Genomic DNA, 50666 nt, shown 5'->3' on the forward strand with positions numbered 1-50666 from the left:
AAGTCACAAACTTAATAATAAAATTGTGATTGTCAGTTAGCTTTGTGTATATTTCTTTTTGTTTTTGTTAGTGAGTTTCTATAGCAAAAACACACCAAGCTCGTACTAAACTCCTTAAATTTTATGTGATTAACAAGATAAAATTCCAAAAGAATGTTATGGTAGTTGTTACATACTCATAACTTTAGAATTTAGTAATTTTTGGATTTAGAATTTATAAGGGTTTAAAACTTGTACATTTTAAATTGTAAATTGATCTATTTATATTGAATTAAAAAAAACATATTTATATAAATCAATCGGAGTTAATAAGAGAAAATAAGCCTATATAAAAATTTGATTGATGATTTCCAAATTCGAAAGATTTTAGAGTGTTGCTAAATGAACCTTAAAATTAACTGAGTACATCCTATGATCTAAGTACACCCTAATATTTTAATCAAAATGTAAAATTAACTAAGTACACCCAATTTAACTACCAAAAATATCCCTGGTACACCCTAACACATTTTATCACACAACACCCTAATACCAATCCTAAATCAGTTTCTCTTTTTACATTAATTTGTGCCCTTTTTCAGATTTGGTGATTTGGGTTTGCATCAAAATCTTTAATTTCGTAAGCTATTGTGGAGTAGATTTGCTAACTCCTTCCATTCAAAGCTTGATTCTTGTAAATTCTTGTGATTTTCTTTATTTATTTTTATTTTTGGATTGAAGTTGTTGCCCTACAAATACAAGATGCAAAATGTTAATTAGTTAAAACACGAGCTGAAATTGCCCTCATGAACTCTAATGATGGACAAGAATCTCCTCAAGCTCAAGTTAATCAGCAGATTGAAAGTGAATTCCCAACTTAAATTTCCTGTAGCAACAAAGCAATGTTGGGCTGACCCCATTTGGTTCTTCCTCCAAAATTCCTTACTTCTTTTTTAAAATTAATATTGTTTTGTATTACAGAAAACAAGCACCAAGCAATATAAAAACTTCTCTACATTTGATTAGGGTTGAATATGGTGAGTAGGTACTTATTAAAATATATCCTTTTTTGTCATTTTATATTAAGGTAAATTAGTAATTCAATAAATAGTTTGATAGTAGGGTGTACTCAGTTAATTTTAAGGTTCGTTTTGCAGTACTCAAGATTTTATTTAACTTGGACAAAAGGGGTTTGTGCTAAAATAATCATTTTTACAACTTTTAGGGAAACATTTGGCACGACGGACTGTCATGGACTGGACTAAATCCTAGAACTATCTTGGATGAGCTCGGATTGTTCTAAGTTGGATTAAGTACTGACCTACGTTTGGTGCTGCGTTGGACTAAGAAGCTGGATTTTAAAAATAGTGAAGACCTATGTTTGGTGTTGTGTCGGACTAAAAAATAATTTTTATAATATTAAATTTAATTGGGGGTTTTGACCTAAAAGATAAATAAATGCTACAAAGAAACCCAATTCAAAGATTTATAACAATATCTGGCACCAAAAAAAAAAAGATTTAAAACAATAATAAAAAGAAAACAAATAAAATTTCTGTTTTTTTTTAATGAAGAATAAAATTATGATATATATATATATACAGTCCCCTTCTATTGAGGGATCCCTCAAATAATTTTATTTGAGGGACGCCAATTAGGGTACCCTACAATTTTTTTCCCAATTATCTAAACCATTTATTTTTTAGGTCTTCATTCATAGATCATCCTTATAAAAAATTAGACAAATCGGAAACCGTTTCGACATCCAATTGTGTCTTACAAAATCAATGAACACGGTGCTTTAAGAAAGTACTAAAATTTCAATAACTCAATTGAGTTGTCAAATGATATCAGATTCAAGTGATTTTTTGAAGAGATGATCTTTGAATGATTATTTCCAAAATAGATGGTTTAGATTAGTGAAATACAATCTAGAGTGAGGCCTACTAGGGATGTCCCTCAAATAAGCTTATTTGATGGATCCCTCAATGGAAGCTCTCTGTATACAATATATATATATATGTATAATTTTTGTATATTTGACTTCAAACTGAAAAATATAAGTTGACAAGGTAAAAATTACTTGCAATAAAGAGAGCATCACGTCATGAATTATTAAACTTGTTTCAATATCAAACATTTGTAAATTACTATAAATTATTATTGTAGTTGTAGGGGACTTTTTCTTCCAGCAGCTATAAATGGGTGGGTTCTGTAAATGGCGATTGATGAAATTGTCCTATTTGTGCGAGTTTGAAAATTAAGCTCCAAAAATGCTTCGAAAAGGCAGTAGAGCCTTAAGAAGCATCTTGGATACCTTCACTGACTAAAACAACATTAACTTACAGGTAATTTTTGCATGCTTATAGATAAACTTTTGAGCTTGGCATGAGAGGCATGTGACATTGAAGCAAAATAAACACGAGTTTAGCACTGATGGAAAATTTAGGCTTTCTTAGGAGAAAAAGGGAAATGTTAAGGTGAGAAAGGAGAGATTTGTAGGTGATTTGGCTATGAAGAGAGAAATGAAGAATAATGCTCTTCCGGTAGCTTGACAGATCCTCTGTCTGCCAGAAGAGAAGAATGGAGAAGAGGGTGAATAGTGCACGAGATTGCTGGGTTCTTGCAAGTTAGAGAGAAAGCTTGCTCTCTGAATCTGGGTTGATTTCGTTGGGTAGAAGAGACCCCATTTTATAGCCGCTGGAAACCATCACTTCCCAAGAAATCCTAATGGTTTCTTCCCAACTTGGCCAAGCCTTTCCTTCATTTCTTCTCTCCTCTCTTGACTTTCCTATCTTGGTGAGATCTATTTGCACAAAATTAGGAGTTTTGGGAGCTCAAGGCCCCCTTTCCCACAACTGTTCAGTGGGAAGCTCCATTCTTAGCTACTTTTCTTCTTCTTTCCTTCCTCATTCCCTAGCCAGAGCTAATGAAGGAAAGCAAATGGGTGTGCATGATGGTTTGAAGGGTGCTCCCTCTCCTGGCAGCTTACATGCTAATATCCTTTGGCTCCTTGAATGTTTTGGCTTTGAAACTTGCTCCCCCATTGCTGGCATCTCCCAGTAGTCTTTGTTCAATGAATTTGTTGACTCTCTCTTCGTGGCTTTTATTTTCCTAGCAAGGGGCTGAGGTTTTTGTGGTTTATTGTAGAGTTTTGTATGGGACAAGGTGGTTTCTTAAGTAAGTGGGCTATTTTTATTAAACATTGGGCTTTTTGGTTGAGTCAGTAGTTTATTTTGCTTGGGCTATTGGGCTATTTTTCTCTCTTGTGCTCACCCACATGTTTGGGCCTAAGAAATGGGCTTGAGTCTCGAGACTTTCCATTTCTTGGCCTATCAATGGGCCTCATGTTGATTTATTACCATCCATACCACAACCCACTCAAGCAAGCCTCGGACATTTGAGTGACTTGGGCCCACTTAGGCTTGTAGCATGGTTGGGTGTGAGATAACGATTTTGTGCTTGACATGACATGTCGCTTGACATGTTTTAATTTTATCGTCCTTATGAAGGACTGCGATGTTTAATTTTGGCATGGGCTTGTAGAGCCGGTATATTTTATCTCAACCCCTAGCATGACGAATTTATTTAGCATGACATGTGAACTACAACTCACATGTGGCGGGTTTTCGTGTACTCCGCTTTACGCTTTTTCTTAATGGAGTGTTGTTTTGGGCTGATAATTTATTTGGGCCAAACCATGAATTTTTTGAGCCTCAACATTAGCCCCCTTAAATGTAATTAAGGATTTTTATCTAAAAAAATAAATGCTGCAAAAAAAAAAAAAAAAAAAAAACCCCATTCAAATATCTAAAACAATAATTAAAAGAAAACAAATAAATTTTGATATTTTTTAAAGGGAGGCGTCAGACTCATGTGTTCTATTTAGTAAGCGTGTTATTTAGCGAACCACTTTTCAGAGCTCACTGTATTAGACGAGCGAGTGATGCATTTTTTTCACTATTGGATGCAGTCTCATTTAAGTTAGTCCCGTCTCTTACCAGACAAGGATTTTGAATGCTATTTACCCCAGTCCAATCCAGTGAGGTGTACCAAACATGACCTTATTTTATAGGGAGTTTAACTAAAACACCCAAAATGTGGGTTGAAATTATAAAAAAACTCAAGCACTATTTAAACATATAAACACACCCAAAACCCATCATTACACACACTCAAAACTCATTTATAAACACACCCAAAAAGTTGACTTTGGGGTTGATTTTGGATGTGTTTCTATGGTTAAATAGTGTTTGAATTTTTTTATAAATACATGTCTAGTATTGGGTTTATTTATAAATTTGTATATTTTATAATGGGCCCAGCCTCATACAGTACCTCTTTGTACTCTTTAATGCAAATGGGCCATTTTAGAATAGAAATTGTGAAAATGAGTTATTTTAGCCAATTTCACAAAATAATAATAATAATAATAAAGGACCAAAACATAAAACAAGGTTCAGTTTTCAAGCACCGAGTGCTGAACTGCTGACTGCTCCTACAGTCATTCTTTACTCTCAGACGCAGAGTAAGACTGAAATTATCAGTTTCTCTCCCTCAGAGAAATGGCGGCATCGTTAAGAGAAATGTCCAAAAGCTTTCTGAGGCACACTTCTCATCCCCAGCCCTATATCCCTCCAGCCCACTTTCTCTTCTCCAGGGGATTTTCTTCCAAGCTTTTGGTCAAAGGTACTCTCTCCCTCACTGTTTTGTTTCTGTGATCTTTTCCATTGATATGTTTCTATCATTTCAGACAACTATGTCTAAGGAAGAAAAAGATTTGATTTTTGATTGCCGTATGTGACCTATTTTGCAGCTTAGCTGTTTGTTGAATTGCGTATGTGACCTATTTTGCAGCTTAGCTGTTTGTTGAATTGCCTCTTCGGAGCTCTTTTTGGGTTCAATAAAATGTCTTTGTGTGTGTAACTTCTTTCTTACTGCTATTAGTGTTGTTGAAGAATGCTTGACGAGAATTTATATGGTTGTATTTATTTTGCGGAGTCGAATTTAGGGATTGTAACTCATTCCTTGGAATAAGATTTTAAGAAGCCAATGGATTGGGAATTGCCGTTCGTGTCTGGAAATGCTTGGAATGGAGCTGTTCTTATTTTTATGAAAAATTAATGGAATTTCGCTTTGATGGTGGAAGCATAAATATAAGAGCACGGTTCATTTTGAGTTAGTATAAAAGTTCAAGATTCGAATATGAGAATGCAAAACCTATACAAAACATGAGAATGCATAATTAGGAAATGTTAAACTCATTTTTACCCTCAATTTGAACATGATAATGCAAATCCCTAAATCTGGTAGAATGCATTATTTCTCTTTGGGAATGTTAAACTCATTCTTCAGCCTTAATTTTTCAAAACAAACACAGCATTCAGGAACGGGAGATCCACTTGAGCATCTACGGTGCTATGTGAAGGGTAGGGGTTGGGGTTTATGATCGAAGATTGCTGTTTTGTGCATCTTGCAAGTTACATTGTTTGACACAGCCGAACTTTTGAAAACTCTTGGTGTTCTGTCTCATTAGGTATCTCGTTCACCTCCACAGAAGAGTCATTGACTCAAGCATTTTCACCATTCGGCAAAGTTCTTGATGGTATGCCTTAATCTTGTTGATACAAACTTTAGCATATTTTTCCATGTTAATAAACTGCAAAGTTCAAACATCCAGCTGTCTTTCTTCTTGTTCAGCTAACATAGTGAGAAATAAAGTTACGAACAAGTCAAAAGGTTTTGGATATGTGACCTTTGAGACGGAGGAAGATGCCGAAAACGCTTTGGTGAACATGAATGGGAAGGTAAGAATGCATTAATTCTTCTTTCACTTCATTCTGCGAATGTTTCTTGACACTAGAATCACTTGCAGATGGTGGATCAACGCGTTGTTTTAGTGGACAAAGCATGGCCAGACAACAGGAAGGCCAAAAATGCAGGTTGAGAGAAGCTACATTGTGCCTGTGATAGTTTTAGAACATACTCTCTGAATGAGTTGGAATGGGTGGAAATGTTCTAAGAGACCTTGAGATGCAATTTCTGGTTTAGTTCTCTTGAGATATCACAAACTTATGGCAGTATTTGTACTATTCAGAGACGGAAACCCACTTCAAAACTTCTTTTTTCCCCTTTTGTATTTTTCAAAAGAAAATTCTCTCTTCATAATTTCCACGACCAAATCCTAAAGGGTTTTTTTTTTTTTTTTTTTTTGGGGTCTGAAAATACTTCATTGGAAAGCCCGAAAAGGCAAAGGCAACAACAAACAGAAAACAGGGGAGGTGGCCATCGATACCTCCCAGGAGAATGAAATGGAAATACAAGAAGTAAACTACTTTATAACAGAAAGTTAACTACTAGGGGGGCATGGCAAACCATCCTTAGCCAAAACCAGAACCAATGAGGGAGGAGGCTGTGAGGCCCAACGCATAGATCGCACCCTCATGTTTGACAGAGCTGCTGCAGCATGGGCAGCTTGATTTGCTTGGCGAGAAATCCTTTCCCGCTTAATTGAGATGAACCTCGAAGAAAGCCTTCTGATTTCCAAAATGAGGGGGATAATTCTCCAGTTGCCACGCAGATTTTCGTTTCTCATACAAGAGATAACATCCATTGAATCGCTTTCAAGTATGATCTTCTGACAGTTTTCCTCTTTTGCTAACAGTAACCCCTCCAAAACATCTTCAACTTCCACCTCGATTGCAGAGTTTCCGATACAAGCCTTACTCAAACCTGCCAACAATCTACCCTCAGAATCACGCAGACAGCAACCCACACTGCCCTGCAGAGAGTTCTTGTGCCATGCTCCATCCACGTTTACCTTAACATAAGGTTGAGAAGGAGCCTTCCAGAGAGCATGGGGAGGAGAAGCTGAGGGAGTAGGACACGTAATAGCTTCCAAAGTAGGACAAAGTTCCCCCCATAAGGAAAGAACTCTTCTAATAACAGAATAAGGACGGGGAGCGACCTTCAAAAAGAGCAGAGCACCTCTCTTTCCAGATTTCCCAACAAGTAATACCCACCAAGACAAGAACTTCCTTATTCCTCCCTTCTAAAAGAGCCAAGGAAGCAGTAACTCCCAAGAGCCATCTGTCAAAAGAAGTTACGCTTTGTGCATTCATGCTGTAGTTTAAAGGGATACCAAACCAAACACAAGCAGTCGAAGGACACAGGAGAATAGCATGTTCAGCAGACTTGTCACTTGAGTTACATAAAGAGCAAACTGGATTAGCCCTTATTCTGCGATGAAACAGGTTTTTAAGGGTGGGCAGAGAATTGGTCAGAGCCCTCCAAAAGAAGAGTTTAATCTTTGGAATGACTTTCATGTTCCAGATTGACTCCCATAATTTTTTTTCCACTTGGTGGGAGTGATGTTCCGGCACACTACACACAACCTCCAAATTTTCCATTGCCCAATGCTAACCACTCTGAACAGAAAACAGGCCATCTTTATTCCAAGGCCAAATCAAAGTATCTTCGCGAGTAAGATTACTGAGAGGAATGGCACGAATTAGGTTTGCAACAGCAGGATCAATGACATTTGAAATGCCCGCCAAATTCCATTCTCTCAAATCACGATCAATAAGATCATTAACCAATGTTGGCATAGGACCGGAAACAATGATGGTTGGCTTGGGACGCAGGATGGATTTGTGATGCAGCCAGTTGTCGCTCCAGATCTTCACTTTCAAACCATTGCCAATTTGCCAAATGGCACCATCAGACATAATCTTTCGACCTTCCAGAAGGCTAGCCCATGCCCAAGAAGGACAAGGCCCCCTTCTAGCTTTAAGGAAATCACCATCGGGGAAATACTTGGCTTTCAGGACATGCACCTAAAAAGCATCAGGATTATTCCATGTACACCAACACTATTTTGCCAGGAGGGACAAATTGAAATTCTCCAGTTCTCTGAAACCCAAGCCACCCTCAGCCTTTGAAAGGCATAAAACCTCCCACCTCTTCCAGTGACTGTGAGCATTGGAATCACCATTACTCCACCAAAACTTACTGAGAACACCATTGATTTGTTTGCAAGTGGACATCGGGTACGTTGGCAAAGCCAAGGCCACTGCCTTAATCAAAACCTCCTTTCCAGCAAGATTTAAGAATTTTGACTTCCATCCTTGGACTTTTTCTAGATACGATCAACAATGTAGTTCAGAGCTGCAGTTTTGGATCTCCCCCATATAGATGGCAGACCCAGATATGTGCCAGGATCAAGTGTCGGAGATATTCTGAGCGTAATACTGATTTCCCTAGCAAGCGTATCGGAGACATTTGGGCTTAAAAAGAAGGATGATTTATCCACATTGAGCATTTCGCCTGATGCCAAACAATAGTCATCGACAATCTTTTTCAAGACACTGCAGTTCTGAGTTGTAGCACTAGCATGGATGAAAAATAGTGAATCATCAGCAAATAAAAGGTGGGATATTGTTAAAAAGTTAAAGCATACCTGGAAAAGACAATTGCATATTGTTAAAAAGTTAAGAAACATGAACGGGATTGATAAAGAAAGGTTTGTAACAGGTTCGTTTTATTTTTTGCAATAGGTCCTAAAAATAACTTATTAAAGCCATAATTTGGATTTTTTTCCCTTTGGTCTCCCTAAAAAATAATTAAGGAAAATACTTCCCTCCTTACCAGGTAAGTAGGAGCTCTTACATTCTTGCTAATAGCAATGTGACAGGTGTGCAGAAGTTTTTCTTTAAAATTCACATGTTCTAAAACGTTACAATATTCTAGTAAATTAAATCCCTTTTAGGATTTAGGATTAAAGTTAAAATCCAAAATGATAAATCCTTAAAACCTAATAAACCCATAATAATAATAAAAAATAGTAGCAAACCCTAAACTAGGTCTTGAATAAGGACAATCAATTGTTTTCAAGTTCAACATTAAGGTTAAAACTTAACATTATATTAAAAGTATAACATAAATGCATTTTCAACTAAATTGACTCATTGTCAAACAAAAACCTTATTTATATGACTTATTTATTATGGGTTTTTGACCAAACTTGTCCATGAACAGTTACATTTTGGTCCTCTAACTAAATTATTCGCTCAAATGGTACTCAAACTCTCTATGTTGGGGCAAAGGAGTCCCACTATAAAATTCTATCAATTTTGTCGTCAATGTCAAAGCTAAAATCGTCAATTTGGACTAAAATATTAATAAACTATGATTTTTGATAAAAATATTCCTTGAATTTATGCCCGAGTTCCATTTTGGTCCTCCAACTACGGCGCTCAAATCTAGCATCTAGGGATGGTAATTTTTCCCGCATGTTAGGGTCTTCGCTAGGATTCGACACTAATAGATCTGGTATGAAGGATAAAAATTGGGTATGGGATGGATTTGAGGAAATTTTAGAGTATGGTGTTCGGGTAGAGATGGGGATGGTATTTCAATCCCCTCCTCGTTTAGAATATATAGTATAATTTATGAGAATGTTTTACCATCCCCATCTCTAAATTATATTTCAACGAGGAGGGGATTGAATGTAGTATTTCAATCCCCTCCTCGTTCAATCCCCTCCTCGTTTTGAACGAGATGGGGATATAACAAAATTTTATATTTCAAATATTATAGTACTACTAGCCTCTTCGCACGCGCTTCACGCATGCGAGAGAGTTGTTTTTTTTTTAATTATAAAATTTATAAAATTTAAATTTATTTTAGAATTAAAAAAAATAATGGATAGTTGTGTTCCATAAAAATATAATCCATTATCTGAATTGTCTTTTAATTTTATCTTTTTTAATATGAAAAAGTGTGAATTTATCATATTATCCTCATTTAATTAATAATTTCAATTCTTAATGTTTGCATTAATCAATGACATTTTCTGGTATTTTGAATGTTTTACCATTATTTGCCTTTTGCTTTATATATACTAGCCCCTTGGCGCATGCTCACATGCGCCAATTAGTTTTCTTTTTTTATTTTTAAAATTAAGAAAAGATAACATGGGTAGTTATGTTCTATAAAAATAGGACTTATTATCTGATTTTGTTTTTATTTTTATTTTTTAAAATATGAAAAAGTGTGAATTTACCATATTATCTTCATTTAATTAATAATTTCAATTCTTAATGTTTGTATTAACCAATGACATTTTCTGGTATTTTGAATGTTTTACCATTATCTGCCTTTTGCTTTATTTATATATATATATATATATAGATATAGGCCCAACTATATATGTAATTAAAAATTAGAGGAATTTCTTTAGCCTTACTACATATTTGGTTTAAAAAGTAAATATGTTTTGTTCACAGTATTTCTTTCTCATTAAAAAAGTATTTTATTTTTGTAATGGGATAGGCCTGTGAAACCTTTCCCCAATGAAGGCGAGAATAGGAAATTCCCGAATTGAATATTATGAGTATGAAGACGAGAATAGGGAAAAATGCTTAACGAGAATGGGGATGGGAATGACATATTCACCACCAATTCGCCCCATTACCATTCTTATCCCTCTCCGAACATAGACCAAAGGATTACACCTCCTGACCCTTTTCCTTTTGTTTCTCTTGCTTTCTTTCTTTGATTTTCTCGGGAAAGTTTAAAGTGGCACTACGAGGTGCTTGGACAGTTGGGCTCAGAGGGTTAAAAATAGAAAATAAGAAAAGTTGATGTCTGATAAATTTTGTTTATTTTTTCCAAAAACTCAAATATGTAAATAGTAAGCATTGGCGGAACTCCGTCATGGGCTACAGTGGGTTGTAGCCCAGTAAGGTTTTTTATTATAATTGAAAAATTTATACATGGGGCCCTCAGTTTGGTCCATTTTTACATGTTTCTTGTGGATACGGTCCATCCCATCAACACGCCACTTTTGCTTTCTTTTTATTTTATTTTATTTTGTTCCAATGTCTCGTGCAGTCCAGTTTCCTATTTATTTTGTTTCAATGTCTTGTGCTGTTTCTTTTAGTCATAGCGTTTCATGACCCGAAAAAAACAAAGCCATTAACAAGGCTTCACCATCAACTGAGCCACTTCATCACAGATCTCCATTAGTTGAACTCAATGAGTTTGATGTTGCTTCTTTGGAACGAGACCTTGGGAAACGTATTCAAATATATGAATACCCTATTAATCAATGTGATGAGGTTCAACATGCTTATATCAAAGTTGGACCTTACCAACCAAAACTTTTAGAATATCCGAGGTCTCGGTTTAGATCGCAATATCGTCGATTTCAATATTCTTGGTTCTCCTAATTTCCATGGTTAGACTATTCCCCTTCAGAAGATAAGTCTATTGTTTTCTATGCTTTATTTTTGGTAACGGTCATCTTGCACTAACTACTGAGGAGTTCAACAATTGGAAAAGAGTTAATGATGGAAAGAATTGTATATTTTTTACTCACGTCGGCGATCCATCTTCATCGCATAATACTTGTGAAAGATTTATAGAGAATTTGATGAACTCATCTCAACATGTCGACAAAGTTATTAATAGACAATCAAAGGAAGAGATTTTGAAGAATCGGTTACAACTCAAGAGACAACGATAGAGTGTGTTCGTTGGCTTACATATCAGGCATGTGCTTTTAGGGGTCATGATCAATCTTTGGATTCTAAAAATCGTGGAAATTTTATTGAAATAATAAAGCATACAACAAGTTTAATGATGAGGTGGCTGGGAGCTACTCGGTTGGGTTCTCATTATGATTTCGTTTGTGATTTGATAGATATGTATGGTGCAGTTTGTTCGGTTCATGAGAATATAAAGAAAGGATCCACAATATCCTTACGTGGGGAGGCTATTGGTGCATAGAATGTGATTACGCAATTCGAATTTGTATTCATCTTGCATCTATTGCAAGAAATTATGGGACTCACATGTATCCTTTGTTGAGAATTACAACATAAGTCTCAAGACATCGTGAATGTTGTGAACCTAGTTGGTACAACAAAAGGTATCCTTCAAAATTTAAGATTAACTGGTTGGGAAACTTTTATTAAGAAAGTAAATTTATTTTGCAAGAAACATAACATTGATATGCCTGATATGAATGCTCAATATAAAGTGGGAACTGGTCGTTCTTGTCAGCAAAAGGACAATATTACAGTTGAGAATCATTACCGCGTTAACATATTCAATGATGCAATAGATTTTCAACTAGGAGAGTTGAACAGTAGGTTTACTGAAGGGTGAATGGAACTTCTTATTCTTAGTCCAGCTTTGGACCCTAGTGATTCTTTTAAATAATTCAACATTGACAAAATGTGCAACCTTGTTGAGAGATTTTATCCTAAAGATTTCACTCCAAAAGAGTTACATATTTTCATATGCAAGCTGAAAGTTTACGAGGAAGATGTACCTCATCATTCTGTACTTCCAAAAGTGTCTACTATCTCTGAATTATGCCGAGAATTAGTTGAAATGAAAAGGTCACAAAGATATCATTTGATTGATAGGTTGATCCGTCTTGTGCTAACTCTCCCTGTTTCCACGAAAACTACTAAACAAGCTTTTTCAACTATGAAACTTGTTAAAACAGCTCTTCACAACAAGATGAAGAATGAGTTTTTGGCATATTCTATGATTGTCTACATTGAAAAAGAACTTGCTTACAATATCGATTTAGATGCAATAACAAAAGATTTCAATTCTCTCAAGGATCGCAAGACACAACTTCAATAGATACACTTTTAATATTCATTTTGATCATATCAATTTTTTGTTGTTGCATTTAATCTGTATTTGTTTTATGCTAAAGCTTAGTGAAAATTAGTCATAGCTATGAATTAGCGTGGTTTATATGATTTAATATGTACTTTTATTTTAGCTAGAACTATGTTTCTCTATCTCCTTCTCGAGCAAGCTAACAACTCTCTCTCCCATCAAATCAGCAGAAAAAGCAGTCAAGCACCCATCAAATCCTTCCCAATCTCAGTATCCTTGGCGCCCATTCTCCTCTCTTCAGCATTAGATGTAGAAGGTGTATATTTGTTATCATTACCCTTATAGTACATATGTACATTATATCTAAATAATGTACATGAGTATAGGAATAATCCCTAAGAAACTCTTGGTACGCTAAGTAAGCAACTATAGAATGGAATGATTCTTGGTGCGAGAGAGAGGGAGAGATGGAGAGAGAGGAAACACATAGATGAAGGAAAAGGGGGTGGGGCGGTAGCAAGGGAAAAAAATTTACTTGTAACGATGATTGCACTGTTTTGTTATCATTGGCCAATAACATCATGATATGCGAAAAAGTTATCTAATATGTTATTGTGTTATTGGTCGGGATAGCAAAAAGTATTCTCTGTTGCGTTTTTCTCGGTAGTATGGGGCAAGGCACTGCCGACATTGGCTGCAATCTTCTTCTTTCTGTTTTTTAGTTTTCTTTTTCTTTTCCTAAGGGTAAAATTGGAACCTAATGTCCAGTTGGAAAAACAGTTTTTTGGACCTTGTAGTTTCGCGATTTGTGTGTTGTTGCAAATTGCAATTCATGGACGATACTTAATTTCGTCAAATTTCGTTGACAAACCTAAACCATTGCTTTCGAATTGCAACGATTGATATGTAATTTGCGGAAGTTAAAAACTACAAGTAGAATAGGAACTTTGGACATTTAGGACATGTAAATAGATATCACCTTTTGAGATGCCCTTTTATTTTTGGTACAATATACTGGGGAAAGGGAGTTTACACAAATATTCATTGGGAACTTAGGGGTTTCGAGCCTCGGCCAACACGAGAGGAGGTAGAAGGCACGTTTTGAGATGCTCTTAGGAAAGAAATAACCTACTCCGTACCCAAATCGCACTTTGGTTCTTTCCTGCTCGAGTCTCATTGTATGACTAACAAACGTGAGGAAAAAAGAAAAGAAACGAGAGGTCATATGATTGGGCATGCCGTTGTCGATCAAATTGATGGAACTTAGAACTATGAATAACAGACCGCAAGCAAATGCAGAACAAAGAATGGACCAATCGTAATTTAACCCATAAAAACATCAGTCAACATTCTATTGCACTCAATAGGGTAGGACCCATAACATGGCAGATTAAGATTGGCAAAACAAAAAGGTGCGACAAAATTGAACACTCTGAAAATTGGCTACTAGAGTAGACAGCGAACTAAAATAAAAGATAAAAAAATCTAAAAGTGCATCCCTTTGCTACAATTGTCATAGACCATAGACAATAGTTCTATCTTGACCACTGCCCTTGTTTGTTTGAGCCGTATTCGAATTCAATTGCCATGCAGAAACGTAAACATCAACCTATGCCCAGAAAATTGCCAGAATACTACTTGGATAAACCATTAATCTCAACAAAAAAATTCTCAGCACCTTGATGCGTGTCATTCTGGCACAAAAGTTATAAGCATTTTCCTATAACCAACAACTGAACGATCCCCATGACATGAACTAATGTGTCAATTCATCAATTTTAATCTAAGCCACGGATAATCTTCTGTACCAAAGAAAAAGGTAATTTTCTGGCATAATACTATCTTCAGTAATCAGGCTGTTTTCACCTTACGTGATGGAGGTCTTCGAAATAAACTGATCAGATCATCAAGACCCTGCCGAAGAGCAGCACAGAAATTGAAAAAAATTCAGATTTCTGCTCGTATTCCATTAAAAAACTACTACATATAATATGAGAGAATGGCAAAAAAGAACTTCGATGCTTTGATATTGTAAGGATTAGGAACAATACCCTAGTTGTGATGACAAGGAAACTGAAAAGTACTATCAAATACGATCCCAACACCAGAAGCAAAAGCAAGTCGAATGTCACACTAGCAACCTGAAATAACATGGGTGAACTGATTAGTTGAATGTCCCATTTCTACCTGCATATTGTTTCTATGGCAGTCCAAACATAAAAATAAATAAAACTTTGAAAAGACTTATTTAAGCTCAAGCATAGATAGACTGCCTTGAAAGTATATTAAACCAAGAAACTTGTAATTACTAATGGGCATTGATATAGGGGCAGGAGATGGAATTGTCATACTATAAAACTAGCAAGTATAAGAAATCAACATAAACTAGCACAAAATTAGAACATTTTCTTTTTTCCAGTACACATTTAGTACCTGATATATATTAAGGCTAGCTCTAGTTGAATCATAGAAAGTAAACATCCCATCAAGCACCTCATGCTGCACATTCACCTCATCGGTATGATCTTCCAATTCCTGTCAATAATATAAAATCTGACAGGTCACAAACATATACCAATGAAACGAGGAAAAACCAGATTTATTCTTTAACAGGCAGGTTGGTTTAAATTTTCCTATTTGACCATAAGGTCCCTCCCTTTCCCCGGTCTTTTATTTGTTTCTCTTTCCTCAATTATCCCATGGTCTACAACAGTATATCCAACCCCACCTACAATGGTAGCCAGCACACCAGTTGCTATCCTTCCCCAGTTTCTATCCTGTGCTCTATTTATGACAAGTTTTCCATGCTTGCATCATATTCCCCATATGAAGTCTAAATTTAGGTAACTTGTTTGTTCATAGCCTACATTTAGGTAAATTTGAATTCAGAAAGTAATTTAATTTAAGAAAACACAAAAATTTGTACAAAATATATTGCATAATCCCATAGTTACATATTGAGCGCAAAAATGCAACTTATTAGACCAACAAAGTATCATCGACAAACTTCTGAAGGTTGAACTCAAGAGATTGTCAACAATAGAGAAACACTAGACGCTTCCAACATATTCTCAAATTTATAACTTGGTTCTTTTTCATACAGTAAGAAAACTAGAGAACATATATGGACATATTTAATAAATATTAAACAACTATCAGCACAATATTGAGTGAAAACAATTGCATATTTGAGCTATAACCATGAAATGTATGGAAAATATGAAGATAGTAATACCTTCTTCAATGCCAAGATACATGGGTCATTCTTTGATAAAAACGGCGCCACACGGGGTGTTTGTGACAAGAGATCCAACCATGACTTTATGTAAGAAGGATTGACTGCTAGACTACTGTCGTCTGCAAAGATTTGGACGTTCTTTCCTTCGTGACCATAGATATGCCTCTGAGTACAATAGAGGTTAAACATGCAGAAAGATTATAAACAAATAACAAAAAAGTCAGAAATCAATTGCTTCCAATCTATTTAGTAAATTTTCCGGTTAACAATATTCACTTCTATGGAACATATTTTAGCAATTCATATTCCAGAATTCACATCGTCTAACACTTGTTGTTCAAGAAACTATTGACATATCAATGTTCATTTGATAATGTGAATTGATAATGGACCTGACCTGAATTAACCATGTACATGAATTGAAAGACACACAATTAGGTCAAAATCCTTCTAAAAAATATATCCAAGGACACGACAATGACCAAGATTAACTACTTTTACAGTGTACAGTAAAGAACAGGTTTCTTAATCAGATTATGCTAAAGTTTCTAAATAACATGATGTTTATCCTTAACGCCACAGCACATGCTGTTTATCCAGATGAACCTCATCATGCCTCTCAGACCTACCAGTTTAATTGTCAAACACCCTGAATGTTAACAGAAAATATTCCACATAAACCTCTTATCCTCAGAGGCTTCAGGTATCTCTGAAGCATTTGTAAACATTCTATCTCCTTCAATAGGACCAAAAAAGAGTAGCACACACACTTACAATCAATAGCAAGTAAGAACAGAACTGTATGCTCCTAGAGATCCTGTTAAAACCAAGAAGCGAAAGCAACAAAAAGAAAGAAGTTAATTTACAGATAAATTAGCCTTACCGCAAGGCTCTCAGCAACTAATTTGACACTTTTAATGATTGCAGCTTCATTCACAAATGGTCTGCACAAAACCAAGATCTCAGCAAAAGACCACTTATAATATATGTACCAGTAATAAGAAGTGGGTCTAAATAAATATAACCTGCCATCAACCAGACTGCCAGTACTTTCTAACAGTTCAGGAGCAACAGAGAGTTCAGAAAGAGTGGCAGCAGTAACTCTCAGCCGTGAAAACTGTTCATGCTCCCAAGCTACCTAGAACACGTAAAATGGTTTATCACCTGGTATAAACAGTAGGGTACAGTGCAACAAAAACACATCATGTTTCTAGCAGTGGACTAGTACTTTGAAGAAAGATGCACCCAGATTGATTTACAAGCTCATGGAAACACAAAATAAGTAGTGTCCATTTTGGTTGCAGCAGCAAGAATATATAATTTTAAGAAATCAATAACTTATCTGCATAAGGTATGACCACAAAATAGACCGAACCAGCAAAGTATGGTAGAGGAATTGATTTTGTGGATGACAGTAAAGATGAACACAGATTAAAACTTGCAATGAACCCCAAGCATAACCTAGTGATAAGTTTGATTATCCTGGAGCTGATTTTAGATTAAGAGGTATGCAGTTATTTTCTCAAGTTGTAAATGTTTACCATGATATTTCATTACAAGAAGATATTACGCCCTATAAATTTCCCTGTCAAGGCCAGTAGTTGAAATGATTAGGGGTATCCTAGTTTTCCTGGTCGAAGAATTTCAGAGATAACCTGGGAAAATCAATGCAAACTACTTGCTGAGTTATAATAAATAATAGCTATATTTTTGCATCGAATGTGAAGACATGACATAACAAAATAGTCTTGTTTGTTCACCACAAGATGGCATTTCAAGTATATCAACTTACTCGGGGATTTGAAATATTTATCTTCTTGTGCTTCAGACCAACTTTAACGCCCAATTCTTCTGCTACATTAGAGAAACCCTACAAGAAATCCCATCACTTAAACAATGTAGTGCAGCAGCAGAACTCAAGGTACTTTAACTGTACATCTGTAGTATGTTTTGTAAAATCTTATTTGCTTACTTCAAAAATTTGCTTAATGTAGGCATTCTCTGGAGGCTTAGACACATGAATCCACAAGTCATTATCCCATGATCCAATACTATTCAAGCAAATAGCATAGTCAATACTCTCGCGCTGGCGTTGATCAAAGCTCCGAAGCCACTGTAAAATGCAAATAACTAAGGTAAGCAAACAAAAAAGATAAACAGAGGGGCACTATATTTAAGAAAAGGGAATAAAAGACTTGATGAAAGAAAATGAAAGTTGAAATAAATCGGGAGGAGATGAGCACCTTATGAGTTCCATTGTAATTATAAGGGCCTCCTGATGTTAACCCGAAAAGTAAATTGTACCTTCCTCTTGTCTTAGGATTGGAGTAAAGAACAGAAAATAACCTAGCAATTTCAAGAAGTGCCACAACACCACTTCCATTGCTATCACTTCCAACTGATAAAGCCTACAAAATAAAAGAAATTTTAAACCTTTATAAAGTTATAAGTAGCTGAAATAATTCATGATATGCTGTAAAGTTACATACAGGAGCTGCCCCAAAAGTGTCATATGATGCTACTATAGCAATAGTTGGAAGTTGATTTGCATCTCCATCAGTTTTCAATCCTGAAAGCCATCCCTGTACTCATTCAAAAAGAAACATTCAATTTCCAAACTAGGGGAAGCAAACTAAGCACTATCAACTGGATCTTCAGTCATCCAAGAAAGATTCCATTTAAAATTATGCTACTAATGAAGACAGTTGCTAAAACGGACTGCAGAATAAGGTAAAAACTACAGCTGAAATCTGATTGATGCTCAGACATGCAAAGGTATTCAGTACCATTGACATCTGATGTCAAGTCATTACTATCTCCTAGGTATTAATATAAATACAGAACTGAGAAATCAAATACGCTTGGCCGGCCATCTAGTTTTAAGAAGTGGAGGAGTAAATATACAACGAACTCGCTTCACTTTAATGCATTACAATGAATCAAAATGCTAACTAGCTCATATGCGCATGAGAATGGTATTTCTGGTTGCAACATAAGTTATCCACCTATAACTAAAAGGATTTGAAACACCTTTTGAGCTTAGCAAGGCTACAACAATTCCAATGCAGGAAAAGGCTGTGACACTCAAATCCTATGAGATATAACTAAAATCAATACATAGAGAACTAATAATTCCTAGGTGATTATCCTTATTATAAGATCATTTGCCAAAATTCTTACCAATTTTACATTCTTCAGTCAAAGCAGCTAAACTGTCAGTCAAACTAACAGCAAAGCTTTAGTCTTCTACAGGGGAATGTACCCAATATAACATAAGAGCATCCGAGGGTAAAGTATAATTACAAGTCATATTTTAAGATAAAGCAAGTCATCTGTGGAAATATAACAAACCTAATACGAGACTTCAAGGGTACAGCAGAATTGATAATCACATTTTTAAACTGTGCCCTCAAAGTCATAGTTTCAGATATACTTCCAATATCAAATTAACTGTTTTAAACTTTGGATGGGCATAAATATGTGCTGAAATATCTGAGACATATGATATCTGATATGGATAGACTCTTTATAGATGTGTTAATGGAAGAATAACATTTATTGCCTCCTAAACAATATAACTTAAGAACAGCGAACAAATGTGAAACCAGCATAGCAACGAAATATAGCAAACCATACAACACTTCCTTGACACTCTTACATTGTTTAACACATGTATCATCAATTTTAGGATATGAGATTTTTACAAACAGAATAAAAATGTTATATGGGTAGAAAAACACAAAGAAGGATTAATAAGATATGTTCCAACTGTTACAAGGTAAATAAAGGAGCTAACAGATATTTCCATACTCTACTGGTTTAAGAAACTGCTAAGATTGAACTTAGATGAACTGACAGGGATATTAATAAAAATAAAAAGAATGTGAGAAACAAACAAATAAAAAAGTTGAGCTTGAACCTGAATGTTTGTGATGGTGGGTGATGCACGTTTCTTAGGTTCTGGAACTGAAACAACAAGCTTATATCTGCAAAACCAGAAAAGACAGAGAGATTCAGAGTTGTGCAATGACAATTAAACAAAACACCTCCTAAAGCTCATGGCAAATAAGGATGTATAAGTATAATTGAAGTTAAATGGTATTGGCATAACTAAAAGGATAAATAATACACTCATGTCAACAATGAAAATCAGACAGTACCAAAAACAGGATTCTATGCATTTACTTAAAGCGCAATAAAGATCTTTAGAAAGGACAGGAAGAAGAACAATAAATAAGATCACAAAATATAATGAATCGTGATCTAACAAACAAAGAGAATTAGAACAGAAGTTTATTGCTGTATAAGTTGTACTTGCTTCCAGTCGTATTCGATAAGGACTCCTGAATCAGCAACCACAGATATATTTTGGGAGTTTCACTAAAACACCCAAAATGGAGGTTGAAATTATAAAAAAACCCAAGCACTATTTAAACATATAAACACACCCAAAACCCATCATTACACACACTCAAAACCCATTTATAAACACACCCAAAAAGTTGACTTTGGGATTGATTTTGGGTGTGTTTCTATGTTTAAATAGTGCTTGGATTTTTTTATAAATACATGTCTAGGATTGGGTTTATTTATAAATTTGTAATATATTTTCAAGTTCCAAAATTTCCAGCCCCTAATAACTTTTTGGTGCAATGCACAATCTTACTTTAATGACCTCGGCCTCCAAAAGATTTCCTCTACACACCTCTTTTCTTTTATTCTATACCTCTCTATCATCTGTATCCTCCAGCTGGTTCCTAGTCCAAACCAGCTAACCTCTCATCTTTTACTCTTTACTCTGTGAAGTTGAATTTTTCTCACCTTCTCCAGCCAGCATACCCTCCAAGAATTCTACAGCCCTTATCCATCCTGCTGGTGTTATACTGTCACTTTTCCTACCTCAATCCCTTCTTTTTTTTCTTTTTCTTTTTTTTTTTAGAAACACAAAATTATTAAGACGATAAAAACTGAGTAAAAAACTGGAGGACATGTAGTCCATCAGGAACAACCAAACCAAATCCAATCTATCCCCACAAAACTAAACTGGGCCAAAAGTAATGGAACCTTAGCCCACAAAATCAGACCAATCTGGAAAGATCAAGCTGAAATCCTTAAAATGCTTTGATACATCCAAACAACTGAGTCAAAACCTACTAGCAACTAGTAAGCTGCGCCAAGATCCACCAGCAGTGAGTAGCTATGCAGTTTTTTTAAAAATAGTTTTGGCCTCCACTCCTCCACAATCCTGATCAACTTGGAACAGAAATATTTTCCTTGCAAGCTTTACATCCTTATAATGGCATTCTATGTACAATCTATAAGGACCCGAACTCACTCTGGAGGCCACCCCTTAAATTTAACCAGTCTCTCACTAGAACTCACTCTCTGTAGTGACCGTCTTTTTTAGGACAGATATATCATCGACTAAATTCATCAAAATATATAGTATCCATATTATACTATGCAGCTATCTGTCTAGGGATAAGTTCCATGGTTTCAATCAGAAAGCCATTTACTTACCCGCCAGTAGTTGCAGTAGCAGGTTGACCAGTGGCATCATTCCTCTTGACATCAGCCAACACAGCCTCAATATCATCATCTTCAAAAGCAAAATACACAGGATACTGTAACAGAACATACCACCACAAAGATGTCCTTTAGACAACAACAATTTTATGAAACAAATAAAATAATCAAAAAGTATCTAAAACTTAAGAATTACTCCCATTGTAACACTTGGATTCCCCAAACAAACCCCATTTAAGCACTACATCACAGAATTGCAGGAATTAACATATTGTAATTTCATTTATGGATGAGGAATGCAATTCATTACATCTGAGACTAGAACTTATACATATTAGATGAGTGTAGATGCCCTAAAACGGTTCACAGTTCATCACTTCGCAGAAAAAGACTGGTGAATTTATTTTTAAACATGTGATTGCAAAGGAGCAAATGCAACACAATGAACAGATTAATATAATTGCCTATTACGCATGCACAACAAAGAATAATGCCTTTACTCTACTTTCATTGAGGGGTAATTTACTTCAAAGTCAAGATGCAAGACATTACAATCAATGAAGAGAAAAAAATAGTGGGCTTGGTTCCTCTGAAAAATATGATTTTGTAGGATTTCAAAAAGCACAAAACCTTATTAGTTAAAGCCAAACAGTTAACAAGGTTCGGGTAACTAACAAATAGCAGCAAGTAGCTGCTGCTACCAAATTCCTGTTGAGCTGATATGCTATAATGATCAAATAAAGCACCTCAATCGTATGGTATGCATCATTCACTAAAGGAAAAAATTAATCATACATCTTAAACCCAGGAAAGCAACCAGAAGACTGAGAAACGAAAACATGTAGTCAATTTGATAAATTATATATAGAATGTTTGAGGAAAACAATAGAAGCTAGCTTAAAAGCAATACAACAGCATATGCAAAAGCACATGCGCATCATAAACCATAACTAGAGAGGTGCAAGAAACAAACAACAGAAAGACAACTGCCTCCAATTACAAAGAATAAGAAAACTTATGGTAAGAAAACTTATGGCTGTTTGACTTACAGGTATCTTGGAATGTATAAGTAATTTTTCAAGTTCGGCCAGATCATTCTTCAATAGCTCCACTCCATCAGTTTGATGATTACTTTTTGCCCTTTCTCTATTTTCTATATTAAATATCTGGGGCAGCAAAAACAGCAAACCTCCCAGAGGCTGGTTTTGAGTAATATATTCTGCAATATGATTAACAATCTCAATTAGCAATCAGCAATCTGAAAAGGAAAGTTGGTTGACCAACTTAGCTAAGGCACTTATAGTTTAAGAATATGGGATCAACATTCTTATTGAGTTACTCAATGATCATAAATTTAAAATTCAAACCGTCATATCTTATTGAGTTTCTCAATGATTATAAATTTAAAGTTCAAACCGTGATATCTTATTGAGTTACTCAATGAGCATTATTTTAGTTCAAAATAGTTGCTCAAAGTCACATATTCAAACAGCCCCAGTATTGTAGCAGTTCGAGGTGGCATTTACTGTTCGTCATATGCGGGGCTTGTTACTAATTAGCATTTAGAAAGTAAAAGCATCGAAATTTAAGCACTTCTAAGAAGCATTCACAAACTTAAGTGATTGTACACAAATGGCCTCACCAATCTCACTTCACTCAAAAGACTAAGAATACACACATACTGGAGTGCCCAACTAAAAAAAACATGAGATTTATTCAAAATCGAAGATTACCCACATAAATGCATAAAATATAGAAATACATGAGATGAAAAGAAGCACTACCTTTGACGAAGGAGATGTTGAGTTCGCGTAAGGGGATGATGAGGACAGTGCGGGAGAGATCAGAGCCAGGAGCGAATTGCAAAGAACCAGCATGGTGGTTGAGGTTGGCGAGTCGAGATCCGAAAGGAGCACCGGAGATGTCGTACTGGATCAGCCGATACACGTCGACGACTGTGGCGGCATCGCATAGCTCAACGCAGGCGACGAGGATGAAGACGAGAGCAATCATCGAGTACATCGACTCCAGCACTTGGCGCTCTCCGCCAGGCTTCGCTTGGGCCATGGCCGTTGTTTGATTGCGATCTGCTCTCTCTGGTCTCTAGGGTTTTGGGATCGGAAGAATCAAAGAGAGAAGTCAGGAAAGAGAGAGAGAGAGCGATGTAAATTATAAATGAGAGAAATCAGAAGCAGGCTGCTGCTGTTGTCACGTTGTGTGATTGTGTTTCTGGTGTGAGGAGTGATAGTTTAGTGTGGACTGACCCTCACTCAAGTCCCCCTAACTAATTTGATTTTAGATTGGATTGGCTCTCTTCGTTCTTTTTACTTCGTAGAGAATAAGTTGGATTGGTTTTTTCAGTTCCATTTGAGCATGTTACAATCACGATGGGGCTGAATTCAAATTTTCACCATTTAAAATACAACTATTCATGTATTTTCATGACTCAAATTTTTTTTTCCTCCAACCTTGCAGCCCTATAATTTGAGTCCATAACTTTATTAAATTATTTAAGAATTATTAACCCCTAAATTTTTTTTCTCATTAATTTTTCTTGATATTATTTTTGTTTCAACATTTGTGATTTAATTTTCTAAACATTTTAACATAAAAAAATTAAAATTCTAAAACATAATAGAATTTCACTTAAAAAAATAAAAATAAGTACAATAACATTTTATTTCATGGACTCTGAAAGTAAAAACAAGTAGCACACGATTTATATTAAAATAATGGAACCACACGATTTTTTTTAAAGCGGCACAATCCATGGAGTTGCTACTTTTGTGTATGCCCGAAATAATTCGAACCCTTCATTGAAGCCATTGCCATAATTGTCTTTCATTTTCACTTTTACTTTTACTTCATTGGATTCTTTATTCTCATTCAATAATGTTCTGAACTTTTGCCCGCCTCTACTTGTGTTCTTCAATTATTTTCTAAATAATTTCTCATCCCATATTGTCTTGTTTCAATCATGTTCTGAACCATTGCTCAACTTTGTTCATCTTACTTTATTGGATTCCCTTATCTTTCCCTATCTTTTCCTATATTTTCCTATTTTCATTCAATTATTTTCAAATATGTAGGTCATCCCATTCTCTTGTCTATTTAAGAAGTGTTATTCTACCGAATTGACCACACAATCTTCTTCAATCTCATGCCCCTTCTTACAATGAATTCACGTGGGAAGGCCATACAAATTTTCTTCAATGATGATTCTGATGATGATGACCTTTATCAACAGAGGGGTGCAATGGCCGTTCAAAACCATACGTTTTTGTTGGAGCAATATGCTCAACAATCCAAACATGTTGTTTCTGTTATAGGTCATGAATACAAGAATCGGAAGAGAGAAAAATATCACAAGAGTCTTATAGAGGACTATTTCTATGAAAGACTACTTTATCCCCCATACTTTACCCAGAAGATAGACGTTTGTAGATGACAAAGTCTATCCCGAGCTGCTAACGACTGTTTTGAATGCTCGCATATTGATGCTCGACAGACTCTACTGACGGGTACTGTAGATAAGGTGAATCTACAACCCTTGAATGTTTACGAAAGTTTTGTTCCGTTATTGAAGACGTGTATGGTTAGTGGTACCTCCGTTCCCCAAATCCGGCTAACCTTTACAAGCTCTTGCACAAGGCTAGCAAAGGATTCCTAGGCATGTTAGGCAATCTCGACTGCATGCATGGGGAATGTAAGAACTGTCCCACTGCTTGGACAGGCTAGTTTACCGACTATAAACATAAGCCAACTGTTGGTCTAGAGGTAGTGGCCTCATATGATACTTGGATATGGCATGCCTTTTTGGAGTCACCGAATTGAACAACGATATCAACGTCTTATCTCGTTCCCCGTTGTTCAATGATGTAGTCAATGGAGTGTCTCCCCATATCCAATATGTTGTCAATGGAAATGAATACAATCTGGGTTATTACTTGGCTAATGGTATCTACCCTCGTTGGGCTACATTGGTTAAGACGATTTCCCAACTGAATACTCTTAAAAAAAAGACTATTTTCCCAAAAACAAAAGGCTTATATGAAGGATGTCGAAAAAGCCTTTGGAATACTTCAGGCTTAATAGGCAATTGTTAAGGGACCTGCACATATGTGGCGTAAAGAACAACTTCATTCAATCATGATGACGTGCATAATATTGCACAACATGATTATTGATGATGAGTATGAGGATCTAGATGCAGAATCTGATGATGATGATAATTGTCCATGAACATTTAGAAGAGCAAGAACAAGACTTGCTTATGAGTTTGAGCCAACTATCACATACAATATAAATTGAGACATTCAAACTATCTTAGACTACATGGTCCGTCATAATAGAGTTCATGCTTCGCAAGTGCATCACAATCTAAGAAATGATTTGATTAACCACATTTGGAGATGCGAAGGAGAGGGGCAATGAGCTACGTTGTGTGTTTTAATTTTGTAAGTGTGCTTAAATTATGTAAGCGTGTTTAAATTATGTTGTGTGTTTAAATTATGAAAGTGTGTTTAAATTATAAAAGTGGTTGTGTGATTTTAATGAATTATGTGGTTTATCATCGAATTTTTAAAAAGATTAATCATATAAAAATAAATGACAATCATAAATAAAGATAAACGATAATTATAAATAAAAATAAACAACAATTACAAATAAAGATAAACGAAAATTATAAATAAAGATAAACAACAATTACAACAACAATTATAAATAAAGATAAACAACAATTATAAATAAAAATAAACAACAATTACAAATAAACATAAATTAATAACCACTATGTGGAGTGCTTGGATAATAGTCTCTAGAGTTGTCTTTTGAATTGTAAGGGGAACTTGTATTCATCTAGGCCTCAATAATTTCGTCTTGCTTATTCCCCCAATACTTCTTCTTTCTTGGAGTAAATTTGGATAGGTCCATGGACATTATCCTCTATTCATTGGCCTCTTTATAGGCATGTTGCTCTTGTAGGAACTCTAACTTTCGCCTCCTATCCTCATTTACCTCATTTCCTTGTTGAACCAATTCAGACAAAAAATTTCCACTTTGATTGAGATAACCTTCAACATCTTCCCTTTCTTTTTTTATCCTTCTATTTATTTCTTCCCAACGGCCTTAGAGTGAGTATGACCACATCATCTTCATCTTTCTCCAAATTGACTGTATTGTGACTATGAGAAGAATCTTTGAACGTTTGTGTGGGAGATTCATATAGATCGTTCCATTTTGGGCAATCTTTTAAGATTTGCCAAGCATGATATAACTTGAAAGGCCTATTCGGAGGTTTATTATGATTCAAAAAAAAATGTTTTTGCATTCATATCCTACCTATGAAATAAAATAAAAATCAAGTTAATAATTGAAAAGAAATAGAATTATAAATTTAAGCATTAAAAAAAATGGGTACTCACCACATCTTCAAGATTGGAGCCACTCACATGCCTTGCATTGGCCTTTGTCATACATGCCTTCCATAGAGAACATTGTTGGTTGATAATCTTGAACTGAGAAGCACTAGCTTGCGGTGATCGAACCCCAGCTCTGCTCATGCTTGGATCATTTTCCAAAAACTTTTGGTACACACACAACCAAAATGAGTTGTTTGATTGATTAGTGCCAATCAAAGACGGCTTTGGGCCAGGGCCACTAGGGCTACAAGCCCGGGGCCCACAGTGAGGGCCCAAATTTTTTAAAGCCTATGTATATATGCGTATTAAAAAATAAAAACAGAAGACATTGCTGCCTGTGCGTGTATACCAAAGAGGAAGCCATCAATCAATCATTATATTTTCAATCTCAAGAAGCAACTTATTGAGGAAGAAAAGTCCCTTATTAATTACACAATATAATATAAAACAAATAAACAAAATATAGAAAAATCAAAACAAACTTTCTTAGCCACAAAAAGAAGAGGAAAAAGCCATTCGACCTTCTCTGCTTCTCAGAAGTTCAACACAAACAAATTTTGTGTGTGGTGATTCTTGTCTTCTCCAACACACACAGAGTTGGATTCCACAAGCTAGACCAGTGCCTTTCTTTGAAGGTAATTTTTTTATAGATACATATAGAATCTAGATGTATAAATTTTGTAAATTGTAATACATATCTTTATTAACTTTTTCATCTTTATTATTTGATTCAACAGGAAACTTGGTTGGAAGTCTTGTTCTTTATAATTGGATGTTTCAAGTTGAAGAAAATATGCTCAAAATCTAGGTTTTATTGTTCTTTGTTAATTAGTTTTATTGTTTTTTTTTTAATTTTGTTGTGTTTATTATAAAAATTAAACAATGCTTCCTAAGAAACAACTTTTTGGAAATCTCAAGAGACAAAGAAAGAAAAAAGAAGAAGAAATTGCTCAAAGTTTAAGAGGATCTTTGAATAAATATTTTGTTAAACAAACCAATACTCCACTTGAAAATTTAGATGAAGATTTATCAAATGAATATGAGCAACCAATTCAATTGGAAGAATTAATAGAAAATGAGACTGATGTGAATGGAGAAATTGGTGATCTAGATGAAAATGAAAATATTGATAAACCTTTCCTTGATGAAAATGAAAATATTGATGAACCTTGCCATGAAAATGAATGTCCCTAAACAAGATTTGATTTGAACATTTATGATCCACGAGTTTGAGATAATCTTGATGCAAAAATGAGAGATTTACTTGTAGAAAAAGGTCCCATAAGAGAAACTAATCTCAAATTCCCCATGGACGAACACAACAGACATTTTTCTTCAAATTATTATCTTTGTACATTACCAAATGGGGAAACTAAGGATCGAAAATGGCTAGTGTACTCAAAGGAGTTGGATAAAGTGTTTTATTTTTATTGGAAGTTGTTTAAAACAATGAATTCTAGAAGTCAGTTAACGAGTGAAGGAACTAAAGATTGGAAACATCTTGGTGAGAAGCTTAAACAAATTGAACATCTCACTAACTTGAGGTCTTGTATTGAATTGCAAATCAGATTGAAAACAAATCAAACAATTGATAAAGAATTACAAGAGCTAATCAAGAAAGATACACTACACTGGAAAAATGTTATTGTCAGAATCATCGCTGTTGTGAAGTGTCTTGCTATACATAATTTGGCTTTTCGTGGAACAAATGAAAAAATTTATGAAGATGGTTATGGTAACTTTTTAGGCCTACTTGAAATGATTGCGGAGTTTGATCCAGTAATGCAACACCATTTTCGACTCATTCAAGATAAGAAGATTCATCATCATTATCTTAGCCATAAAATTCAAAATGAGCTGATAGCTATTTTAGCATCAAATGTTAAACATGCAATCATTGAAAAAAAATAAAAAAGGCTAAATAATTTTCAGTAATTCTTGATTATACTCCTGATGCAAGTCACAAAGAACAAATGACTTTAATATTGAGGTGCATAGATGTTTCAAGTACTCCAATAAATATAGAAGAGTACTTTTTAGAGTTTCTAAATGTGGAAGATACATCTGGATTAGGGATTTTTAATGAATTACAAAATGTAATTGAGTCCCTTACACTTAATATTGATGATGTGAGGGGACAAGGTTATGATAATGGCTCTAATATGAATTGGAAAAATCTAGGTGTACAAAAAAGATTACTTGATATAAATCCTAGAGCATTTTACATGCCATGAGGTTCTCATTGTCTCAACTTAATAGTTTGTAATGTGGCCAATTCATGTGTTAAAACAAAATCTTTTTTTGGAGCATGTCAATGCATGTATACGGTATTCTCTAATTCAACAAAGCAATGTAATGTGTTACTTGATTACATAGAGGGTTTGACTTTGAAATCATTGTCAACTACACGTTGGGAACAGTTACATTGAAAGTGTCAAAGCAATAAAATCTCAAGCTTCCCAAATCAGAGAAGCTTTATTTAAATTAACAGAAATTATTGAAGATGCCAAATTAAGTAGGGATGCTCAGAGTTTAGCATCTGGAGAGCTTTCAAGTTTTGAATTTATATTAAGTTTGGTTATTTGCCATGACATTTTGCATAAGATTAACTTATTTAGTAAAAAGTTACAATCTGAAGACATGCGTCTTGATGCTATTGTAAGACAATTAGAAGGACTTGTTTTATTTTTTGAAAACTATAGAATAAATGGGTTTATTTCTGCCATGATTGATGCTAAAGAAATTTCCCTTGATATGGGAATTGAGCCTGTATTTCCCAAAAAACGTCAAGTTTGTAGAAAAATGCATTTTGATGAGATTTCCAATAGTGATAGGGAACAACAATCAGCTGAAGAATTATTTAGAACTGATTATTTTTTTGTTATAGTGGATATTGCTCTTGGTGAATTGAAGAGTAGGTTTGAACAATTGCATTTTTTTGAATCTATTTTTGGGTTCTTATTTGATGCTGCAAAGTTGATGACTTCGTTTGATGATAATGAATTGAAAAGTTTTTGTGTGAATCTTGGAAATGCTTTAAAACATGGTGATGTTTCTGATGTTGATGCAAGAGACTTATTTTCAAAATTGCAGGTGTTGCAAGTGATGTTACCAAAAGAAGCATATGAAATAGATAAACCGGGACAACCATTAAAATTCTTGAGTTTGTAAAAAGTGTGGATATATTTCCTAATGTAATGGTTGCTTATAGGGTATTATTGACTATACCTGTGACTGTGGCATCTGCTGAAATAAGTTTTTCTAAATTAAAGTTATTGAAATCTTACTTGTGGACCACCATGACTCAAGATAGGCTAAATGGATTAGTGATATTATGCATTGAAAAGGATATGTTAGAAAACATTAAATATGATAGTATAATTGATGATTTTGCATCTAAAAGTGCAACACGAAGACATTTTAAATGATGTTTTGTGTGGTTGAGATTTCATTGCTATTTTTATTTTGTAGGATTAATTGTGGAGGATGAAAAGAAGATTGATCAAATCAAGAAATGCTTACGGAGATTGGGGAGGAAGCATGTAGACTCAAATATGTAGCTTTTGTTTTTTAATGCAATGTTTACAATACGGGGTACTCTTTCTCCTTCATTTGGGGTTTTGTCCCATTGGGTTTTCCCCAAACAAGGTTTTAATGAAGCCCCAAAGGATTCTTCCTTATCTTTTGTAAATTCTTATAATTTTAATAAAATTAATTAGTTGATATATATATATATTATTATTATTATTATTATTATTATTATTATTATTTGTGTTTAATTGTATAAAGGGGCACACTTGAGAAAATTTGCCCTGGGCCTTAGAAAACCCAAGACCGGCTCTGGTGCCAATAGCCCCATCTTCAGAGATGGAAACCCACCATTTACACAATGCCTAATCTTCTTGTGGTTTCCAATTCACACCTCTTTGGGGTTTTGGGGTCATTCTCAACAAGAATAAAAGTAGAATGAAAAAATATAATAAAGGGAGAAAGGAAAAAAATGATTTTTGGTGCATTATTTACCATATGAATGACTATTTATAGAGTTTTGAATAAGTTTTGGGGTTGGATCTGATCAAGATTAATTATAAATATTATTTTGACTGTTGGATTTAAATTTGAGCTATGGAATGAAATTTTACCGTTCAGATTGCCTAAAATTAATCCTGATCATTGATGTAAAATATAGTTGTTGGAATATAAAAAAAACAGCACAGCTTTTGAATTTTTAGGCATTGGAATCAACTTGCACAAGGCTGCCAGCTGTGTCGCACTCTCTGCTGGCGAACAGCAAAACTGTCACGTGGGGCCCAACAACTTTTCTTCTTCACGTGGGCTTTCAAGCCAAAAAAAATGCAAAGTTTGGGCTCCACATAAAATACCAGTCCAGGCAAAACTTGGATTGGAATTCCACCTCAAATTTGACATTTCTCAAATTTCCTCCCAGCAAAATATATGGATTGGAGAAGAATTTTGGACTCAAAACTCATAATTTGGGTTTCCACCCCTTGGGTTGGAGATGACATTAGGTGAAGTCATGAATAGGAAACTTAAGAATTTTGCAATAAGGAATTGGAATGGGTTCAACTACTCCCTAGTTGGTCTGGATCATAGTTTTGAGGGTATTTGATTATGAATTTTACCATAGAACTTCCATAATTTTTTTTATTCCATATGTTTAACGCAGGGGAACTAAGGAATTGAATACCCCATGTTAGTAAACACAAGTGAAGACAAGTAAATATAAATGGTTAGGAAAAACATATTTTTGTAAGTTAACTGAAAAAATCAATAAACCCCAAAGAGGTCTAGCCCAATCAAAAAGGGGCTTGGCTTCCAATTGATGCAACTATCAATAATGAATTTATTTCAATCCTTTCAAGTTTCATCTTTGAGAGATTAAAGACGTGTTGATATTGATACTCTAAAGAAGTCATTATACACTCCTCCGAGTAGAATTTATCTCTTTTACTTTTATAATAGGAGAGTGTGGTATGCCTATTTGAAATACAAGAGAACACAAACCTAACATCTCTCAAGTACACAAACAGATGCCTCACAAACTTATGTCTACACTGCTCCTAAGATCATCTGTTTATACTAATAGATGACATAGGTTACAACCAAATCCTATTATGCATAGGAAACCAAATCCTAAACTAAATGTATATCCTAATCAAACTAGGAAATTAAGCCAATGTTAGCTTGCATCCAAGCTAACCCAAAAACCTATAGCTTTCCTTTTCCTACATTGATACAAATTTTAGTTTAGGCATATATTGATTTTATGCCAATTCCAACAAACTCCACCCCTTGGCATGAAATCCATACTGAGACATTACAAGATCAAACTTGCTTCACATGCACCAAATTCAAGCAATGCTTGAACTTTGATACACCCACCATCTTAGTTAACATATCAATAGGATTATCTACTGTAGCAATTTTCTTGATACGAATGTCATCTTCAACTATCACTTCTCAAATAAAGTGATATCTCACATCTATATGTTTGATCCTCTCATGATGTACTTGATACTTTGCCAAGTAAATAGCACTCTGACTATCACAATACACATCCAACTTGTGTTGATTAACACCCAAATTTTCTATCAACCCTAAAGTTTAGATTGCTTCCTTAATGGCCTTAGTCATTGCCATACATTCAGCCTCTGTGGTTAATAATGCAGCAGTTGGTTGTAATATTGATCTCCAACATATAAGACATTTTGCCATAGTAAACACATACCTTGTCGTGGATCTTCTTTTGTCTAAATCACTAGCAAAATCAAAGTTCACATATCCAGTTGAGAACTTTTCAACTCCTCCACAATTCTTCTTAAAACAAATTCATGTCTCCCTTGTTCCATGAAGATATCTCAGTATCCATTTAGCAGTCTCCCAATGCACATTTCCAGATTGTGCATAAATCTACTAACAATTCCAATTGCATGAGCAATATCGAGGCAAGTGCATACCATAGCATACATTAACCCCCTCACCAAACTGGAATAAGGAACATCTTTCATCTTGACTTTTTCTTCCTCAGTTTTAGGGCATAGTTGAGTACTCAATTTAAAATGAGGAGCTAGGGGTGTACTTACATGTTTGGTTTCCTTATTAATTCCAAATTTGTGCAGCAACTTTTCAAGGTACTGTTTCTGTGATAAATACCCCAGCCTCTCTTCCTATTTCTCGTGATCTCCATCCTCAAAATCTTCCTTGCCTCACCAAGATCTTTCTTTTCAAAATCTTTATGTATCTAAGCTTCTTGTTAATCTTAGTGATATCACTAGAAGCTATGAGCATATCGTCATCATAAATCAATAAGTAGATATATGCTCCTCCTCTCAGTTTCTTATGGTACACACAATGATCATAATGACTCCTTGTATAGTCTTGATCTTTTATAAACTTATCAAATCTCAAGTATCACTGCCATGGTGATTGTTTCAAACCATATAGCAACTTGTTTCGCTTGCAGACTAAACCCTATTTTCCTTTTTCTTCATACCCTTCAGGTTGTCTTATGTAAATTTCTTCAGACAAATTTCCATGTAGGAACACAGTTTTTACATCTAGTTGCACTAACTCAAGATCAAATTGTGCTACTAGAGCAAGCAAAATTCGAATGGAGGAGTGTTTCACCACATGGGAAAATATTTCATTATAATCGATTCCTTCTTTCTGAGCATATTCCTTAGCCACTAGCCTGGCTTTAAACCGCACCACACTCGCATCATTGACTCCCTCTTTCTTTGCATATACCCATTTGCATCCAATAGCTTTTCTTCCCTTAGGCAACTCTACTAATTCCCAGGTCTTGTTCTTCTTGAGAGATAGCATCTCGTCATTAATTGCTTCCCAGGTCTTGTTCTTCTTGAGAGAGAGCATCTCGTCATTAATTGCTTCACGCCATTGCTTCTCTTCTCTATTGCTTACTGCTTCTGTAAAATTTGTAGGGATATCAACTTCGATTACCGATAATGCATATGCCATACATGCAACGCAATCTTTGAATTTGGTAGGGAGCACTATTTCTATTTTTCCTTTTCTCCTAACAATGCAATCCTCTTGTGTTTGAACGTCATCATTCACAGCTTCTTCATCATGAATTTCTTCTTGATCAACAACATTTTGTTCTTCATTCAGGACATTGCTCTTGGTCCTTGATTCTTCAGATTCCTTTGTTACTAGCTCCACCTTATGGACAACATCCCGATTTTCTTAGAGTTTCATATGAGATTCATTGAAAGTCACATCTCTGCTCACAATTATTTTCTTGAGTTATGTGTTCCAAAACTTGAATCCCTTGACACCATTATTGAATCCTAAAAAAAATAGCTTTCCTTGCTCTTGGATCCAGTTTGTTCTCTTTCACATGGTAGTAAGCATCACACCCAAAAACCCATAGATTTTCGTAGTCTTGAGCTATCTTCTTTGACCATAATTCCATTAGAGTCTTACCATTTAAAGTTGCTGAAGGTAGACAATTCAAAATATGACATGCATAATTCAGAGTCTCTGCCCAAAATCTCTTATGTAATTTGGCCTGTGACAGCATACATCTCACTTTTTCCAACAACGTTTGATTCAACCGTTCTGCAATCCCATTTTGTTGTGGGGTTTATCTAACACTAAAGTGACGAGTAATACCCTCATTTTTGCATATCTCAAAGAAGGGATCAGATGTATATCCCCACCATCATCACTTCTTAGAACTTTCAGCTTGTTGCCAGTCTTTTTTTCAATCATATTTTTCCATTCCAAGAAAATATTCAAAACCTTATTTTTATGTTTCATCATATATACCCATGATCTTCGTGAGAAATCATCAATGAATGACACAAACCATCTCTTTCCTCCTAAAGATTCATTCTTTGCAAGTCCCTATACATCAGAGTATACATAATCCAATATTCCCTCAGTTTGATATATTGCAGTGCCAAATTTCATATTTGTTTGCTTGCCAAGAACGTAGTGTTCACAAAATTCTACTTTGCCACTCTTGGCACCCTTTAGAACTCCTTGTTTAATCAATCCTTGTAGAGCTTTGTTTCCTACATGCCCCAACCTCATATGCCATAGAGAAGATGAGTCATTTTGATCATCATCTGCCACCATAGCCACCTGTTTTTCCATAGTCTTGCCCTCTAAAAAATAGAGCAATCCTCTTCTAAGAGCTCTCATCATCACTAATGCCCCTCTAGCTACCTTAAGTATGTTATTCTCAAAATAAAATTTGTAACCTTCTAATTCAAGGGTGCCTAAAGAAATCAAATTTTCTTCAGGTTTGGGACATACCTCACTCCATGTAGCTCTCGAATTACACCATCACGGTGCTTGATCATAACACTGCCAATTCCTTGTGTTGAACACGGATTATCATCACTCATGTATACAGTTCCAGTCATTGTTTTAAAGGTTGAGAACCTATGACTTTGAGAAGTCATATGATGAGTGCAGCCAGTGTCAAGCACCCATTCATTCATGTAATCCATGTTACCAGCTGCTATTAAGGCACATACAACATCCTCATCGTCGGTTTCAACAATGTTTGCCTTTGAATCTTATTTCTTCTTTCCTTTGTTTTTAGCTTTGATTTTAAGACAATCCTTCTTCTAGTACCCCTTCTTATGGCAAAACACCCTTATCCAAGAATTTCCTGTTGCTCGAACTCTCTCTTGTACGAGACTTGCTGTTCTTCATGTTGGAATATTTTCTCTCCTTTGATCTTCCTCTCACCATTAAAGCTTCAGAATTATTCCTCTCTTTTCTATTAACATTCCTTACCTCATGGTTCATCACAGCACTTGAGATCTCATCAAACTTGTTTATTTCTCTGCCATAAATCCACGTCACAACGAATGATTCATAGGATTCAGGCAAAGAATCCATCAAGATCAAAGCTTTGTCTTCATCCTTGATAGTTTCTTCTAAATTCAACAGTTCAGCAATCAATTTGTTAAACTCTTCGAGGCGATCAATCATCTTTGTCCCCTCCTTATATTGAAAACGATACAGCTTACTTTTAAGGTAAAGCCTGTTTTCAGCACTCCTCTTCAAATACTTAGACTCCAAAGTATTCCATAGGTCCTTTGTTGATGAAATATTCATCACACCATATTTTTGTGCCTTGCCAAGACACAAACGAATTGATGAACATGCATGGGCATTTAGTCATTTCCATTCCTCCTTCTTCATCGACACAGGCATATCTCCAAGCACAACAGGTAGACCTTGTTGTATAAGCACTCCTTAACCTCGCACTACCACATAGTGAAGTTATTGGTCCCAACAAACTTCTTGATCTCGAACCTAGCACTTTGCACCGTGGTTTTGGCTACCTCAGTGCCCTCGTTGTCTCCATTTTGACCAGAGTTGCAGGCTTTGTCATTGTTTTGGCTTAACCACCGAACCTGGGCCCCTAATAACACTTGTTATACTTTTAAGCCAGAACAAGAACTAAAACGATGAACAAAGAATAAGAAACACAAACAATTTAAGGGTTCCTCCAATATTGGAGTACCTCCCTGACCAACGGAAGCTTCTTATTAATTACCTAAGAAATATAAGAGAACTCACAAACCCAACATCTCTCAAGTACACAAACAGATGCCTCACAAACTTATGTCTACACTGCTCCTAAGGTCATCTATTTATACTAATAGATGACATAGGTTACAACCAAATCCTATTATACATAGGAACCAAATCCTAGACTAAAAGTATATCCTAATCAAACTAGGAAATTAAGTCAATGTTAGCTTGCATCCAAGCTAATCCAAAAACCTACAACTTTCTTTTTCCTACATTGATACCTATTTTAATTTAGGCACATATTGATTTTATGCCAATTCCAACAGTTGTTGTATTGACTTCAATGTTAAATTATCTCTGATTTGTTAGATCGAAGTAAATGTGTATAGAAATGTAGTTAGGTTTGTTGTCCATTATTAATTGACCAAGCAAGTAAAATTTTTATGGCGTGCTTAGAGTGACCAAGCAAGTCAACATTGCTCTATTAAAAGGAGGAAGCGAAAGGATAATTAGAATAATATATAAATGTGATGATGATTAAAGTCTTGTTCGATCTTAAGTAGAATAATCTCTATTATGTTAATGCCAGAAATTGGTTCAACAATCAGATCAACTTGTCGAGATTGAGATCAGGCAATCTTTCCAAACTAACTTGGCATAACCAAGCAGGTTGTCCTCCAGAACAAGTTTTAGTGCTTAAGAGATTGCAATTTGTAAGTAGAAATTGAATAAGAACATACATTCAAGCAACACGAGAGATTTAAGTGATTCACCCTTAATTAGGTTACGTCCAAGAAGGTGTCTGGTGTTTTCATTATTGAATAAAGAAAGAACAAAGTACAAAGTATTTAATCCTCACAGCCCATAACCCATATCCTATTTAACACATAATATTGAGACATCTCAAGAAATGTGAAATTGATGTTGTAGGGTTGACTTGCCCTTTCAGACGATCCCTCTTGGGTTGGAGAGTCACCTTTATATAGTAGATGGAGATGACCTAGTCTTTGTATCAAGTTTTGCAGCAATGGCCTTCCCCTTCATGCAGCTTCGCTTTGAGTATGAGGAACAAAGTTTAATCTTTTAGGCGACCATCTTTACCACCATCATAGTTTCCAAGCATTGTAAATTGAAGTCTATATTTTGTGATAAAATTATTCATTAATATAAATTTGCTAAGTTTGTAGTCGCTTTGAAACGCGAACGGTACCTAGGACTTATGCACCAAAGAGATGGCAAAAACAGTTTGTATGATAGCAGGCCTCCACCAGGTTCGAATTTTGTGATTGTTTGTGCCTCTCCCTGGTTTTGGTTGTGGATGCTTGTCTTTTAGCCTTAGGCTGAAATATGTTGTTTGTTTATCGATGAGCTCAATAAGTGTGGATCGTGAAATGTTGCAAAATACACGAGCCATGTTTTGCTTGATGAAAAATTAAACAATGCATCTGCTTTGTGCTATAAGCCACACTCAACTGCTCCTTAATACGTTTCCATGAATTCAATGCAATGCTCTCATTTTAAGTTTCACAAACATTGCCTTCCTCTCTTCGGCCATGTGTTTCAACACAAACTAGTTTTCCAAACTGGCTTTAGCTTCCCAATGCAAATAATATTATGCATGCACCTTCCAAGGGCATGAACTTCTTCAAGTTTTCCTCCAACATTAAAAGATCAATCTCTATTTCAGTCCATTCATACTAATTTATGTCTCCAGCATATCATTAAAGGGGTTCTTCTCGCCTAAATCAAGTGCCAGTGACTAGGTTTCGATCATACCATCTTCGTCCTCTCTGTACGTTGGGATTGATTTCCACTGCCAACATGACCTCTACCTTGTCCAACCTTGAATCTCCAGGGTAAGAGTGGCCCAAAACAACTCTATTATATATGAAGACTTGTACACGGTACTCGAACAAAGGTTATGACAACCCAGCATCCTAGCTGTTGATTACACAGATAACGTTTTCATCGTAGCCCTTCAGAATACTTAACTCACATGACAGGCACATCACCTATTTAAAATAACTAAGAGCATAACCAGTAGACCAGCAAGGCCTCAGCAAGCCTCCAGTATGCTCTTGCGTCACTTTGAAAGATCACACTACAGGAATGAAGATCACTGCGAAATCTTCAGAACAAAATTGCCAATCTTTTAAAATGGTCAACTATGTTTTACAGAAGCCAATTTGTTGTAAACTGTAAAGTAGGTTTTAGGCCACCTGCCTTAGGATAAACATTAACCATGAACCACTAGCTTTTGAACAGATCTTGCTAGAGAAACAGGGATAAGGTAGCTACTAGTATAACTTTCAGAAACTAACCTGAACCAATCAATCAAACAGGCATCAGCTCAGACCACATTACTTCATCTCAATCTTGATGATGCTTCTCTTGTTTGACTATACATACATGCAGGATATAATACAGGTACTGACGAAGGAAAGCTAATTTTGTAACCTTATGGGGCAAAATTTCTGGGAGGCATCCGACTCTGCTTGTTAAATTATGAACAATGCAAAAGATCAAATGTCACTTCAAGCCTTCTTCATTTTCTGGAAAGATAAACTGTAAGTCTTCATTATCTCTATAAACTTGATAAAGAGCAGCAGCTTTATAGACAAACATCCCAAGCATAGCTGGCACAAGCTGTGAAGAAGAAGCATTAGTGTAAACAACAAGAAAATAAACTTTCACCAGTATGAGTTCTTCAGCCTTTCTATGAATGGTCAAGTACATGGTTTCAGAAAAAAGTTTCCTGACACAAGATTAGCTTCAAGGTTTACCTGGAAATCAAAGAGATCGCTGGCAAAATATTGATGAGACAGAATCCACAATCCATATATTGCTGCTGGTATTACAAGCCTTGGAGATGAAAGAGCAATACCACAGCCCTTCATCGACTTCTCTAGAAAATCCTCAACATCCTCGCTTCTTATTCCAATTCTGGATGAGAGGATGAATGTATGTTTGAGCAAACCAAACGCAAGGAATATTTAACAAAAAGAATAAGACCAACTACCAAAAAGAAAGAATACAAAGTTGTTTCTGGTTGTACTTCTTGGTCTTCCTCTGCCTGAAAATTTGAGGGACTGTGTCTCTGGATATATTGTCTGCTTGCTGGTACAAGAGTTTAAGGTACAAACAACTGCATTGAGAATGATATAGGCTATAAGTTCTTCAAGACAATCAAAAACGTAAGCAGCTGCATTAACAACACATTCAAGCTGAACATGTCTTCTTATGGAAAGTATTTACCAATTCTTTGTCAAACTTTTCATGAAAAATAAATGTAAAAATAACAGCACACCTTAAGTAACTTTCCTTCCATTATTTTAATCAAGATTTTTGAAATATTATCATGCCATAAAGCTGAACCAATAACCCAAAGCATAATAGAAAAGGCATAAGTGTTGGTAAATTGTCATAGACTTAGTAAAACAAGAATTATGTCTAGATTACCGGCATAAACTATTGCTCTAGAGAAATAATCTCAACCTAATAAGTTGTATCAACAAACCTGAAAATAACTCCCGTAGCATAACTGACAGCAGCCTGTGCGGTAGACTTGCAAGTCAGTACTCCAAAACAGAAACATACACTAAATTCACCAACGTCTAGTTTAACATAAAAGTGAATGAAAGTAACGAGCTACTGTGGATAAATAAGTTATGAGACTAGAAAATTTCACAAATACTTGGGTCAGCACCATTATTGTGATATCTCAGAAAGTAATTAATATTCATTCTTTTCATCAACTAAACAGAGCACTCCTACCAGAATTGATGAAAGTCTTTCCTAAGCATGGTGGCAACAATAAAACTACATTTAAAGCTCAGTGTGTGTTTTCTTGAAAGGTATACCTGGAATGATAATGCTATTAAACAATACCCAGTACATGCGGTTCCAATACCAATATTTAATAGCATTAGTTCCCTCTGTAGCTGCAGGAAAGGACAGAGATTCATCACTTATTTTGTAAGACACCAAAAATCAAGCCACACCAATGTTAAACTGCAAACCAGCAAAAACATATATGTATATGTATATTTATGTATATTAATAATATTTATATATATAGTTTTTGATGCAGGACGTGTAGGACCTAAATTTATTAGTTTCCTAATATATTTGTTAGTTTCCTAGATTCTCGAGTTTTCCAAATTCTAGTAGGATTTCTACTTTTCTAGATTTCCAGATTTCTAGTTTTAAGTTTCCTATTTTATTTGGGTTAGGATTTCTGTTTAAGCAAGGGATTTTTATCCTATTATGTCTAGGTTTTAGTTTGCTATAAATAACCCCGTGTAGTTCTTTAAAATTCCGTTTTGAAAATTGATTAAACCTTCTCTTAAAACTATGTGATTTCTGTCCGTCCTTCTCAGTTCTCTGATTTCAGTCATTTCTTTCGTCCCTTCGATCTATATTTTCGTCTCCTCAACCTCTGATATTCTTCTTGTTCTACTGTTCTACCCTTTCCTTTGCCTTTCGATCTATATTTTTGTCTCCTCGATCTCTTATATTCTTCTATGTTCTATTGTTTGAGTGCTTAATCTAATACCTACAGGCTGTACTACTACATCAGTTTTTCTATATTAAGGATGCCTCTTATTGTAAGAAAAGGGCACACATATTCTTAGGACTACCCCACAATATATTTCAATGATCGGAAACCATCTATATTTTACATCATCCTTCAAGATTATCCCTGCAAAAATTCATCCAGATCGGAAGTTGTTTGATCATCTAATGGCTAAAAAATGTAATCTGTTAGATAAAGCTAAAACGAAAATGTCGATAATCAAATGGCTAAATAATTTTAGATTTATCATTTAGATTTATGGCAAACATCATGAAGGCATACTCAATAGTTAACCTAAAGTAAAAGTATAGAGACTAATATTAACTAAACTAGAGATAAATCTCTACGTAGGCTTTACATAGAACACGATATGTCTGATTACAATACTTAAAGTAATGTGTCCTCAAGTTGCTGATGCATTTCGGACAAACAAGCATTTACTCTACTGGAATATTCAAATAAACAAATAACAGTTGATTTTTCAACCATACAGATTGCTTTAGGCTACAAAAGGCTTAAGGACTCAAAATTGATAATTTAATTTGATATTAGATTGAACACATAAAAGCTTAAATTTGATAGAGCAACCTATTGAGATCACAAATAGATAAAGATTAATCATATAGATAGCTTGCTAATAGTATTTATGACTTAACAATAAGGTAATTCTATTTGTATCCCTTAACTTGCTCGACACACACTCAGAATTCATAGTACCCATTTTAACATTTTCATTTAATTTTAACACGAAGAAGAAAAAAATGTGGCCTCCCTTCCCCTCCACTACCAAACACCATGGCTAGAATCCTTGCACCACAGCCAGAGGCTATGGCTGTGTGCCATGGCCAGAAAATACGATAAAATGAGAAATAATAGCAGCCTAACAATAATGCTGATATAATTTTGAGCCCATAAAATCTACTTGATTGATCAGTATAAATGGAAGACATGAACTTAAATTTATTCAAAGAGATGGTGAACATATACATTAGTTGACGTGCAAACACTGACTTCTATGTATTTGCATATATATATATGGCTTGCCTCTTATAAAGATGTCCACTACGTATATAGTGGAACGAATATAGACATAACCCATACTGACTTGCACAAAATACCAAGGAACATACTGGGTTCAAGTATCATACAGCTTCATATTGAAGAAGGTTGAGTTTCTTTCTTCTTTCACTGTCATTCTGCAAGGCCTGTTAAGACAAGTAAAGTAAGAACAGATAAAAATATCAAATCTCCCCTTGTAAAGGCACCATTTTGATTGAACAAATTTTGAAATTATCTTCCCTTTTCTCTTCCTTTTTTTTTTTTATCACAAGGTGAGTGTCGAAAGCAAGCATAAGAGAAAAATTAGAATGTTAGGATAACCAATGAAAGCATACCTTAGCAATGGCTTTTTTATTTATTGGTGCAGATATGTCACCTAGTACCCATTCATTGGTTCTTGACAATTTCAAAAACCCACCAGCATCATTTTCTGCAACCTAAAACAGTACATACATTAAAAATCGGAAAAAGAAAGTGAACACATTTGATTACTTGCCATTTTAAATTTGAAACAAACAAATACAATGTGATTTAGCACTTGGATATAGTAATGCTTGCTTGAGCAGATGAAGCAAATCCATTATTTATCAGGAAAAAAAAAATGCAAAAAGTAAGCCCCCCCCGACCTTCATTATGTTCATCCTGTTTTCCAACTGATTCAATGATCTAAAATCCATGCTCACAAGGTTTAAGCCTCAATGATTAAAATGTGTGCACCTCTGGACTACATTAACTTTCCCTCAGGCATTCACACATAAAAACTTTTGCTTTTGTAACTAAAGAAACTAAAAGCACCAGTATGAAGCTATCAAACTCAGTTAATGAAACCCTTTTGCAAGAGCCACGTACTGGAAGCTTTGAGGAAACCCATTTGCTAGGACCACATATTGGACATAAATTTGAACCCATATTTAGAATTCAGAATTGCTATGTTTGACCAAAAAGTAGACCACTATCTTCATTGTTTGATTCATTAAATCCCAACACTCAAGCATATCAACTACAAATTTGGAATTTTTACTAATCTTAAGCAGCTTGATTCATTAAATTACAGTGAAGAAAGCATGAAAGAGCTTTGTTGTCCTGTACCTGCTCTGCTGGTTGAGGAATGTCAGCAAATCGGCCAACATCATCAGCATCAACAACAGATTTCGTAAATTCCTTCTGCCAAAACACATCCGAAACTTTTGATACAAGGTCTCCATTCAACTGTCTTTCCTTAAAGAACGCCTGCAGAATGTCCTCTTCTGCAAGTTCACTCACTGCAATTAAAAAAATTAAAATTAAAACTAAAACCCATGACATACAAAAACCGCCAAACGAAAGCGTTTCAAAAGTTACATTACATATATTTGATTAAGGGGATTACCAGGAGGTGGGCTTGTTCTTAGGGCTGAGACAGATGGATTTCTATTGGGAAGTAAACGATTACGGATTGGGAGAGTTCTTGGGAAGGAGAAGCACTCAACCCTGAGAAGGGTCCCCATTTTCCCTGTGACTGGGGTCTGTGGCCGCTTCTGTGTACGGTATCAAAACTATCTTGCTAAGGAATATCTAATGCAATGCAATGCAATGATGAGGGAAGTAGAGGGCTGCTGGATTTTGATTGGAGATAAGGTGGTGAGAGAATTCGTCCAAAATCAAAAAGGTTGTGACCGAGGGGTGGATAAGTTATCCCTATACATGAGAGTTTCTCTCCTCCCCTTCCCCCTTACTCAACGATTCGAATCCCATGTAAAGTGCCCTCTCCACAATGCCTCGTATCACTAATTATCACAACAACAAAAAATTATTATATGACTTCAGATCTTCTGTCCCCATTTTCCCTTTACCATTTCTATCCCCTATCTAATACTTTGACACATGTCCAGCCACTTCACCACAATTTCAGTGTGTTAAGTCATAAAATTATTTTTTTTAAACGAAAACAAAAACAAAACATTAAAGAAAGGGAGCTGATTTTTTCACTCTATTTTTCTTCATTTACAATCTCTTTTGTTTTTTAAAAAACTTTTTAATCAATTTTGTTCTTTTATTTTATCTTTCCTATACACTTACCTTATATTAATTTCTTTTTACTTCACTTTTATATTATTTCTTTTTTTTATACTTAATTTTCCAACTTCTTCTGTATACTTAATGTAATATAAAAGTGAGGTAAAAAGAAATTAATGTAGGACAAGGGTAGAGAAAGAAAAAAAAGAACAAAATTGATTAAAAAGTATGAAAAAGAAAAATGGAGTGTAAAAGCACTAGCGGTGCCCCCAAGCCAGGGCAATAAGGGGCCCAAGCTCCTATTTGAGGTTCCAGAGCTTCTACACCAGGCAGCTCGTAGACTCCACAAGCCTAGGCAGGCCCAAGGCAAGAATAGCTGAGTTTTCGTCGACAATGAAAAAAATTAAAAAATCTATTAAAAAATTTAAAAATTTAAGAATTTTTTTAAATAAGTACTTAGTCATATTCTTCACTTCCCACACCAAATCTCTATACAAATTCCTCTCTTCATATCTCATGTGAATAGTGGTTGTCATGGCAATAGGTAGAAACACCACAAACTTTTGCAAGGGCTGCCACTATTCACATAAATAGTAACAACCATTACCTTGTCTTTACCCTTTGCCATGACATATGGGTGGAAGTGCTCTAAGTGGAGAAAAGGGGAGTGCAAAAATCAGCTCACTAAGGCCATCTCCAACCTACATGAGGCTAAACTCAAAATATCCCAAATTATAGCCCAATTCCTCTCTCAACTCAAGAAAAATAAGGGGCTAAAATTTGAGAAAACCCAAAATTGGGGCCAATTACGAATCCAGCTATACCTAGACTAGAAAACTTTTCGGTGGAGCCCACTCAAGGCAGTAGCGCATTAGTGTCGCAACACTTTTTATTTTATTTTTATAATTCCAACAATAACCCAAATCAACTATTTATATTAAATCCAATCTATTTTAAAGGTACAAAAAGGATTCAAAGGATGAAATTTAAATCCAACGGTTAAAATAATATTTTAAATTAATCTAAATCATATCTAATCCCAAAACTCACTCCAAACTCTATAAATGCCCACATATTTCTCACACAAAATTATATTTATGGAATTTCATTTTTTTAAATCAAATTGTTCAAAAAATTAAATTATGAAGTTATTAAAAAGATTACATGAAGAAAAGTTATCCATGAAAAAAAAAATACTTAAACTATTCTTAAACAATCTTAAAATTTGAGTCTAAAATGTTGGGGGAAAAAACGATATGAGTCCAGGCAAAATCCAAATAGTTACTTTTTGGAGGGGGAAAATTTGGGTTTAGCCCTAAGTAAGTTGGAGAAGACCTTAGGTGTACTTTTAGTTTTTAGTTTTTTTGAAAAATATATATATATATATAAATAATTGCAAAACTGGCTAAAATAGTCATCTTGAAAAACAATTATTTAGTAATAGCCACTTCCACATATGTCATTCCAAAATGACCACAAACTATCTCGTATTTGCTTAGATGTCCCTCCTTCCTAAATCATTACCAGTAGTCCCCGCTAGTGCCCCAATTTATTTTGTGTAAACTCGTGTTGGTTTTTGGCTTTGTGGTAAGTTAAGCTCCGATATACATACTCAAGGCTAAACCCTTATCGCATCTGAACAAGTTGACATTAATGAGGCAGAGGTAAAACCCAAGTGGAGTTTTGGGTCCGCTAGCACACGGCGAAGCAAATCCATCCATCTCGTTCTTATGGTGAACATTAGGTGCATTCCAAATTCGTTGTATGTGTGCTAAATTCGTACTATGCTATTTGGTTTTTCTTGAATGATTGGTATTTGTTGAAGTGTAGTATGTGTGGGAGCAAATACTTTCGTTTCCTACCACAGCACGCCACGTGGAAAAGAAGATTATATAGGATATTATCTTTATTTAATAAGGTAATATCATTAATTCAGATATTATCCTAATAAAGAAATATAATCATCATCAAATTAGGAGATTTGGATCCCAATCAAATCCCTAATGGACTCAATCTTTATGAATTTGGGTAAAGAACAAACTCCTTCCTATAAGAGTTTTATTCTCTATGAAGCCCTAGACTCCAAGACTCCTATAAATAGATGACTTCATTCATCATTCAAAGTACATCTAAACCTACTCCTAAAACCCCAGGAAAATACCCAAAGCTCTCTCCTCTACACTCTCCATATTTTCTTCACACGGCTTTGGCCACCACACACGGCTCCTTCCGCCCGATTCACACCATGCATATATCTCCGTACCCTTTTGTTAGCTATTGTTTTCCTACAAACCCTCGAACTAATTTAGGCATCGAAGGGCCTTAGGCCAACACCCCCAGGTATGGTATATTTACTTAGCTTTTTTACAGGAATCGAGGAAGATAGAAAAGAAAGATTAAAGGGCAAAAGATCTAAGTGAATATTTTCCCGTGAGATTATTTGCACAAACATTTATTGCTATCGTTGAGAGCACGAGTTATACTCAACGCATGCTCAAGGAATTCGTTCCTCTAATTTTTCAATCCACTGAAGCCTTCCAAACAACCATGGTTGGAAGCAAGAAAACAAGGGGCAAGACTGATGCGATGGCCTAATCCACCACAAGCTTGGACCACCACGACGCCGTGGTTATGAGATAATCCTGCCAAGACCGTCACGACATCATGGCCACAATCACTCCTCTTCCTCGATCCTGCTACTAGGAACACCATCTTGACACTGTCGGACCTTACAACAGGGACCGTGCCACCGTGCTGACCGCAAGTCTCCTCGGCTGGAATCACTATGCCACCGCCGGACCAGCAGCAGGGACCACCGCACTAGCCTCTGTTGTCGTCGTACCATCTAAAGAGGCCTGTGGTTGGATTTAGCCACCTTTATAGCGCCGCCACTAAGCATGGTGGAACCTCCCATCAAGGTGGGCTCACTATCACCATTAACTTTGGGCCAATCTTGGCAACTTTAGTCATTCCTTCCATTGCCTCCACGCTCGACCCACGCTCCCGCATACACCTCCTAATGAAACCCTAGCCCGTGTGTAATTGGGCTTTACACAATTCTCTCCTTTCGGTCCACGAAGTCAAGTAGACCTTAATCTAAGAGTTAACTAGCTAACTCAGAGAATGGACGATCAAAACAATTTAATGAGGCGAGCTTAACGAAATAAATTTGGCTCAAAACCTTGGCCTTGGACAACAGGGCGAAAAGAGAATTATGGATGAACGCGCCGATAGGTACCAAGCAAGTCGAGTAAGAGTAAGTAGACAAGGAGAAGGATAACAATGCGGTCAGCCTACTGACATGTCACAAGCATCTGCAAACCACACTCTGAGCAGACGAGGTCTCTCATCTAGATTGAGCTCAATGACCAATGTGTGAGAAAGGCTGCACCCACGACTTGACATCCACGCCCGTCTGGGTCCGCAGGGAAATGTTCATGAAAGGCTAGGCCCCCAGAGAGGTCAACTTGATGTCATAATGAGGATTGTGAAGAAAGGGGCTCCGCTGCCTGCTCCCGAAGAACCAATTCCCATCAATAAGCTAAGGAAATCCCTTGCAAGCGCAATCCACTAACACGTCGCCTAGGCAGCACAGCTAAAAAGGTTGACCTTTGCAAACCAAATTGTGAAGGTCATCAACATAATCAACCAACCATATGTGCAGAAGACGTTGAGAAGCTTGTAAGTAACCGACTTCGAGACTTCAGGATTGGAAGAAATTTCGAAGATGCACTACGCATGGAGGTAAATCGAGCAAACTCCTCACCTTTCACCTCCGAGATTGAGCAGGCTGCTCCCGAAACGATTCTCAACGCCTTTTTTCACGTACTTCAAAGGGAATTTCAATCCCGAAAGCCATCGAAGCACTTCAAGAGCATTATGATCCTCAATAAGGCCGAAGACGCGTTAATATGCAAGGTGTTTACAATGACTTTGCGATGAGCAGCTCAGGACTGGTTCTACACCCTACCATTCGGGTCGATCATAAGCTTCAAGGAGCTTGCTTACGTCTTCACCAAAGAATACACTTCTTATCGAATGATCAAGAAGAACCCTGACCACTTGTACAACTTGCACAAGAAGCCCGATGAATCTCTTCGAGATTACATCAAGAGATTCAAAGCAGAAAAGGCCAACATTGTAGGGTGTGATGATCGAATCGCATCCTTTGTTTTCAAGAAAAGTCTTCCAGCTGAACATGACTTATACCGCGAACTAACTATCACTCCTTGCTATACTCTGGCAAAGGTGTTTGCGACCGCATAAACGCTATGCGCTCTTAGATGACAATCAAATTGCCGCGAAGAAGTTTATCAAACAGGAAGATAAGCCAACCAAGCGGGCAAGCCAAGGAAGCAACATGCGTAATAACAGGAGTAAAGACAAACACAAGTCGCGCCCACAGGGAGACGCTATGGCGAATGAGAACTACACCAAGTTCTTCATCCCTATACATCAAATCTTAGCCCAACCTGAAGGACAAGCCTTTGGTAAAAAGACTGACATCCTTGAGGGGAGATCGAACAAGAGAGATACCAGAAAATATTGTGCCTTCCATGCGACGTGACGGGCACAAAATGAATAACGCTTTGCTTGGAAAGCACACCTTGAAGAATTCGTGAGAGAAGGTTATGTACAGGAGCCACCTAACAGATTGAGGATCGTGATATTGCGATACGCCAAGGAGCCACCCCATAAGGTCATAAGGATTAACACAATCCTAGCTGATTTCGAGGAGTCTGGGTGACCAGCAAGGAAAAGAAGAGGAAGATTAGACAAGCCATTATGATCTCCTAAGTCTTAACTAACCTCCAACTGGCAGAAGACGATCCCGTGATTGGCTTAAAAAAGAAGAAGATCTAATCGGCCTTGATCTGCCACACAAATACGCCATTGTCATCAGCATTCAAATCACTTAGGCCATGGTCGACCGAATCTATAGAGAAGAGGGCAGCGTAGCCAATATCCTATAATTAGGCTTAGAGACAAAGATTCATAAATAAGTTAGGTCACTAATTGGCTTCAATGGCGCTACAACGATTACCATTGGCACGATAGATCTTGATGTCTATTCCCTACTTGTAATCAGCTTGCAAACACTCATGGTCATTGACGAAGTCTCCCCATACAACCACATTCTTGGCTGACCATGGATTGACAAGATCTATGCCATTACCTCCGCCACACATCAGAAAATCCGCTACCCAGTACATGGAGGTAGTGTTAGCCAAATCAACAACAAAGATTAGGCAATGACAAGAAAATGCTCAGTTCAAGGGCCGAAGAAAAAGTAACCAAACACAATTTCTCCCTGTGAATCAGGCAGATTTGAAGGGAGTAGAACAAGTAGAGGAGAAAGTAGATCCCGTTCTTGATGATCGAGCAGACCAAAAATGAAAGGGAATAACTACTCCCCAATAGCAATCAAAGGGAATAGATCCCATTCCTGATGGCCGAGCATACCCCATCATTGACTACTTGATGAATAGAAATCTGCCAACGGATAAGTCCGAATCTATGAAGGTCTAGCAGAAAGCTGCGAGTTACTGCATGCAAGGCTACAAGCTCATTGGCAGATCATACTCCGATCCTTTTCTCACCTGCATAACATATCCTCAAACACTTGAGGTCCTCTGCAAAATTCACGACGGCGAGTGTGGCAACCACTCTGAGGGCGGGTCACTGGCCCGAAGGCTCTAAACATAAGATATTTTTGGCTTATCATGCGCCATGACTCCACTAAATATGTGAAAAGGTGTGATCACCGCCAACTGTACAATCCAGTTCTTAACCTGCCGAGATTTACCATTAGCATAACATGTGGCCTTTCATGCAATGGGTTATCGACTTAGTAGGCCTCATGTCAACGACACCTGCCAAGAAAGAAATTATGATTATTGTCACTGACTACTTTACTAAATGGATCGAGGCTGAAGCTCTGTCATCTACTAAAGAAGTCGATGTGGAAAGATTTATGTGGAAAAAATCATCTATCAATTTGTCCTGCCCACAATCATTAGTTACCAACAATGGCTCACAATTCATCAGCAAGCAGATCACCGCATTCTTTCAAAAATATGGCATCAAGCAACATCTGTCTACCCTGAGATTATCCTCAGGGCAATAGCCAGATCGAGGCATCCAACAAAATAATACTGGATTATCTAAATAAGAGATTAAAAGGTGCCAAGGGGAAATTGATAGATGAGCACCTTGGAGTACTATGGGCTTATCGCACCACCAAGTAAAGATCAATTGGCGAAACCTAGTTTTTCCTCTCCTGTGGCACTGCAGCAATCATTCTCCCTTACGTCAATGTCCCCTTCATACTTTATAGGCATTGAAATGGGCAGTATTGAGCAGAACTCTGAAAGCAGATGAGGCTCAACCTTAACTTACTTGAAGGCAAGCGTGAGAATGCCATTGTCCGAGTCACCTCTTATTAGCAGCGGTTGAAGTCTTACTACGACAAAAAAGCCAAGATTAGACAGTTTCAACGAGGCAACCTTGTGCTAAGAAAGACCTTCATCACTGCACAAAGACGAGGGTCCAAAAAGAAGATCAGCCGATCCGGAGGTAAAGGGGGCTATACGCTTGACACCATGGATGGAAAGGAAATTTCACGACAATGGAATGCCTGCCACCTTTAAAGATATTATCCATGACGCTTCTTACTACCGGCTTAGCT

General features: G+C 36.0%; 3 protein-coding genes and 1 pseudogene across 3 annotated transcripts; 2 read left to right on the top strand and 2 right to left on the bottom strand.

Annotated features, from left to right (window-relative positions):
• Positions 1–4428: 4428 nt before the first annotated feature.
• Positions 4429–6147, top strand: LOC103328406 (RNA-binding (RRM/RBD/RNP motifs) family protein). The gene is made up of 4 exons (XM_008230801.2): positions 4429–4668; positions 5516–5584; positions 5680–5786; positions 5855–6147. Exons 1-4 carry the CDS (start codon positions 4545–4547, stop codon positions 5924–5926), a joined length of 372 nt encoding a protein of 123 aa, XP_008229023.1. The 5' UTR covers positions 4429–4544; the 3' UTR covers positions 5927–6147.
• Positions 6148–13943: 7796 nt separating this feature from the next.
• LOC103328396 (M28 Zn-peptidase nicastrin) lies at positions 13944–23702 on the bottom strand. Its single transcript, XM_008230790.2, has 14 exons — positions 23170–23702; positions 22435–22604; positions 21380–21483; positions 19779–19845; positions 18349–18441; positions 18103–18267; positions 17832–17972; positions 17652–17729; positions 16885–16997; positions 16743–16803; positions 15857–16024; positions 15055–15156; positions 14673–14762; positions 13944–14535 (listed from the first exon to the last, which is right to left on the bottom strand). The coding sequence occupies exons 1-14, from the start codon at positions 23450–23452 to the stop codon at positions 14473–14475; spliced, it is 1698 nt and encodes a 565-aa protein (XP_008229012.2). The 5' UTR covers positions 23453–23702; the 3' UTR covers positions 13944–14472.
• Positions 23703–29448: 5746 nt separating this feature from the next.
• On the top strand, positions 29449–30368 carry LOC148921601 (uncharacterized; annotated as a pseudogene).
• Positions 30369–38477: 8109 nt separating this feature from the next.
• Positions 38478–43748, bottom strand: LOC103328385 (NF-kappa-B inhibitor-like protein). Its single transcript, XM_008230779.3, has 9 exons — positions 43353–43748; positions 43073–43245; positions 42319–42420; positions 42073–42129; positions 40209–40289; positions 39866–39900; positions 39404–39493; positions 39132–39291; positions 38478–38994 (listed from the first exon to the last, which is right to left on the bottom strand). Exons 1-9 carry the CDS (start codon positions 43468–43470, stop codon positions 38878–38880), a joined length of 933 nt encoding a protein of 310 aa, XP_008229001.2. The 5' UTR covers positions 43471–43748; the 3' UTR covers positions 38478–38877.
• Between the last annotated feature and the right edge of the window lie 6918 nt (positions 43749–50666).

This window comes from Prunus mume, linkage group LG1 (genome assembly GCF_029339155.1).
Source record: "Prunus mume cultivar Tortuosa linkage group LG1, ASM2933915v1, whole genome shotgun sequence".
NCBI lineage: Eukaryota > Viridiplantae > Streptophyta > Magnoliopsida > Rosales > Rosaceae > Prunus > Prunus mume.

Excerpts from the sequence above, each read along its gene's own strand:
- LOC103328396 (XM_008230790.2), bottom strand. The coding sequence starts at position 23,452 with ATGGCCCAAGCGAAGCCTGGCGGAGAGCGCCAAGTGCTGGAGTCGATG. Across the intron at positions 17,973-18,102 it reads ATTACAATGGAACTCATAAG|TGGCTTCGGAGCTTTGATCA; the intron begins GTGCTCATCTCC and ends TGCATTTTACAG. Across the intron at positions 14,763-15,054 it reads CTAGCCTTAATATATATCAG|GTTGCTAGTGTGACATTCGA; the intron begins GTACTAAATGTG and ends ATGTTATTTCAG.
- LOC103328385 (XM_008230779.3), bottom strand. The coding sequence starts at position 43,470 with ATGGGGACCCTTCTCAGGGTTGAGTGCTTCTCCTTCCCAAGAACTCTC. Across the intron at positions 43,246-43,352 it reads AAGAACAAGCCCACCTCCTG|TGAGTGAACTTGCAGAAGAG; the intron begins GTAATCCCCTTA and ends TTTTAATTGCAG. Across the intron at positions 42,130-42,318 it reads ATAAAAAAGCCATTGCTAAG|GCCTTGCAGAATGACAGTGA; the intron begins GTATGCTTTCAT and ends TTGTCTTAACAG.
- LOC103328406 (XM_008230801.2), top strand. The coding sequence starts at position 4,545 with ATGGCGGCATCGTTAAGAGAAATGTCCAAAAGCTTTCTGAGGCACACT. Across the intron at positions 5,585-5,679 it reads ATTCGGCAAAGTTCTTGATG|CTAACATAGTGAGAAATAAA; the intron begins GTATGCCTTAAT and ends CTTCTTGTTCAG. Across the intron at positions 5,787-5,854 it reads TGGTGAACATGAATGGGAAG|ATGGTGGATCAACGCGTTGT; the intron begins GTAAGAATGCAT and ends AATCACTTGCAG.